Here is a 66,392-nt window from a genome sequence, read left to right on the forward strand (position 1 = left end):
ATATTATTTAGTTTTTATCTGCTTTTTGATTGTATATTTTCTGGAATGCATTATTTAGTCCATTTTTTTAAAATAATAGTATGTTTGGTTTTTGACAATATCCTTTTCTGTTGTTCATGTATAAACAATTTCAGTGTACTGTGCTTTTAGAAAGTGGTTCCCTTGTAGGGGATTGAGAGGCACCATGGTACCTTTCTTATCTTTACTGCTTAGGAGCTCTCTCCTCTATTGTTATCACAAAGATAGATGATAGACAGACAGATAGACAGACAGATACACAAATATACATTTAAATAACCACTCTGTGTAGTTATACCCATTTTCTGAGCTCTCCCTTCTCTGGAGTCCTACCTCTCCCCAAAGAGTTTGATCCTTTTCTCTCTTTGCCCTCAGAATTCCTGTCCTGATTAATCTGAATTCTTTTCACAGTAGCATTTTCCTTAGGAAAGGAGTTTTTATTAGATATTTCTGAGTTCTTTGAGCACTTAAGTCACTGCAGTATCTTCTGATCTCTCCATAGTCCCTTAGTATGTAGCTGTGTACCTTTTATTCCCCTCACCCACAACCAGAGTCTGGAACCTTCTCCTTTTCACTGTTATTCTCACAATAGTCACTTGCTGAAAATCCCATTCAAGGAGGGACTTTCTCTTTTTGAGGATTTGTTGGCAGTTGTTGTACTGCAATGTTCATAGAACCATTAAAACTCTTTCTTTCTCCTCCACTAGCTCTGCATACCTGCCAAACCTAGGCATGTCCTGTATGGGTCCTACATCGTCTGTGGTTTGGGTGAAGCAACACCCACTGGTGTTCTGAGGTTCATGGGGGTGTTTTGGTTGGTCTTCTGGAGGATGTTGTGAGTAGAATTTTTCTTTTGCTATTCTAGTTATTTAGTATGTTTTTAGGAAAAGATTGGAAAAATTCAGAAACTATACATCATGATCTTGCCCTGACCTGAAGTCAAGATGGGCTTACATATTTTTATTTTTATTTTATTTATTTATTTATTTTTGGCTCTGTTGGGTCTTTGTTGCTGCACGCAGGCTTTCTCTAGTTGCGGCGAGCAGGAGCTACTCTCCATTGCAGTGCATGGGCTTCTCATTGCAGTGGCTTCTCTCGTTGCAGAGCATGGGCTCTAGGCATGTGGGCTTCAGGTGTTGCAGCAAGCGGGCTCAGTAGTTGCGGCATGCGGGCTCTAGGGCGCACAGGCTTCAGTAGTTGTGGCACGTGGGCTCAGTAGTTGTGGCTCACAGGCTCTAGAGTGCAGGCTCAGTAATTGTGGCACACAGGCTTAGTTGCTCCATAGCATGTGGGATCTGATCTTCCCATGTCCTCTGCACTGGCAGGCAGATTCTTAACCAATGCACCACCAGGGAAGTCCCACAGATGGGCTTTTTTTGTTTTTTTTTTTCTTTTTTTAATTTATTTTTGGCTGTGTTGGGTCTTTGTTTCTGTGAGAGGGCTTTCTCTAGTTGTGGCAAGTGGGGGCCACTCTTCATCGCAGTGTGCGGGCCTCTCACTATAGCGGCCTCTCTTGTTGCGGAGTACAGGCTCCAGACGTGCAGGCTCAGTAGTTGTGGCTCACGGTCCTCGTTGCTCCGCGGCATGTGGGATCCTCCCAGACCAGGGCTCGAACCCGTGTCCCCTGCATTGGCAGGCAGACTCTCAACCACTGCGCCACCAGGGAAGCCCGGGCTTATTTTTAAATCAAGGAAACAGTCACTGATTCTCCATTACTCCATTGTCTTGACTGGCTTCTAAGATTATAGTTACTTCTGATGTAGTTTCTGTTCAACTTAGTTGAGTGTTTATTAGCTTTCCTAAACATTCTTTTAAAGTATAATCAGCCTCTATCTAAGAGGTGCCCTCATTCTGATATTACTTTCATTTTCCTCACCAACTCTTTTCAAATTATGGCTTCCTTCATTAGCTAGCCTCAGAGTATGTACATATATGTTCTGAACAATTTCTTCAATCAATGAGATTCTTTTTCCTTTAAAATTAGACTTCATTTGAGAACTTCCTTATGCTAAAATTGCTGTATTTTCCTCCTAGGCATGTTTCAAATTGTTCTTTATATTTCAGGAGCCTCAGTTAGGATGGTTCCTTTAATATTCAAAGGACTCACTAGATTGAAAATGGTTTCCTCAACTTATATTGCATTAACTTTGCAGTACACTCCTTCCAAATGAAAATTGGCACATTGAAGCCTGTTCCCCTCACACTGCTGCAAACATATTTCTCTGATGAACAGAGGAAAATTACTACATTTCTCTGCGATTTTGTAGACTCCCCTCTACTCTTCAGAACTTATTAGAATGCCCCGTTCCTTTTCTCTAAAGAAATGAAATTAAATGGGGGGTGGCAGTGGGGAGAGTGGTCTCTAGTCTCCAGGAATCTACTGCAGGGCTCTGTACTTGACCCTGTTCAGTTTAATTCAGTCAACATTCAACCTTCCATGAGTACCTCCTATGTGCTAAGTTTTGTGTTAAGTAGAAAAGATAAATAAGAAATCATCCTCCAAGGGGGCACTGGAGTTAGATGTGGGTTAGAATCCTCATTTATTGTTCACTAGCAGGTGACCTGAATTAGCTATTTGATCTCACTGAGCTCAATTTCCCTATCTGATGAGTCCTACATGATACAGCTGTTGTAAAAATTTAACATATATATGATTTATATATTATACAAACACATATTTTGTATACATATATAATACATATGTACATAGTTGTATATTTGTAGACATGTAATATATGTAGCCATATAATTTTTACAACAGCTGTATCATGTAGGAAATTGGTATGTATATAGTAGGCAGTACTCAATAAATGTTTCTTCCTTTTGGATAATGTTATAATATACTTGTAATTTGAAAACATTTCTTCCCCTTTTACCTCTGCAACCACAAAAAAATGGCTGTTATATACAGCCTATTGATTTTCTTAATGAAGTGAATTAAAATGGATTATGTTTTAAGATACCACTCCCATCTCAAATTGTGTGATATTTGTAAAATGTATTGAGACAACAGTAGAGTTCTTGATATGAGGTCATAAACTCCTAAGGGGTTCAGGGAGTTTTTGCACCTTCTGAAATTGCATGCAAATTGGGTATATTTGTGACTTATGCATTTTTGGAGGGAGGCAAATCATTGCTATCACCAGATTTTTAATGGGACTGAGAAACAAACAAACAAAAAGTCAAGAATCATGAGGGTGTTATAAAATCACAGCTGGGATTCACAATAGATTATATACTTTTGGAAGTCACACACTGTCTACACAATTTCCTTTTTTATAATGCTTAGCACAGAGCCAGAAAGAGTTAAGAATGTAAACGTTTTTTTAAAAATGATAGTAATAGTGACATTACCTTCTCTACTAGGAGTGGCAGGTATAAAAATAAGGACTAAAAAATCAAAAGAGCCAGGCCAAATACTGAGAGCAGTGAAAGACCAGAAAACAAAGAAAAAGGAGAAGAGAAAAACAAAGCCCCACCCGCCCCCCAACCAAACAGAGGAAGAGGAAGAGAGGGAGGAGGAAAGAAATAGATTGGAAGAGAAATAGAAATGCAAAGGAGAAGAGGGAGAGAGAAAGAAAAGAAAGCGGTCTGTTCATTGGACTGTGGTAGTTTGTTCCTTCCCCTCTGCCCCCCCTCCCCAATAATCTCTTCAAGACAAATGCTCCTTAGAGAAAAAGAAGTTTTACAGACTGAATGAAGGTGCATGAACTTTTAATCTTAGCTTAATTTGATCATGATGCCTTTGGCAAGTCACTGTTTTACCACCTGAATTTTATTTATCTGCAACATCTAGATCGTTAATGTTAGTAAACCCGAAGAAGTCCCCTATCTCTGTGTGAGGTGTATTTCAAAAACTCATTTTAAGGTGATCCAACTTGAAGTATGGATGCATTTTCCTAAAGAAACAAGGTTAAAACAGTATCACAACAGTTCATATAAACATACTTAACATATAATGGCAGAAAAGGGAACAGGCCTTTCAGTCAGCTGGGAGTTTGGTAAGCTGGAGCACAGTCTCTTTTCTCATTTCCTTTCTCACACTCTAGGGAGCTTTGTACTCACTCATGTTAATAAATTGGGGGATGTGTCTGTACTTCAAAGATAAAAACCAACAACATGATAAATGGCCATTTGCACATGAGAAGCAAAACTAGTTAACTTTCCTCATCTTTATTCTATCCTTCAACTCTTTCCTGCCCCACATGGGCATGCTTCTTGCCCTTAGAACCTCTCCACATTTTATACAGAGTACAAATTCCGGTCTCCTCACAGAACTAGAGTTCTGGTTCTTCTGAACTCTAGAAGTTTCTTTCTATTCTGTTTTTGTATACCATCTTCAATTTCCATCTAGATCTTTCAGGTTTCAACTATAAAGTGTTATCTTCCTACTTACCAGCTTCCACTTTCCATCCTTAACCCCTACCCCTGTCCTTTCCCCCTATCATTTATATCCTTGACCAAAGTCTAATGTACATGGGAATAAGGAATGCGATCTTGACTGATAATGCTCTTACAGTTGCTTAAACTCTATTTAAATTGCTTATATATTATGGCTTATTATTTTTCTCTCAATACTAATTGCTTCTTCTGATTAGTGCCGTGTTTGTATATAGAGGCAGTTCTGCCCAAACAGAAGGAAAGAATTCTGCTTTCCCTCTGTCATCTGCTAACATTGTTCTCAGGGACTGGTTCCTCTGATACAATCCCTGTAGCTACTACACATTTTTGGACATGTCCTTGCTTTAGGTTTTGTTATAGGCTGGGTTCCCCAGAGAACAAATTCTGAAACAGAGATCAGAATACATACAGCTTATTAGGGAGTACTTTTGAGATCAATGCCTGTGAAAGGGAAGAGAAAGAAGCAAGATTGGACAGAAGGAGAAACTGAACTATGATGTAGTCTTAACAAAGGCCTTAGTCAACCCCATGGAGAACTCCGACGGAACGGCCCTAGAGAATATTACAGGCTGAGGTTGGGAGGCTGGTTTTTATACCCCTGTGCTAATTAGTCACTGGATGTGCGTGCCCTGAAAGAAGGCGTGGTCTTGAGTTGAGGCAGGTAGCTGCACCTGAGGCAATTCCCTGAGAGGGTTGGCAGCTGAGCGTTGTATGTTGGCAGCACTCCCAATAGCTAGGGGAATAATTCTTTCAGTCCTGAAGGGAGATCACAGCAATGCATCACTACATCCACCTCAGGTTTGCTGTCTTTGATCACATGCACAGTATTGTTTTTATCATTTAATATGTCTGGAGTGAGTCATCATAAAATGCCCCAGAAATGCCCCCACTTGGTGAAGATTAACCTTGCCTGTCAACTTTATTGGGCACTTAGGTATTTCCTATAGACCTGAGACCCTCACTAGAAGGACCAAATGGTGTTTGGGAAGTTGGAACTTAGAGTCAGGCTGGTGTTTTTCTGTGAGCAGGACAAGAAATCACAATAGTCAGCAAGAGAAGATGACCAGATAACTGAAAGACAGAAGCCAGGTTAGGAAGGAGTGAAGACCAGGTTGTGCCCACTCATCTGTATAAGAGGATGGTGATCCTTGCACAAGCAGATCTGGGACTAAATAAAGCTCTTTTACGGGCTGGATTTAGCCAAAAGGCTGTAGCTTGTAGATACTTCATTTAAAAGATTAGCATTAAAAACACGCGTCAGGAATCTTTTTGGTTTCATTTGCATTCAGCAGGACAAGATTTCTATCTGTGTGACCTTGGGCAAGATTCTAAAACTCTGTGTCAATATCTTCATCTAGTAGATGAATGTAATAATAGTAACTGTCTTGTAGGGTTAGGAGTAGGTGATAGTCCAAGTTCAACACTGAGTAGACTGGCACTTATCAGGTTCAGTAAGCAATTTTTGGAATTGTTATTGTTGTTATATTTATTACCATATTGAGTTAATTGAGTATTTTCTGTCAAGCCACTCTTAGCCTAAATTTTGGAGGCAGAAGAATAAGAAAATATTTCGAGTTGTTAAAATTTTAAAACAATAATCAAGGAAAAAGTTGTATGAAGTTTCTTTGTATTATTTTTGCAACTTTTCTGTAAAGTCTGAAATTATGTCAAAATAAAAATTGGAAACAAAAAGCTCTCTGACTTATTTTGCTGGGATTATTTGGGATGGGAGCAGGCACATAGGAGCCTTGACTATTTTTACGCTGCTTAGTTTTATGTAATTAGACCCCTTTAATTTATCCCTTAATTTTTGTGAAAATATCACTCTATTCCAGTCATGTTTTGGGGAAAAGAAAGAGTTTGTGTCCATATTTGGGTCAGAGAGAAAAGGGAAACATCATATTCATGGGGTACAGATGAAATGCAAGCAGGGGAAATTAAAGTAAGAAATCTTCAAGAATGAGGTGAAAATACAGGAAGAAAGAGCCAGAAAGGCATGTACTGCTATATTTTTTTTCTTATTCCCTTCCTGGAGATTTTTCTTTCCTGGGGAAAAATGAATGATATTTATAAGCACCTACTGTGTGCCAGGCACAGTACTAAGTGCTTTCACATGTTATCTGATTTACTCATAACAATCCTGTGGCAAAAAAAACACATTATTGCCATTTTACAATGAGAAAAACTGAGCCTCAGAGAGAATAATTAGGTTTCCCAAGACCACATGATAAGTGAGGGAGCCGAAGAGAGAGTGCTGCATCGGTTTAGGGTCAGATTGGGTTAAAGGTCCATCAGCAAGTGAATGGATACACAAATTGTGGTATATTCTTATAATGGAATACTACTCAGCAATAAAAAGAAATGAACTATTGATATATGCAATATGGCTTCATTTCAAAGTAATTATGCTGAGTGAAAAAAGCCAGATAAAAAATAGCACACATTGTACGACTCTGTTTATGTAACTCTAGAAAATGCAAACTAATCCATAGTGACAGAAAGTAGAATAGTGGTTGCTTGGAGATGGGGTGGGGTGGGGAGTGGCAGGAGAAAACTTTTGGGGGCAATAGATATGTTCACTATCTCGATTGTGGTGATGGTTTCGTGGGTGTATACATCTGTCAAAATACCGTATTATATACACACCTTATGTATGTATAGTTATTTCATGTCACTTATTCCTCAAAAAAGCAGTTTTTAAAAACTGGGTTGGAATCCTTGTTATACTACTTACAAGTGCTTAATCTCTAAGACTAGTTTCTTTATCAGTTAATAAGGTTGATAACACCTACTTCAGAGAGTTGGTATGAAGAGTAAAATAAATCAGTTAGTTAACTGTTTAGTACAGTGCCTAATATAATAGCAAGTAAGTAGCAAACATTATGTGACAAGTCCTAGACTCTGAGTTCTTCCTCCTTAGAGCTTTTTCTACTTTAGTTAGTAATGTTAGTCATTGTTATTTTTATTTATAGCTATAATTCAAACACATCAATCTTACTCCAAAGTCCAAGATCTTTCCACTAAACCACACTAAACCATGACAAATTTTATGATCTGAGTTATGGAATGTCATCCCCCAATGGGAGTCTTCTGCATAAAAACAAACCAGCTGGTTTGTTGTAAAGCCAAGTTTGTCCAAGTTGCGGCTATTGTAGTCTTCAGCTCCAGAATTTCTCTTTAGTTCCTTTTTATAATTCTCTTTATTGATATTCTAATTTTGTCCATACATCCTTTTCCTCATTTCATTTAGTTCTTTGTCCATATTTTCCATTAGTTCTTTGAGCATATTTAACACAGTTGTTTTAAAATCTCTGTCTAGTAATTCCAATGTCTGGACTTCCTCAGAGATGGTTTCTACCAATTTATTTCATTCCTTGGGAAGAGCCATACTTTCTTGTTTCTTTGTATGCCTTGTGATTTTTTTTGATGAAAACTATTTAGTTTCTATTGTAATATGGTACCTGGAAGTCAGATTCTCTCCCTCTCACAGGGCTTGCTACTTTTTGGTTGTTGAAGGCTGTAGCAGTCAGTTTGTTCAATGTTGTTCCCAAACTACTACTGCAAAGACTGCATTCTTTGTCAATGTGGTCATTAGTCTCTGTTCCTTAGCTTGTGTTCAGCTAGTGTTTTGACAGAAATTTCTTTGAAAGCTAGGAACCTATAAGTCTTGGCAAATTGGCTCTTACCTTCAACTTGCCAGGCTTGCATTGTGCCAAGGGATCAGCCTAAGGAAAAGCTTAGGGTCTTCTCAGGTGTTTTCCGAGCATGTGTCTTACCCTGGGCATGTACATGGCTTTCTAAATCCCCGCATATACATAGTTGCTTTTAAATGTCCTAATTTCCCAAAGAAACTCTCCCCAGTTTTTGCCTTAGACAGTCTACTGTATGTTTCAACTATAATCTCTGCCCCAAGTGTCTGAGGATTGTTAATTTGGCTTGCAGTATTTTCAAGCTCTTTCTCCCGAGTTCTGAATTAGGGGAGACAGAGTGGAACACCTAGCATCCGTCTTTTAGGTTGTCCCCATATTAGTCTGCTTGGGTGGCTGTAACAAAATACCACAGCCTGGATAGCTTAGATAACAGAAATTTCTCCCTCACAGTTCTGGAGGCTAGAAATTCAAAAATCAAGGTACCTGCCAATTTAGTTTGCCTTCTCACTGTGTCCTGCCATGATGGAGAGAAAGAGAGAGAGCGAGTTCTGGTGTCTCTTCTTCTTACAGGACACTAAGTCTATTGAATGAGAGTCTCACCCTTATTGCCTCATTTAACCTTTATCACCTCCTCACAGGCCCCACGGTCACATTGGGGATTAGTGCTTCAACATATGAATTTTGGGGAACGCAATTCGGTGTACAGCACCCCCCAACAGATTAGAACAGATTTTACAACAATGTGTGAACAGGGTCAGTTTTGCTCCCTCCAGAATGGAAACAGTCCCACAGTGGGAACATGGGCTGTTGCCATTCTAAGATAGCTGCCTTTTTATGACTGCAACAGCTTTATGACCACTGCTGCTTTAAGACTGTTGCCACTTTAAGACTACTGACATTTTATAAGACTGTCCCCATGCAGGGGTAGAGGTAGTGGAAGGACAAGTAAATCACTACAAAATCTTCCTACCTTTTTTTCACAGCTATTTTGAATTTAATGGGCAGAACACTTCATAAAATAAAGATAGCAGAAAATCAATTTGATTGGGAAATAGCAGGGCTGATAAACTTTGCCACATAATGTACATTACAGATATCAAAGTTTTTTCTATTACTTATGAATAAACCAAATTATAAAATTTTAGGGAATTCCCTGGAGGTCCAGTGGTTAGAACTCTGTGCTGTCACTGCCGAGGGCACAGGTTCAATCCCTGGTTGGGGAACTGGTCACCTCTCTGGAGGCAGCCACTCTTTCCAGTTTCTTATGTGGCCTTCCAAAGATGAAACTGCACACCTCAGACTGGGACTCTGAACCCAATCACACCTCAGATGGGACTCGAACCCAGCTGCACTCCAGATTGGACTTGAACCCACAATCTCCCAGCTGAAACCACACACCTGGTCTCAGGACTCAATGCAACTCGGGTTCTTTAAGTCTCAGCACAGAAGGAATTCAGCGAGAGGCAAAAGGATAAGCAAGAAGTAGATTTATTAATATAGGATCCTTGTGAAGGATATAAGCAGGCAGGCAAGAAGGCTCTGCACTGAGGACTAAGCAGGAAACCAGATTTCTTTCGGGAGATACACATGCCACAGACAGAGTGTGGGTCATCTCAGAAGGCGAGAGGCCCTGGAAGAAAGAAACTCTACAGAGTGCGGTCCGTCTCAAAAGGCGAGAGCGGCCCTTCCTACTATTTTGAAGTGCCTTTTTATTGATTCAGTGCTCATTTGGTTGCTGTAAACTTTCAACTGTTTTCCAGAGTTCTCAAAAATTGATTCTGACTGTTTCTGCTTGTTTTTTGATGTTTCTGTGGGAGAACAAGAGCAGGAAGCTTCCTACTCTGCCATTTTGCTCTTTTTATTCAAAAGACTGAAGCTTTTGTGTTTTTCATAAGTTTTATGTTATTCCTCAGACCAAAGCTTTCAAAACGCTTTTTCATTCTTATATATGAAAAGAACTATTTAGATCGCTCTTAAATGAAGTGATGAAATGTATTCTAAAGAATGGAAAAATTATCCACTCAAACTAACTTAACAATAAAAAGTGTAACTTAATATAAGAATACAGTGGAGGGATTCATGGAACTCAAGAGCAGTCGGACCATTTGCGGGACGGGTGTCATGAAAAGTCTGTGAGAAGCTAAAAAATGACACTCTCCTCTTTCTTTCTCTGTTTCTGTGAGATCACCAAAGCTCAGGGTCGTTTCTCTCCTCAGATAGTCTGCTTCATTTCTCTCTCTCCCTGTACAATGGGTTCCCCTTATCTTGGGTTCACACGTTTGGGTTACAAGCCCCTGTTTGGGTTACAGTTTCAGGGTTCAATAGAGAGAAACTAAGACCTCTCTTCCAATTCCAAATTCTCAGAGGAGAGAATCTGATTGATTCAGATTCCTTCAAGGATCAAACTCTATCCAATCAAGAAGGGAGAAGGGTCCTATCATATAAACATGGCTGTAGGGACCAAATCTCTAGATGGGAACTGGAGGAAAAAGGAAGAGGAAGAGGGTGCTTTTCAATGGATGATGGACAGAAACCCAACAAAATATCAACCCCAATCCATTCTTAGATTTAAAAACATTTAAATACAACTTAAAAGAAAGAAGAAAAAAATTGTGCCACGTTATGCAGCTAAAATTTGTAAGTCAGTTCTTTACAGTCACAGAGGTAACAAACGCATTTATAAATAATTTACTGCTTACGGATTTTAAAGCATCACCTACTCCATTTACAACAAATGTTTTCTGTTTTTGTTGAGCCACCAGGGAATATAATTAAGGAATATTCTGAGTCTTATTCCAGGAAACTAGAGGAACACAGGGTAACCCCAGGGAGCCCAACCTTCTAAGTTGAGTATTTCTCTGGTTCCTCAGTGCTCACAAGGCAGTCTCTGCTTTCAAGCTAACATGTTGTGAGTCATGCTGAGTCTTCTTCCCTTGAGATTAAAAGTGTTTTCCAGACTTTCCTTTTTTCTTTATCTCCCCCTCTGCTCTGTTCTCCACCTTTATCCCCTTCACGTGTCAGTCAATCCAGAAAGTAACACTAGCCTTTCCAACTGTCTCAGAATCTTGGTTGATTTTGTGAAGACATAGCTGCAAGGAATAAAAACTGTTTGGAAAATGCTCTCTTAGGTTCCACAGAATGAAAATACTGTAACCTGGAAGGAATTTTCAATATGAGATGAGAAGCTCCGTTGGAAAGCACACTATCTCCAGAAAAGAAAGCTCTGTCTCTTTTTCTACGTTTCTTCTTCCTATTCAAGTGTATAATGATGGGAGGTAGCCAGGGTCAACTAAAATCACAAATAATCTGATATCTAGAGGAGTCAGTAGTTTCAACTGATTTAGAGTCACAGCTGAATAGCAGAAAACAAGAAAGAAAATACAACAAAACCAGGAAGTTTCGATAATTCATCCACTACATTATCAAGACTTGAATCTTACACTGAAGCTCTGTCTTACTCATCCTCATATATTTACCTCTGGAGTTAGTCACACCGCCAAATTGTGCATTGTCTCTAATTGCATATTCTTTACCTCTGATGTTCCATTATATAAAGCCTTCCCTTTCATTCCCAAGTCTTCCTCTCTGAAAGAGAAAGACGTGTATTCTACCATTTATTTTCTTGCTCTTGGGTGTAATTTTGCTCTAGAATAAACGCTTACACTCAGACCAAATTATTGGTTAAATGTATGTTTATTACTAAGTATCTTTAACTACCACTGTTACCATAAAGAGGGGCACACACCCAACCGTAATTACAAATTAAGTCCTGAAAAGAGAAAGGAGCCAGTCATAATTATGTATTCTTTTTAAAGTGCAATCATATTTCAACAGGCTAATAAAGTGAGACCTGACATATAATAACTTACCATCCTGCCATACTCTTAAATCCTAACTGCTTACTATGAATGATGTTAATATTTTACAAAGGTACACAGTAAAATCAGTTATTAGTTAACACTTCCTGAAAGAAAAATCAATGTTATACACACCTAAAATATTTAATACTCAATTGCTTAAAAATAAAAAAGGACAGGGCTTCCCTGGTGGCACAGTGGTTAAGAATCCACCTGCCAATGCAGGGGACACAGGTTCGAGCCCTGGTCCGGGAAGATCCCACATGCCGTGGAGCAACTAAGCCCATGCACCACAACTACTGAGCCTGTGCTCTAGAGCCCGCAAGCCACAACTACTGAGCCCACATGCCACAACTACTGAAGCCCACGCACCTAGAGCCCGTGCTCCGCAACAAGAGAAGCCATTGCAATGAGAAGCCCACGCACAGCAAGGAAGAATAGCCCCCGCTCACAGCAATTAGAGAAATCCCGCACACAGCAATGAAGACCCAACGCAGCCAAAAATAAATTAATTAATTAATTAAAAAAAAAAGTAGGATAGACATTACAAACCTAATGTAATTAAAAGAATGATACTGTCACATATAATCACATTGACTACCTTTTGAGGCCAGTCAGGATTATTTCCCCCAATTTATGGATAGGGAAATTGAGATTTAGAAGGCTTAGGTGACTTGCTACTCAGCTAATCACTGATAAAACTGGGAGCAGTATTCATGTCTCAAGGGTTCCATTGCTTTATTCATTATATGTTTCTTCCAGGATTGTCAATGTTCAGATCTCAGTAAGATTCACAGTTGATCTCCCTATGATCATGTCAGAAAAACCTTACATAACACAGGTGTCAGGGATCAAAAATAATACCAGCATTGTATGTTACCCTTTAAGTGAAAAAGATATATTGATTCAACTGTTTACTCGTTCAAGCAACAAATTTAAATACCTACAAATGTGTCAGGCATTGTGCTAGGTAGGCTCTGTTATACCCAGCTGTAGTCGTTATCTTTGCTGCACAACAAATTATCCCAAAACTTAGTGGCTTAAAACAACAAACGTTTATTACTGTACAGTTTCTGAGGGCCTGGAATTTGGGAGTGGCTTAGCTGAGTGGTTCTGGCTCACAAACTCTCTTTGGGTACAATAAAGATACTGACAAGGGATGCAGTCATCTGAAGGCTTGACTAGGGCTGGAGGATCTGCTTCCAAATTCACTCACATGACTGTTTTCAGGAGTCCTCAGTTCCTAACTGGCTGAGCCTTAATTATTCATAACATGAGTCACTCTGTAAGTTCCTGAGTGTCCTTATGACATAACTACCTTTCCCCTGCGAACAATCCCAGAGAGAGAGCAAGAAGAAAGCTGGCATATGTTTTATAGTCTCTCTGAGAAGTCACACTACAGCACTTCTATATTCTCTTCATGAGAACAAGTCACTAAGTACAGTCCAAACTCTAGGTGAGGGGAATTAAGCTTCACTTTTGAAAGAAGAAGTATGAAAGAACCTGTGAACATATTTGAAAACTACTATACCAGTAAATATAATTTAACTTATAGAATTTAATCTAATTATTACAAAAAGATTTGTTAATCTAATTGTAATATTTGGGTATTTAAAGGAAAACTAAGTTTATTAGAGAGTGGTTTTTTGTCGTTGCTTGTTTCCATTTTGTGCCCCCATTTTCATCTTACTCTGTCCATTAAAAAATTCTACATGTAGTGCTAAATAAATAATGACTTTTCCTATCTTTTTATGTCAATTAGGACTTTCATTCAGTGCTTATAACGGAAAACCCAAACAACAAGACCTTAAAGAGGAGGAATTTATTTTCCCTCACATAACAACAAATCCAGAAGTGGGCAGTCCAGAGCTGGGTAAGCTGACCCTCCAAAGCAATCATGAACCCAGGCCCCTCTGGCTTCCTATGCTATTATCTTGTTCTTGCGGTTGAAATAGGGCTGCTCCACCTCTAGCACCATGTCACTGTTCCAGGTAAGATAAAGGACAGGTATAGGTCCAATGGCCTATAATTTCTTCCATAAAATTTTGAGCCTCTCCTAGCAACATCTACTTTCATTTTGCTGACAGGTCACATGGCTAAACCATGACTTATTAGAGATTGAGGAAGTAAATATTTTTAACTGGACACACTGTCACCCTGAAAAAAATCAGAGTTCTGCTAGTAAGAAAGAAAGGGTTTAATTAACTATCAGTGTCTATCACCCTGCTCCAAGGAGCCTTGACACACATTATTCTGCTCCAAGGAGCTTTGACATACATTACTGAAACACCACACCAGACAGACAAACATACTGTCCAAGGTTTACCTGTGTTTCAAATGGGAGAATCTGGTCATTTTGAGTCTCACATATAAATTATATTCAAAGTAATCACACTTTCTTTTTTCTAGTTGATAATGAAGAAAAATTGGCTGACATGAATATCATTTCCAGGAATTTATTCAAGGTGACAGCTGCACAGTTGTGCAAAGGTACGTGCATTAAGAAGCTCATCACAGAGTTGTTTAAAATAGTAAACATTTGGAGAAAAACCAGAAATGAATCAATAGAATACTGGTTAGATAAATGATAGTATATCCACTTAATGGACACTATGCAACTTTTAAAAATTATGTTATTCATGATATATTGTTCAGTGAGAAAAGAACTGTGTACATAATGAAATCCAGCTTATCATACATTGTATTTATATATCTTTATGTATTTTTTATTCTTAGAGATGTCTGGACGAGTATAATATGAACTTTTAAAAATGGTTACCTCTGAATTACGGGATTTGGAAAATTATTTTTTGTATTTGAATAAGTATGTATTGTTTTCATGAAAATAATAGCTATTTTCAAAAATACCCTGAAGGGTAGGAGGGGCTGATTTGATCTGGTGTTGTTTGTATCAACATACCTTCTTGCCACTAAGAAAATTATCTTAGACATGCTATATCTGAGCTTATCCTTGGAAGGATTTCTTATCTTTGCTCACTGGAAAAATATTATTCCTTATTCATTATAAATATTAATAAAATTAAAATAAGAATTCTGAGGTGTTTTGTTTTGTTTTGCTTTCTAGTTGGAACACTTTGACCTCTGAAGGGTCTCTTTTCCCTGTTTCACAGCGGCTGTGGAAGGAAAGGGGGTGAGGCTGGGGAAGAAAGAAAATGATGGAGGTAAGGATCCAAGAGAGAAGTCTGGAGGCATGGGCCCAGGAAAGAGCACTAACCTGGACATCAGATACTTGCACTTCTCTTCCAGAACGGGCTTCTCAGTTTATCTTTCTGACCTCAGTTTTCTCATCTGAAAAAATGAGGTTTGGATAAGAATCTAGATGTTTTAAAACTCTTTTGGACGATTCTTTCGGATTTATTAACCGCATATCCTGTTAAACTACACTAAAGCTGAATGTAAATAAATTAAAGGGGGGTGGCCAACAACAATACCTTACTAACGTTATTATTTCTCCCGGACATTTTAAGCAACTTGCCAAAGCTACACAGCTAATAGGTGAAGGGAACCAAGATTCCAGCCCAGAGGCCAAGGCACTAAAGAACTGCCGAGGAGGGCATTTAAAGGAAGCAGGGGAGCTTTCTCACCCTCAGGCTAGGCCTTGTAAACGACGGTTAACACCAATAAAGTCAAGACCTTACCCCACCTCCTGACTTCTGTGGGGTTGCCTCAATCGCACCAGGACTCCTCGCTCTAATCCAAAAACAGTTTTCTGATACAAAGTCCCTTTGCCAACTAAAGGGGGCGGGGGTGAGGTTTTGCAAGGATCCGAGGAAGCTCTTCCGGCCATTGCCTGACAGCAGTGAAGTAATGACAGAACCAAAGACCACGTGTGCCTTCAGGAGGCTTTGTGGTATCACTAATTGGGTTTTCAGCCCCTGCGGGTTCACATACCTGGTTATGCAACAACAGTTCGCGCACCTCATCTTGCTGTGTTTCCTTTCATTAAGGCCAGAGAGATACTGAGTAAAGAGAGTCGGGAGGGGGGCATAACAGGGGTAAAAAGAACTGTTTAAGAGCAGGCTAGAGGCCATAAGACTCCTGCAGGGTAAGAGCCTGTCCCTCAGACAAAGGTCCCTCAGGTATCCGCAGTCTTGGTCCCTGATGTCTCACTGCTTTTAACGCCTCTCAAGGTCCGCAAGCTAACGCAAAACCCTAGAGCAGGATCAGGAAGGCGGAAGCCGCCAGCGAGGAGCCGCAAGAGAGCTGCAGCTATCGCTCAGAGAAGACCCGACTTCCCAGACCCCTTCGCACAAGGGCGGGGCGTGCGCTCGGCTGCCAATCCCCGCGCCCACACGTCGTCGTAGCCCCGCCCCACCCTGCCCCCTCTCGCTCCGCCCTTCCCTGGGGCTGGTGCGGCGGCGGCGACGTCAGCGCTGGGAGAGCCCTGGGTGGCGGCTGCGCTGTCCGCCGGCCTCGGCCCGGACGCGCTGCGGGGAGGGGCGGAGCGAACGGGCGGGAGCGCGCGCTGGGCCCGCCTCGGCTGCTGCCGCCGCCGCCGCAGCAGCCACCGCTGCCGGGGAATAATCTGGGCGGCAGCGGGCGGCCCCGGCTAGCAGCCACGAGCCACTTCTGCGGCTGCCGAGAAGAGCGAGGGTCGCCGGTCTCGTGTCGTCCCCCTCTCTGCCCCCTCGGAGGGGCAAGAGGGAGCCGAGGCTGATGTCAGGTACGGCCGGCGGAGGCGCCCTCAGACTGTGGGTCCAGTGTCTCGGTTCCCCTCGCCCTCCCCCTCTCGGAGCGTGAGTGTGTGAGTGGGGGAGCGTGGAGGGTGGAACCCCACCCCCGGCGCCGCCAAACAGGTGTCTCGGAGTTGCCGCCGGGGCTGGGGACGTGCGGGTTCCTGAGGGAGGCGCGGGGCACTTCCTGCTCCCGGCGCCTCTGCGAACTGCCGTTGGGGCCGCCTGCCCTCCGGGCCGCTATTTTGTTGACATGTAGCCTTCTCTGGGTCGTGGGTCCTTCCCTTTTGCCCTCTCGTGCCCCTCGCCTCCTCGCGCGCCGCCTGCCGTCGGGTGGCGACGGTGAGACACGGGCTGCGCTCCGGACCGCGCGGCTTGAGCACCTAGCGGTCGTGCCCCGCTGGGCCCTCTCCCTGCGGACCTGCGGGCGCTCAGGTGTGGACACCTTCCAGGAGAGCAGCCGGGCTGCCGCGCCGCCCCAGCGCCCAGCGAGCGGGCGCCTTCCGCAAGTGCCGGGGGACTTCCTCAGGGCTCTCTTGGACCAGCAGGTTTGTCTGTGGCCGATTTGTTCTTTTAAATTTCCCTGCCTCTAGTGAGGCAGGTGTGTTTTTTGGCACTAGCTGCGTGGAGGACGAGGAAAGGAGTTTTTTCCTTCCCTCCTCCCTTCCCCACCAAGTGTGATGGGATTAGTAGGTGCTGACAAATTGGCTTTACAGCTCTGAATTTGGATATATTGTATACGCAAGAAATTTAGGGGTGGGGATTTATTCTTGCCCAGTTCTTACCCTCTCCCTTTATTATTATTTTCAAATGACAAAACATCACAAGCTTTGGAAAAGTTGACTAGATTTATAATCTCGTTCTCTCAATTCCTTATAGTTATTGTGGTATATCCTTTTAAAGCGTTTCAGGTTGAAAACTATTATCCTAACCATGAATTGGTTTCCTTATGATTTTAAAAGTTAATTATAATTAGAACTTTAATGCAATAGAGTAATTAGGCCAATGTGTAACGAACAGAAATATGTTCATTTACCAAAAACTGAGCAGTAATAGCTGTGCCTGGGTGCCAGGAAAAGGTGTCGTGCATAATTTCAAGTTGTTTGGTTCTGGTGTTAGTTTAGACGGTGGGAATCTGAGGTTTTAGGAGGTAAAACTAACTTTTTGCAACTTTCCACGCTTTTATCAGGTAAATCACTTGGTGCTGTGTGTTCTAACTATTGTGTATAGTAATCATACTTATTTTATTTTCCGACAGCCGTAGTGGTAGTGTGTATTAATGTACAGTTTGAGTGTAAAGTTTCAAGTTACCAAACAGTTAACTCTTTTTACCATATGTTAAGTAAAACAGTGATTTAGTAAGGAAAGAATGACTCACTTAAAATTCTTCACAGGAAGAGAGTATGGTATTTTAGTACTAGTGGAGAACAATTAGATGTCTCTCTTAAATTTGCTTGGAGTTTGTGTTTTTCTGATCTTTTTAGTTAGGGTTCAGCATTTTAAAAATATTTTGTGGTTACTACCCATTTAAAGATAGGTATTTTTCTTAAATATGTTTTTTTTAGGGTATAGATTATACTAGTCTATATTTCTGAGTAAATTCAGTATCCAGAAATTATTAGAATTTTATCACAAAGTCATTTAGGAGTATATATCAATTAATGATCATCTAGTCATAGAAATAGAAAAGTGTGTCATTTAGGTATATGCTATATACTATTTGTATATATAAACTCTTTTAACAATTTGTATGTTGACTTGTGCTCACTAAGATAAAAATTGCATTATACAGCTTACTTTATAAACCACAGTAATTTAGAGTTTCTGTGTGAAGAAATCATTGATTGGAATTCTTGTGACAGTGCACCTGTAAACAAACAGTAAATGGAAAATGGACAACTTGGTGCTGAAATTTCATTCAGATTCACTTAAAATTTTAAGCTTCCCAGTACAACCATGTTACTTTTAGAAGATTTGTTGAGATTTGAGTAAAGAGACTAGTGTACAAACCACAGCAAGGTGGAAAGAATATGGCAAAATTCTTTTACCCAAACCTAAGTGGGATTAAGGTCATTCTTTTAGAATAAGGGGGAAAAAATGGAGAATTGTTCCATAAAGGAGAAGTTAGCATTTTATTTTGAAGTCTAAATGTGTATCGAATGTGTATTTAAATTTTCAGTTTATAACTAATTCAGATGTCCTGTGGGAAAATACATGCCAAAATCTATAATGTGTGAAAATAAGAAGTGTCCCTTGAAGAAAAAAAAATAAAGAAGCTGTTGTATGTGAAATAGGGTAGCCCATAGGAAGGTAGGAGAAATCAAAAAGAAAATCTGAGTACATTATCTAGAACCTGTAGTGTGAGCTGCCTTGCACATTGAAGGGACACATGGAGGGCAGAGAGAGGCGGTATTAAGTTGGGGAGATTCTGAAACAGGAAGTCTGATTAGTTCACAATGAAAGCTATATATTAAAACAAATTGGTGCAAGTTGGATAATAGGGAGACTTGAAATTATACAGCTTGGTGTAGTCATTTGCATTTTTGGTCACTGTGTTAGTTTCCTAGGGCTGCTATAACAAAGTACAGCAAACTGAGTGATTTAAAACAGCGGAAATTTATCGTTTCACAGTTTTGGAGGTTGGAAGTCTGAAATCAAGATGTTGACAGGGCCATGCTCTACCTTCTAGGGAAGAATCTGTTCCGTGCCTCTTAGCTTCAGGTGTCACTGGCGTTCCTTGGCTTGAAGTTATATCACACCAGTCTCTGCCTCTGTTGTCACATGGCATTCTCCCTGTGTGTCTCTGTCTTAATATGGTGGTCTCCCCTTTTTGTAAGCACTTCAGTCATATTGAATTAGGGGCCACCCTGCTGACCTAATCTTAATTTGATTATCTCTCCAAAGGCCTTATTTCCAAATATGATCACATCCATAGCTCCTGGGATTAGGACTTCAACCCCAGTCTTTTTGGGGGACACAGTTTAACTCATTACAGTCATGTAATTTATCTTTTACAGTATTCAGTAAAATTTTAGCACCATATAGCAGACCAAATCAGAGGGTGCCTTGGGAACAGAGTAAATTCATTTACCTATCTCAGTGCCTAGCATGTGGCAGGTCATAGAGGTAAAGCAGTGAATAGGTGAACAAAAATCTCTGTTCTCATGGAGCTTACATTCTAAAACATTGGTTCTCAAAATGTGGTCCCTGGAACCTCAGCATCATCTGGGAACTTGTCAGGAATGCAAATTTTCAGGCTCTATTCCCCAGACTTCTTGATTCGGAAACTTTTTTAACAAGCCTTTCAGGTGATTCTGATGTAGACTCAGGTTTGAGAACCACTGATCAAGATGGAGAAAAGAGACAATAAACAAGATGAGTAAGTAAAATATGTAATGTATTAGATGTTAATAGGTGTTGTGAGTAGGAATAGGGTGGCCAGGGAAGACCCCCTGAGAAGTAAAGACCTGAAGGAGTTGGGGAGTGAGCCATGTGAGTATCTGGGTGAGTTGTGTTCCCAACAGAGAACAGCAAGTGTAAGGATCCTCATGTGTTTGAAGAACAGCAAGGAGTCCAAAGTTAGAACACAGCAAGGGAACAGATAGTAATAGGTTCAGTTTTTGAAATTGCTATTTATTCCTTTTTGACGTACAAAAACCAAATACTAGAAGGAGAAATCAGCAAGAGAGGAGCATGGGGGGTAGGATGGCAGACTGTGTGAGGTTCATTTTAAGGTTTTGGTTTTGTCTCTGAGTGACATTGGGAAGACACTGGAGGGTTTTGAGCAAATGAGTGACATGATCTGATTTAACTTTTAAAAGGACTGGTAAAAATGGATTGAAGAAGCCAAGGATGAAGAAAGGGAAAAGTTGATTAGGAGGCTGTTGCAGTAGTTGGGAGAGAAAAAGTGGGAGGATAAGAGGAAGGGAGAAAGGTGGCTTGGATTAGGGTGGTAGCGGTGGAAAGGTTAGAAGAGGTATGAAATTTAAAACACACAGGATTGTAGTGAGAAGTAAGCTTTTTTCTACCTTCTCTAGTTACTTCAGTCACCCAGTTGCGAATGTAAGGATACACTAGTATATAATCTACGTATATTTTATACATTCATTTGGCAGTGTCTGAAGACATTTTGGGTCACAACTGGGGGGAGTGCTACTGGCATCTAGTGAGTAGAGGCCAGAGATGCTGCTAAACATCTCACAGTGAACAGGACAGCCTCCAAACAGAGAATTATCCAGCTCAATATGTCAGTTATGCCACGGTTAAGAAACACTGGCTTAATGGGATTTACAGAGGTTGGGGTATGGACAGTGGAGGGAAGGGGATGTTATATAGACAGAAAAGACAGTAAGAATAGAGGAACTCACTGCATTGAGATATTTATTGAACTGTAAATAGTTCAAAATTGCTGAAGCATAAATTATAAGGGAGGGAGAGACGGGGGGGGGGGCATACTGTACCTGTAAGGTAATGTAATTCTTTGAAAACAAAGTTATAAAACAGGAAAACTAACACATTATTAATTCTATATTAAATATCACTCACCTGATGCCTATGTAAGGATAGGCTAGTATCATATGTATTTTATGTATTCATGACATACCTTTTTATTAATTTTTTCAATATTTCTAACCTACATGGCTCATCTGCGAGTTTTTTTCAAATTGTCACAAATCTCAAAAAAGTCTTCCAGTATATTTATTGAAAAATATCTGCATATAAGTGAACCTGGGCAGTTCAAACCCATGTTGTTCAAGGGTCAACTGTAGTTACCTTTGGTGAGAACCTGGGATAGAGATGGGAATGAAAACATACTCTTTGTGTGTGTATGTGTGTGTGTGTATGTATGTATATGTATACGTATACATATATATGTACGTGTGTGTATATATATATATGTATACATATTTAATCTGCGGTTTCAGTTAGGGTTTGTTTTTTCCTTACATTTCTCATTTAAAAAGTAGCCACTACACCTTATTAACAGAAAGTCATAACCTGCCAAATGTGCAAAGATTTTCCTTATTAGTTCATATAGATCATTGTTTTTAACATCTGTAGCATATTCTATGGTATGGATGTACCATATATTTTTTTAAACTTGTTCCTCATTAACAAACATCTGTGGCAATAGCTGCCATGAACATCTTTGCACAGTTCTGTGTTTGCGTCCGTAAGAGAAATTTCTGATCATGAAATGATGGGTCAAGGCATACTTAAAAAATTTTAAAGATGTTGCCAAACTGCCCTTCCAAAAGACGGTAAATATGTATATTCTGAGAAACAACGGATGAGCGCCAGTTTTCTCTCATATCTATGTCAATACTGGCTGTTACAGAACTTAACATCTTTTGCTGCTGTGATAGATTAAAAATAGTATCTCTGCATTTGAGGTTTACATTTCTGTAATATGAGTGAAATGTGAACATTCTTGACCATTGTCTTTTCTTTTCCTTCGAATCCTTTATTTTCTTTAACTGTTTTTATATTAGGTTGGCCTTTTGTCTTTTTCTTTGTGATACTTTTTGTTTATTTTTTGCTGTACAGATTTTTTTTAACATTTTATACAGAAACATACTTTTGAACCAGCAATTTCACTGCCAGAAATTTATTCAATGCATAACCTCATACAGTTTTACTATAGTTATACCTTTTGAGTTTTGAAAAGACCTCAGTTCATGATATAAAGATGTAAAAAGATGTTTTCTTCTAGTTTTTTTTTTATTTCATTTTTTAAAAATATTGAAATCTTAGAAACATTTGGAATTTGAAAGAGAAAGGTAGGGATCCAGATGGTTGCCTTTTATCTTTTTCCCAGAAGATTATTTCAATATCATTTCTTGAATAAGCCATCTTTTTCTTGATCTGAAATGCTATGTGTATTATGTATTAAATTTCCATATGTACTTTTTTTTTTTTTAACAGACTATTTTGATCTGATAAAGACCACCAGGGATATATATCTTTAGGCTAACAAAGTTAGGTTAATTAACTTGCTGCTGTGAGGGAGATCACACACCAGAGGAACTGCCAGAGGGGATAGGGTTATTATAGGATTCTGGAGAAGGGTGGAGTTTAGACAGAATTTAAATGAAACAATATTTGATAGGTTTAAAGCACAGCAAGACTGTGAATCAGGTTAATTAACATCAGGCCTGGGCTGAGAAGTAGACTTAAGAGTCCTGTTTCCTTGAAGACTACAAAGTTAAGATAAATGTGGAATGTTGTGTCTGGGAAACCCTTATCTGAAGCTCTGTGTTGGAAATTGAAGCTGTTTCTGTGATTAGCGATTCATCATACATGTCAGAGTGGGGTGTTGCAATCTCACTGATACACTTTCAAATAATTCTAAGTCTGGTTGTAGAGAAAAAAAAGTTTCTCAGCAATATATCTTTAGTATGAATTAATAAAAGTGTTTAAAAAAATTTTTTCCGATTCACAGGTACACTGATATGCCTGTTCAGCCTGAATATCAAATTATTTTAATTACTATACCACATGTTTTACTCACATGTTTATTTTTCCAAACAACATTTACAATAATTTTTGCCACATTATTTAATTTTTAAAAATCTTGTATCTTAAGTAGGTCTGCCTAGGCTTAGTCCACCGCTATACCCCTTTCAGGAATTTCCCAGGTATACGCTCATGTTTATTTTTTCAAACTTTTCAGTTACGTTTTATCAAGTTACTTAACTTTTAAGTATCTTATATTTTAGTTGGGATGACATTTTAGATAGATAGATAGGTAGAGATATAGATTAATTTGGAGCAATCTACATCTTTATCATTGATTTTTTTTCCAATTTTTATATTGTGATAAAATACACAAAATATACCATCTTAACGATTTTTTTTTAAGTCTTTACTTTTTTTTTTTTTATATTTATTTTTAGCTGTGTTGGGTCTCCGTTTCTGTGCGAGGGCTTTCTCTAGTTGTGGCAAGCGGGGGCCACTCTTTATCGCGGTGCGCGGGCCTCTCACTACCGCGGCCTCTCTTGTTGCGGAGCGCAGGCTCAGTAGTTGTGGCTCACGGGCCCAGTTGCTCCGCAGCATGTGGGATCTTCCCAGACCAGGGCTCGAACCCGTGTCCCCTGCATTGGCAGGCAGATTCTCAACCGCTGCACCACCAGGGAAGCCCCATCTTAACGATTTTTAAGTGTACAGTTCAGTGGTATTAAGTACGTTTATATTGTGCAGTCATGACCACCATCTTCCTCCAGAATTCTTCTCATCTTGTAAAACTGAAACTCTACACCCATTAAATAGTAACTCCCCTTTCCCTCTAGTCCCCGGAAATCACCATTCTACTTTATGTCTTTATGATTTTAGCTAAGTATCTCATATAAGTGAAATTACAGTAAGTCCCCTACATATGAACCATCAAGTTTTGTACTTTCAAAGATGCAAACGTGTTTGCACGTCCAGTCACATAGTGTATGTTCACGTGTCTGGCGTACATTGTTACATGAATGCATCCTCTACAAGTGGTTGTACTTTTGTGTACTTTAAAGTACTGTATAGAGTACCATAGTACAGTATCTTTATTTCAAGCCCAGGATGTCCGGAAGCAAGCGTAAAAGCAGTGGTGATGTAGCTGGTACTGCTAAGAAGCACCAAGCAATAATGATGGAACTTGCTGTGCAACACAAGGAGCTTACTAATGAAGACCTGATGGAACTGGAGGCCCAGAGAAAGGACGAAGAGAGACAAGAGGAAGAAGAAGTAACTGAAGAACCGAAGATATTCACGATGCAGGAAATGGCAAGGGGATTTTCTTTATTTGAGGAGGCACTGTTAGTTTTTGAGGCACAGGACCCGAACGTAGAACAGTACACGAAGGTTGCAGCAGCTGTTCAGAATGCAATCTAGTGCTATCGTGTCATCTATGACAAGAAAAAAAGAACTACTACCCAGACATCACTGGATCGTTTTTTCAAGAGGGTAGACAGAATTGAATCCAGCAAGGAACCAGAACCCGGGCCATCAGCGTCAGATGTGAGTGAAATTGCAGCTTGCCCTCCATCTCCTATTGCTGACGATCCTTCAGGTCTACTATCTCCCACCTCCTCTCCCTCCTCCAGTCAGTAACTTTTCTTGCCTGTTCACTCGATGCCAGCCCCTGTATGCCAGCTGTTGTACTGTACTACTGTACTTTTCAAGGTACTATACTATAAGATTAAAAATGTTTATTTTTTGTGTGTGTTTGTTTTTTATGTATTATTGTGTGAAAAGTATTATAAACCTATTACAGTACAGTACTGTGTAACCAATTGTGTCAGTTGGGTACCTAGGCTAACTTTGTTGGACTTACAGACAAATTGGACTTATGAACGAGCTCTCAGAACGGAACTCGTTCATGTGTAGGGGACTTACTGTATATAGTATTTGTCTTTTTGTGACTGGCTTATTTCACTTAGCATAATGTGCTCAAGGTTCATCCATGTTGTCGCATATGTCAACCTTTCCTTACTTTTAAAGGCTGAATAATATTCCATCTTGTATATAACACATTTTGCATATTCATCAATCATTGATGAACACTTGGGTTGCTTCCACATTTTAGCTATTGTGAACAATCCTCCTATACAAATGGGTGTACAGATATCTCTTTGAGACCCTGCTTTCAGGGGTCTTTTGGATTTAGATTCTTTTGGACATCTACCCGGAAGTGGAATTGCTGGATCATGTGGTAATTCTATTTTTAATTTTTTTGTGGAACTGCCATGCTGTTTTCCACCGTTGCTGTACTATTTTACATTCCCACTAGAAGTGCACAAGTGTGTCCGTTTCTCCACATCCTCACCAACACTTGTTTTCTGGGGTTTTTTGATAGTAGCTATCCTTAATGGATGTGAGATGGTATCTCATTGTGGTTTTGGTTAGCATTTTCCTAATGATAAGTGATGTTGAGCATTTTTTTCATACTCAGCATGTTCATGCCTATTGGCCATGTGTATATCTTCTTTGGAGAAGTGTCTATTCAAGTCCTTTGCCCATTTTTGAGTTGGGTTTGTGTTGTTATTGTTAAGTTCTAGGAGTTCTGTATATATTCTGGATATTAATCCCCTACTAGATGCATGGTTTGCAAATGTGTTCTCCCATTCTGTGGGTTGCCTTTTTACTCTGTTGATAATGTCTTTTAATTTACAGGTTTTTAAAGTTTTTATAAAGCCAAGTTTGACTATCTTTTCTTTTGTTGCATGTGCTTTTGGTGTCATATCCAAGAAATCATTGCCAACTCCATGTTGGGAAGCTTTTATTTTATGTTTACTTCTAAGAGTTTTATACATTTAGGTCTTAGCTTAGGTCTTTGATCCATTTTGAGTTAATTTTTGTATATGGTGTTAGGTAAGGGTCCAGTTTTATTCTTGAGCATGTGGATATCCAGTTTTCTCATTACCTTTTGTTAAAAAGACTGTCCTTTGTCCATTGAATGGACTTGGCCCCCTTGTCAAAAAGCTTTTGACCACGCATGCGAGGTTTATTTCTGGGCACTTTGTTCTATTACATTGGGCTATATGTCAATCTTTGTGCCAGTGTCACCCTGTTTTGATCACTGTAGCTTTTGTAGTAAGTTTTGAAATTAGGAAATGTGAGTTCTCCCGTTTTACTCTTCTTTTCTAAAATTGTTTTGGCTCCTTGAGGTACCTTGAAATCCCATATGAATTTTACGATGGATATTTCTATTTCTTCAAAAAAAATCATTGGATTTTGATACAAATTACATTGAATTCGTAGATCACTTTAAGTAGTATTGACATCTTAACAATATTAAATCTTCCAGTCCATGAACATGGGATATCATTCTATTTGTGTCTTCTCTAATTTCTACTGAGGATGCAAGACATATTAATGTTCTCATTGAAAAGTAACAAAAAGGTATTCTCACTTTTGATCTTCTGAATCTGAAATTGTGGGAATAGTTTTAAAAATAGAGTTATAGTTTGAGACTTAATACAACTTGGTTTTGAGGTGTTACGTAATTTTTGGAAGGTTTATTTGTTTCTAATCCTTACATACGTTTTCAGGATTCATAAAATTCCAAGGTCCTTTCTAGTACTGAGGTTGTGTAACTGTAATGCTCATAAAATATTTCAGGGTCATTAGGTAAAGGCTGTGTGTTAATATTTTCTATTTCTGTAGTTTTAATAAATTACTAATAGAAGATATTTTTAGTCTCTCTGTCTCTGAATTAATATGTACTTATGTTATAATTTGTATGAGTTGAATACACATCAAAGGAAATAGTATATATAGTTCATGTTATATATCTAGTTTATGACTTTGGGTTATATAAGTGTAAAACTGTGTCAAATGATGGGACCATATGATTTTTTATTCAGTAAATTAGGCAGTATAGATAAAGATATCTATTTGGAAAAAATAATTTCATCTGTCCTCCCAACATACACACACTTAAAACAAACAAACATTTGAATGCATTTTACAAGCCAGGCAATGTGTTAGTTGCTGGAGAGATAGAGATAAAAGAGTTATAGCTGTTGTTCTTGAGGAACTTATAGTCTAGAGGAAAATAGATATGCACATACCTACTATGATGAAGTATGATAAGTACATAGTAGGAGATGTGAATGAAGGGACAAGAAGATATTTGATGGGGAAGCAGTTAATTTGATCATGGGTGATGGGGAAGACTGACTATGAAAAGTACTGAAACTAAGGTAACCATGAAAGATAATTATGCATTTATCCAGTAGACATAACTGAGGAGGGCACTCTAAGCAGAAAGAATAGAATGGCCAAAGTCATCCATATGAAAGGCCATGGCGGATTTGGAGAATGGCTCAATATAGGCTTTATGGATAGGGAGTATCAAGAGTGCAGGAAGGGGCTTCCCTGGTGGCGCAGTGGTTGAGAATCTGCCTGCCAATGCAGGGGACACGGGTTCGAGCCCTGGTCTGGGAAGATCCCACATGCCACGGAGCAACTAGGCCCCTGAGCCACAACTACTGAGCCTGCGCGTCTGGAGCCTGTGCTCCGCAACAAGAAAGGCCGCGATAGTGAGAGGCCCGCGCACCGCGATGAAGAGTGGCCCCCGCTTGCCGCAGCTAGAGAAAGCCCTCGCACAGAAACGAAGACCCAACACAGCCTTAAATAAATAAATAAATAATTTAAAAAAAAAAAAAAAAAAAAAAAAGAGTGCAGGAAGGTAAACTAGAGCTAGATCTTGTTTACCAAGTAAGCAGTATGGACTTGATCCTGTGGCATTGGAAAGTATTTCCGTTAAACAAGACTGCTATGTGAAGCCTTTATTAAGTTGGGAAACAGAGGTAAGAGAGTTGAGCCCAAGGGAGAATGATCAAGGAGTGGAGGGAGAAAAGTGTTTACAGAGTGTAAAATAGATGTGGAAATATAATCAGGTTTGGGGACTTGGGGCATGAATAAGGAGATGCTTTGCCCTCTTATTTCAAGCCAGCTGATACTTACTGTACCAGTGTCTTGTGAAAAGCATCATGGTCAACAACTCTGAGAGGTAGGAAACTATTTTTTGTCTTCTGGGAGTTTATATTCTGTAAACAGGAGAAAGTATACCAATGACCATATCCTTAGTTCCTAGGACGGTATTTGACACATTGAAAGGTGCTCAATCAGTATCACCTTCGAAAGGTTTCGTAAAACCTCACAGTCAAGTTAAAATCAAGTTGTGTAAATCTCAAACTGTAATTCTGGTTTTTTAAAAAATATTCCCACCAGTTCCAGGTTCGGAAGATCAAAAAGTGAGAATGCCTTTTACTGTTCTGTGAGTTTCACAAATATTTTTTGCATCCTCGGTGATTTCTATAATACCCAAAGTTAGTGCTGTGTTATAATGCTTTATATCAAAATGAAGAAAGGGAGAATGGAAGAGTGCCATACCAATTTCCTTTCACATGTGATCTACTTAGTGGCTAACACTCAGGTTGGGATTTCCAAGCCTACGTATACCTAGCAGTAACTCAAAGAGAACTGAATCTAAACCCAATGGAAAGAGCATTGAACTAAGGAAAAGGCTCTCTTCCCTGCTTTAAACATTACTTTTGGGGCTTCCCTGGTGGCGCAGTGGTTAAGAATCTGCCTGCCAATGCAGGGGACATGGGTTCGAGCCCTGGTCCGGGAAGATCCCACATGCCGTGGAGCAACTAAGCCCGTGTGCCACAACTACTGAGTCTTCTCTCTAGAGCCCACGTACCACAACTACTGAAGCCCACGTGCCTAGAGCCTGTGCTCCACAACAAGAGAAGCCACCGCAATGAGAAGCCCGTGCACCGCAACAAAGAGTAGTCCCGCAACTAGAGATAGCCCAGGCACAGCAACAAAGACCCAACACAGCCAAAAATAAAATAAATAAATTTATTTTTAAAAAAACAACAAAAAAACATTACTCTTTGAGCCGAGAAGGGAAGTTGAATACAGCATGTTCCTTTTTGAGTTCTGTTCACCCAGAAATCAACTCTCAAGCCTCTATCCTATTTATTTCATGATCCAGCAAGCTACCAGCCACCATTCAATATTTTTGGAGAGAAAAAAAATTTTAGTCAAAATAATGCAACAATTCTCAAAGTGTGATCCAGGAAAAATGAGATCCCTTATATTCTTTTAGGAGGTTGATAAAGTCAATCTATTTATACTAGTATCAAGATGTTATTTGCTTTTTTTCACTCATTCTCTTACAAGTGTACAGTCAGGTTTTTTAAGAAGCTACATAATATATGATATTGCAACAAATTGAATGCAGAAGGAGATATGGAATGCCAGATCCAGGTATCTTCTATTAAACCAGATTCTGAGATTGCAAATATTTTAAACAATGCCACTCTTCTTAATAATTTTTTTAGAAAATATAATTCTTTTCCATAAAATAAGTTATTTATGTAAAACAGGTAGTGGATTTGTCACTACTATTTATGAATAAATAGATATTTATATTTTTGTTTTAATTTTTAATAAAATTGTAATCAACAGATATAAGTCATAAACAAAAGCTATTTGAGATCCTCACTAATGAAGAGTTTAAAGGGATCTTTTTTTTTTTTTTTTTTTTTTTTATTTTGGGAAATATTTTATTGTGGGAAATTTTTGTTTATTAAACACAGAGAATACCGTAATTTAAAAGTTTTGACTAAATATATATTGCTAAATAAATAAACACATCTTACTAACGTCTCACTTCTGACTCTAACTGATAACAGAATGGGGAAAAGTGGACATTAGGAAGTAGATATACTTGTAATAACCTATAATGGAAAAGACTCTGGAAAAGAATATATATGTATATATATGTATATATGTGTGTGTGTGTGTATATATATGTATATATATATATATATAAAACTGAATCACTTTGCTGTACACCTGAAACTAACACAACATTGTAAATCAACTATACTTCAATAAAAAAAGAAGTAGGTATAGATTTCAGAGGTAACGGGGAAATGTTTCTCAGTCATCTACTCGTGGAGGACGGTAGCAAACTCTCCTTGGATTGGTGTCATCTTGGCATAGAAAAGATGTCCCAAACAACATTTTACTTGAGTACATAGGGTAACCTAATAGACCTGAGTCAGAAATAAATGTCTTAGGAATTCTAAAGAGTTCCTAGAAGAAAGAGAAGACCTAGGAGGTTTTAGTTAAGAGCTCGAGTTGGTTGGACCACTGGCTGATCATTGGATTTTTTTTTTTTTTTCCACACACACACACTGTATTTTATTTTTACAAGAGATAGATAGACTGACACCAAGCATTGTACATGGATGACCACAACAAAAGCAACAATGATTGCAATTACCAAACATGAAACACACTTATACTATGTCATAATATTGACATTCAGTCCAGTAATCCTCCACTGTAACAGCTCCTTTACTTTGCAGTGAAAATTGATTTGTATATTCTTTTCCTCTGAGTCCTTGTGGGATTTTTTTTTTTTAATTCAGACAGAAAGTCACAAAAATTATACTCATCCTCATCAGTTCACTCAGTCCCATGTAATTAATTTCTTTTTTTTCATCTTGATCTTTTGTTAGCAGTTTTATGAGTTCATCAGTTTTTCATTAGAGTTCTGAAAATGCTTATTCATTCAGTTCAGCAGTACAGTCAGTTACCAGAAACCTGTACTTGTCAGAGTCTTTTCCATGAATTTCTTGAAGATGAAACTCTTTTATAGGAACATATTTGCAAAATCATCAGAGTACACCCAGAACTGTCTGTAAATGACAAAAGACTTAAAAATGACCATGGTTAAAGATTTGATGAAAGTTCATAATAATGCAGTTGACAAGAAAATTAGTTATTTCTGAGATATACATTTTAAAGTAATAACTAGGATTATTACTTATAACATTATACCAGAACATATAAGATTTTTAGACGTTTCCTGTAATGTCTGAAACATTTATATTAATCTTTTATTAAACCAGATTCTGAGATTGCAAATATTTTAAACAATGCCACTCTTCTTAATAATTTTTTTAGAAAATATAATTCTTTTCCATAAAATAAGTTATTTATGTAAAACAGGTAGTGGATTTGTCACTACTATTTATGAATAAATAGATATTTATATTTTTGTTTTAATTTTTAATAAAATTGTAATCAACAGATATAAGTCACATAAACAAAAGCTATTTGAGATCCTCACTAATGAAGAGTTTAAAGGGATCTTGAGACTAAAATTTTTGAGAACTGCTCGAGTAATGTATACTCATTGAACTCAATTTGGAAAAATATGGAAAGAAAAATAGTCTTAGTTGCCCCTAATTCCACCACTGAAATTAGAAATTAGAATTAAGATTAGAAATGAGAAATTGTTAACATTTTGATATATTTTTTCTAGTCTTTTTTTTTAAGATAGCTGTTTTTTTAAGCACAGAATTGTAATAACATTATAAATAAAACTTTGCATCCTTTTTATTTTCACTTGTGTGCTAAGCATATTTCCATGTTGTGTAATTTTCAGAAAAAGCTTAGTGATTCTAAAATATTCTATTTAGTGAATATATGTTAGTTTATATAATTTTATCTTTTATTGATTCTAATTTTTGACTGAATCTTTCATTTAGCAGATACTTGAGGGCTTATGTGCAGGCATTATTCATAGATGCTTTTTTATATTGTATTAAAATGATTTCCTTCAATTATATTAAGAGTTGAGCCACTAAGCTATACTTTGAAGACAAAAAGGGAATACACTAAAGAAAATTTTAAGTTATCTTGAGTTTTTAATGATATCAGGCCACATGGCAAACTATCAAAAGTATCAGGAATTTATGTAACTCTTTTAGCCTGCATCATGCTGTGGAAAGTTTAAATGAATGAATTTAAACCACTTAGAAGAGTATCCTTTGCATTGAATCATCATTCAGTGTTACCTATTTTTATATGCTAGATCATATTTTAGATTTGGCTGTTATTTTTAATGTTGTAATTGAGATATACAAATGACCAACTGTGAATATTTTCCCAGGTTCCATACCTGCAACTCTTAACAGCTTGCTCGGCATTTCTGCATCAGTTCCCTACTGTTGCTTTAAAATAGAAACAGTGTGATGCACTGAATATTGATCTGACCAAGCCTGTCCTGTCTTTAAAATATCTTTACTTATCCCTCATACTTATTGGATAGTTTGACTGGGTATAAAATTCTAGCTTGGAAATCTTTTTCTCTCAGAATTTTGAGTGAGTTTCTCCATTGTTTTCAACTTTCAGTATTGCTGTTTGAAAATTCAAAACCAGTGAATTCCTGATCTCTTACATGGTGACCTTTTGCCACTTTCTCTGAAAGTTTACAGAATGGTTTCTTTGACTCAAGTGTTGTAAAATTTTATTATAGTGTATCTTTATGGGTCTGTTTTTATTCACTGTGCTGGGTATTATTGCATCTTTTCAGTTTGGAAACTTCCTTGAAATATTTGGTTGTTGATTTCCTCCCCTCTCTTATCTACACCTCTAAACTGATTTTTAGTTATCAATTGTCTCTTTTTTTTTCCATCACCTTGCCTTTTTGTTTTGCTCACTTTTGGGGTGATTTCCTTAACTTTATCCTACAGCTGTTCTATTGAGTTTTTTGATTTTCTTATAATTTAAGTTCCTGGGGTACTTTTTCTCAGAAAAAAAATTTTTAAGGTAGTGTCTTGTTCTTATTTCAAGAATACGATGGGGCTTCCCTGGTGGCGCAGTGGTTGAGAATCTGCCTGCCAATGCAGGGGACACGGGTTCAAGCCCTGGTCTGGGAAGATCCCACATGCCGCGGAGCAACTAGGCCCATGAGCCACAATTACTGAACCTGCGCGTCTGGAGCCTGTGCTCCGCAGCAAGAGAGGCCGCGATGGTGAGAGGCCCGCGCACCGCGATGAGGAGTGGCCCCCGCTTGCCGCAACTAGAGAAAGCCCTCGCACAGAAACGAAGACCCAACACAGCCATAAATAAATAAATAAATAAATAAAATTAAATTAAAAAAAAAAAGAATACGATGGCACGACTTTTATCTTTCAGGATATTAGTGATAGTTTTGAGGGTTTTTTTTAAAGTTTTCATCTCGTTACATGGTCTCTTTAAAGATACATTAAATTTGACTATGTTGATCTTTTTGTTTCATATTAGAGGCTTTCTTTAAAATATCTGGTGATTCTTAACTGGCTATATTTTAGAGTAGATATTAAAAAAATAATTGAAATCTCTGTACATGTTTTTAGGGCTTATTACCAGTAGTCCTCACTGTATGATGGTTGAACTGGAATGATTCATTGCTTAACCTTTTGGGGATTTCATAATGCAAAACCAAACCAATTGGTTTTAAACTTTACCTGTACAACAATCACTGTAACAGATGATGCTGAGACTCTGTCCATAGGCCTTTATCTCCTTCCTCTTCACAGGCTTTGTTGTAGGGCTGCCCTCACACTGCCAGATCCTGTTTTGCCAATATACAGGCTCTGGAATTGTCTGGGAAATATGTTTCCTATGGATAGCCCTTAACCAGTAATTGACTGTGTGGGTACAACTCTGAGGTGTGGCCTACACTGCCTCTAGAACTACCTTGAGGGATTACCCTCCATGGACTTTGCTTGGTATCTTACCCCTTCTTGACTTCCTACCCTTCCCTCTCCTACTTCCCTACAAGGTTTTCCAGGAAATACTTTCTAATAAATCACATTTGCACAAATACGTCATCCCAGAGTTTGCTTCCTGGGGACCCAACTTAAGATAACTACTAATGTTTGGGCTGCATTTCCTTTAATAATGTATTATTTTGGGGTAAGATTGGACTGAGGTTTTCTATTTTATTTTTGGTCTCTCTTTGTCAGATATCAGTATCCAACCTTTTACATAAAAGAAGAATTGGTTAAGTTCTGCTACTTAATTTTCCAGAATGATTTATGTCATATAATAATTATGTTTTTTGAAAGACTGAAGTATTTTATCCAGGAAAAACCTGGACCTCTTTGAAATCTGGCTGTTTGACAGCATTCTTTATTTCTTCTCTGGTTTTTTGGTTCATTTAGGTTTTATATCTTGAGTCAACTTTGATTATCTGTTCTTTTAGAGAAATGTGTTTTTCATTTAGGTTTTCATGTTTAATAGTTATTTGTTATATAAAATACTCTCTTTTTTTTTCATTTCATCTGTGAATTTGGATATAGTTTGAATCCTGATTTACACAAACCAAATGTGAAAAGACATTTGTGAGCTAATTGAGGCAATTTGATTATAGAAGACAGTTGGGAAAATTTGATTACAGACTTGAGTTGGATAAGTCCAAAGAATTATTGTTAATTTTGTTAGGCATTGATAATTTTGTTAGATGTTTGATAAGGGCATTTTGGCTTGTAAGAAAATGTCCATATTTTCAGAGAGGTGTATAGAAGTATGTAGAGGTGAGATGACTTGATGTCTGGGATTTGCATTAAAATACTATCATCAATTGAACAAATAATAAATAAAGTAATGTAGCAGATTTTAAAGTTATAATTCAGTCGTGTGATGGATAAAAGGGGTTTATTATACTTTTGTGTGTATTTGAAGATTTTTTTAAAATTTTTTAATTTTATTTAATTTATTTTTTTATGCAGCAGGTTCTTATTAGTCATCGATTTTATACACATCAGTGTATACATGTCAATCCCAATCCCCAATTCAGCACACCACCATCCCCACCCCCCCAACGGCTTTCCCCCCTTGGTGTCCATACGTTTGTTCTCTACATCTGTGTCTCAACTTCTGCCCTGCAAACCGGTTCATCTGTACCATTTTTCTAGGTTCCACATACATGCGTTAATATACGATATTTGTTTTTCTCTTTCTGACTTACTTCACTCTGTATGACAGTCTCTAGATCCATCCACATCTCAACAAATGACTCAATTTTGTTCCTTTTTATGGCAGAGTAATATTCCATTGTACATATGTACCACAACTTCTTTATCCATTCGTCTGTCGATGGGCATTTAGGTTGCTTCCATGACCTGGCTATTGTAAATAGTGCTGCAGTGAATTAAATTAAATTAAAGCTTAAATTAAGCTTAAAAAAAACCCTCTGAGTTACCTCTCTAATGAAATTAGAGTACATACTTGTTAGCACATTCTCTCCTACCCCTCCCCACTCCATTTTTATTCACATGATATGTCCTTTCTGCCTACGTGTCTTAACAGTTAAATTACTATTATCACTTTATCTCATGTAGCTTTTCTTTCTAGGATAATAACATTTCTGCTTTGTTTCATCATTACCACTCCACAGTGTTATATTGGAAAGGATTACAACCTTTTATTAATGCTAACCCTTTCATTGTGTGATTTCTTCATTTGTGAATTTGCGTTTTTGTTTTTGTTTTAATTTGGATTTAACTCTCAGCTGGTAACTCATTACCTTTAAGTAGGTAATGTATCAAGGGTATGTGGGTACTGAGTTCTTTGCATATTTGAGAATGTCTTCCTGTTATATGGATTCTTGAATGACAACTTGCTGAATCTTTAAGTCTATGGGAATGTTGTCCCCCTCAAAAACTTGGGTTTTTGCAGCACTTCTTTTGACATATAATAACACAGAGGAGAAAGCTGCCTAATAATTTTTCCCTTGTACTTCTGCCTAATTTTTCCCTTTGACTTGCTTATTTTTCCCTGGATACTTATAGAGATATTTTTTTTAAGTGAAGTTCAGGATCTCCTTTTTTTTAATTTAGTTTTTTAAAATTTTATTTATTTTTTATACAGCAGGTTCTTATTAGTTATATATTTTATGCATATTAGTGTATATATGTCAATCCCAATCTCCCAATACATCCCACCACCAATAACAACCTCCCCCCACCCCAAGTTCAGGATCTCTTAACCAAGGTTTTTCTTGATTATATGTGAGACCTCTAAATATTTTGATGCATGGCCTCCATTTCAGTGCATTTTCTTTCATATCTTTGACTTTTTTTTTCCTATTTCATTTGTTCTATTCTCTTTTGAGAAATAAGTTATTTCTCTGTTGGCTCTCCATTGCCCATCTTTCATAGCTATCATTTCCTGCATAATTGCTTTAATCCCTTCAGTTTCTAAAAGACTACAAAATAGTCCCAAGTAGTTTAAGATTTTCTTTCCTATGGAGTTAGTATTCAGGTCTGTGCTTTTCCCTTGTCTTTTGCATCCTATGTTTAATTTTGTTTCCCACTACAAGGTTTTTATGTAGGTTCCATGTATTTCTGCTTGTTCATTTTTTAATAGAATCAATTCTAGGTAACCTTGCTTAAAAATCGTGTAGTTGAAAATCAAATCGTGTAGTTGAAAATCTCTTTTATTACCTAGATAGATAGATAATTGTTTTATGCACCATTTGGATCTTCCCTTTAAATTTTGAGCTAGAGATCTATGCTGCTGCTGGCTGACAGTTTCTGTCTAGTCAGTTAGCTACCTGAGAGAGGTAAATTGGGGAGCTGGGACCTTGGACAGCTGCAAGTAGGAACTTTGTCTCTGACTTTTTAATGATTTTTTTATTTTAAGACTCTAGGCAGTAGGGGGGCTTCACCAGGTTGAAGGCATATCATTCAAATTTGTTTGGTTGTTTTCCCATTTTGTCACGGTGAATAGTTCACCTTGATAAGAAGTTGGGTTTGTTTCATGGGTCAGAACATATTTTTCTCTGCATAGTTACCTTTGATCTGTAGTGACTGGACATCCTTTTACATTCCCATCAGCAATATATAGTGATTTAGTCTTTCCACATCACCAGCATTTGGTGGTATCACTGTTTTTTATTTTAGCCATCCTTATGGGTAGGTAGAGATATCTCATTATGGTTTTAATTTGCATTTTTCCTAATGGTAAATGAAGTTGAACATTTTCTCATGTGCTTATTTGTCATCTGTACATCCTCTTCAGTGAAATATCTGTTCATGTCTTTTGCCTATTTTCTAATTGGATTGTTTATTTTTTTCTGTTTAGTTTTGGGAGTTTTTTTTTTTTTTGGCTGTGTTGGGTTTTTTCTTTTCTGTGGGAGGGCTTTCTCTAGTTGCGGCAGGCGGGAGCCACTCTTCATCGCGGTGCGCGGGCCTCTCACTATCGTGGCCTCTCTTGTTGCGGAGCACAGGCTCCAGACACGCTGGCTCACGGGCCTAGTTGCTCCGCGGCATGTGGGATCTTCCCAGACCAGGGCTCGAACCCGTGTCCCCTGCATTAGCAGGCAGATTCTCAACCACTGCGCCACCAGGGAAGCCCCGGGAGTTTTTAATATATTCTAAATACTAGTTCTTTGTTAGGTATGTGGTTTACAGATATTTTCTTCCAGTTTGTAGCTTGTCTTTTCATTCTATCAGTAGGGTCTTTCACAGAGCAAAAGTTTTTAATTTTGATGAAGTCCAGTTTATCAGTTTCACCCTTTTATGAATAATGCTTTTGGAGTCGTCTAACAACTCTTTGCCTACCTCTCAATCTCGAAGATTTTTCTCCTTCCTTTTTTCTAAAAATTTTATAGTTGCATGTTTTACATTTAAGTTCATGATCCATTTTGATTTAATTTTTATATAAGATGTGAGACTCGGGTCAGGGTTTATTTTTTTGCCTAGGGATGTCCAGCACCATTTATCGAAAAGTTTATCTTTCCTCCACTCAGTTGCTTTTGTACCTTTGTCAAAAATCAGTGGAGCTATTTAAGTGGTCTGTTTCTGGTTCTCTGTTCTATTCCATTGATCCATGAGTCTATCCCTCTACCAGTACTATAGAATCTTGATTTCAGTAGCTGTATGATGTCTTGAATTCAGGTTGACTGATTCCTCCTACTCTATATCCAATTGTGAGGATCAGAGAAAGCATATTAAATTTTCAAACATAATGCCTCACATACAGTGTACTTGTAAGCATTTATAAGTTGTATCTCTATATAAGATTCATCCCAGTTTCATAAGGAAAGTCTTTGGGGAAAAAAGTTTTTGAAAATCATTTTAATGTGATTTGAAGAGAGAAATATATTTTGAATATGTAAATATAACAAATGAATATGATAATCCAGAACAGATTACAAATACTAGACTGACAACCCTGGCAGGATATGGTATAAAGTACTAAAATTTAAAAAACAAACAAAAAACACTGAAAGCCTAGGACTTTATTGTGAATTCTACTGACTTTCTGAAAGCCTAAAAAACTGGAGGAAGGATTTGCTCGTGTAATAAAGGGCATTAAAGTCTTGGTGAGAGGATGTTAGTGACCGATGAGTGACTGAAAACCAACCATAAGAGAAGAGGAGCATTTATCTATACACAAGGATAAAAGATCAGTCTACCCTCAAAGTTTCTGGCACCGGTGTGGGAAGACCATGAGTAATTTTTAGAGTTTTAAGAAGAAGAGAGATTGTACTAGGTCAAGTTGTGCTTCAGGTATAAAGGCAGTAGTAAACATTCTCCAGCCTGCAACAATTTAGAATATAGCACCACTGAGCACCATTACAAAAAATTACTTGCTGAAATCCAGCCAACAAAAACACGACATTAATAAAGAACTCACATTTAGAGTAGCTGTGATAAAAGAGCTAATAATGAGCATAGAATCCAATTTAAAATATATTCAGGATCAAGCAGTCGTGGCAATTACAGTGTAATTTACAGAATATAAACTATGTAAATTTTACAGAATAAAAGTACTTCACAAAAATTGATTGTTGTGGGAGTATGTATGTATATGCTGATTTACACATTCTCAAAGCAAGAAATCAATTAAGTACTGTCTAAATTTGAAATATGTAATTAAAAAATAAGGCCTCTGATTGCTTTATGTTTTTCATAATCTTTATCTTTAGAGGGATTGTTTAGAGGAGGGGGTTCACATTCTAAATGTTTATTAGCTGACGTTCAAAGTTAATTTAGATTGACTTAATTTTCCTTTTTTCTATAAATTCAAATAAATCTAATTTAATATGTTAAATCTTTAAAGTAGCATGACTAATATAATCCCAATTCTGTAAAACGATAGCACAGTGGTTAAGAATCTGAGTTCTTGATTCTGGTTGCTGGTGTGACCTTGGGAAGCTTACTAAGCTCTCTGTGTCTGAGTTCATCTGTAAAGTGGGATTAATAGTCCCTAGTTTATGGTTTACAGGTAATCCATGCTCTTATTAGTACAGGGCCCAAATGTTAGGTATAATTATCCCCCCTTCTATCTCTGTTATTCATAAAGATGTTATTCGTATTTGTAATGATATTCACCAGATGTTAATGATAGTTGTTTCTAAGTGATGGGATTTGGGGTGGTTTCTTTCTTCTTCACATAGTTCTGTATTTGCTTGATTTTTTTTTTTAACCAATGAATAACGCAAAACTGTTCCTTAAAAAATAAAAATATAAATTTTAGTTGTGCCAGCACTTTTGCATCTGAAATCTGTAGTTTTAAAATCTCTTCAAATGATTCTGATTATGCATCAGGTTTGGAAAACAGGTGGCATTGATAACTTCCCTGCATTCAATTCTAATCAATATATATTGAAGCCCTGTAATGTGCAGTGTTGTTAAGCAGTGTCTTCTTCCAGTCTGGTCTACTTTAGACTCTTGTGTTAAGAATCTGAAGAGGTGGGGGTGATGATTTTTGCCAAAAATCTGAGTGGGGTTTGGGGTGCATTTCACTGACATGAGATAGCTCTTTTATGCCAGGAACAAGAATGAAAAATGGAGGTATACAGAAATTCAGTCATAAGGCAGGAGCCCTTGAAATTGGAAGGAGATGGGGTAAAAGCAACAGGGATAAGCCAGCACATGCTGACTGAGAATTCTCTGGACCGGAAGGGGTAAGAGTATGACAGGCATCAAACAGCATCACAAAATATTTTAAAGTTAACAAATTTTGTAAAATCAAGAAGTCAATTTTCCCTCCACTCACCCCAGAACAGGTGTCTTTCTAAAAAAGTGCTACCTCAGCTAAGAAAACCCTATCCATCTACAAATAATAAAACCTCCATGCTGCAGAAGTAGGCTTGTTCTGAAGCTCAGTATCTTCTTGGAAAATGGCTGGGTAGCAGGTTAGTATTCATGGTTACTGGAGCTTGATCAGCACTTCCTTCACTTCAGATATTCACTGTGGTGATGGAAATAAGAATTTTCTCTGGCCCTACAGTCCTTACTTCCTGTTCTCAGTCACAGTGCTTTCTGTCTGAGTGGTACTGAACGCCACTGTGACTATTGCTTTCCAGTACCAGGAGTGGTAGACTCTGCAGCCATGGAAATTTCAGTTGGATTTGTGCCCTTCTGAGACTGTGACGTGATTATATCTGGTGTTAAGGTAAGGAAAGTCACAGCCAGTACAAAAAGAATAAAAAATCAAAACTAGTGTGTTAGAAGGCAGAGTGTCAGTGGGAGAATTACAAGACGTGGGGAATTGTGGCTCCTAGTTGACTTCTCAGTTTCTTAAGTGCCTGCTAATGTTACCTTAATAGCTTTCCTTCGGGTTTACCACTTCAATCTTACTCTGCCAGTCTTTCTTTATTTACTGTAAGAAATTTGGAGTTGTGATGCCTTTCACTTACTTCTCTCAGCTTGATGTTTTCAATTCATGATTCTTTCAAATCACTGACCTCAGTTGTATCAAGTCTTAATAATGTACACTCCAGTTAAAGGGAGAACTCACATAATAGCAAAAATATAGTTAAATAGTCAGTTCTCTTTGGCTTTTTGAATGTAATCTCAGACCAGGATTTTGGCTAAAGCAAGGTCTAATGAACTGGGCTTCTAATAATCTGGAGAATTTTAGAGTTTCAAAAGAAGCACTTAAAGCAGGAAGGATATTTTTCTGGGATTGTAGATTACACCTTTTGAATTATAAGGATTTTGTTAAAGGGCAGTTTGAATGGAGAAAAGAGGACAGTGGGAGGGAGAATTTGAGGACGCTGCCCCTCAGGGAAAACAGCAGAAAGACTTGGTAAACTTGTTTCTGCTTTTCCTCTGAGAAATTGAATGGGGGAGTTGAGCGGGACATATATACTCTTTACCCATGAAGGCCTACCTTTCTAAACTTGAAGTTATAGTAAAGACAGAGTAAAAGAAGTAAACAAGTGCCTGCTGGGTTCATATTGGTAATTTGCATCTCTGGTGTTGAGCAGCTTTGCTCTCCACTTCCCCTTAGGGTCATTCTTCTCAAACTGGAATTGCTATTCAAGAGAGAGGGTCTGAGATACAAGATACAGGATAAGCATGGTATTGTTCCATGGCATGCCAAATTTACTTACAGATTTTGGAATAAATATTTTTATGTCAAATATACATATATTAAATGTGTATTAAATGGGATAAAATAAAAGGTCATATGAAAGTGTTTTTATATAAAGCTTTTACTAAAGTAAATGTTAATACAGAAAAGTGTGTAAATCATAAATGCAGAGTTTAATGAATATCATGAAGACAACAAACCAGGTAACCACTACTCATTTGTTTTGTCTGATTTTAACATGCTTTCTTTGTATAAGTGTTTGGATGACATATCTCTTTCCATCCTTTTGCTCTTAACTTTCTGAATATATTTAATGTATGTCTCTTGTAAGCAGCGTATACTTGTGTTTATTTTTTTCTCTAGTCTGGCTGGTAATCTTTCTCTTTTAAATCGAATTTTTAGTCTTTTTATAGTTAATGCCATTGCGGATAAATTTGTGTTTAGTTAATCATATAACTTTGTTTCCTGTTTGTCCCACGTATTTTTTTATCCACTTCTCCCTTTTTTCTGCCTTGAAAATACTTGTAAGTATTATTTTATCATTTAATTTTTTCTATTAGAGTTTTACTTATATATTTTTACCTTTTTTAATGATTACATCAGCGATTATAGTATACATTCCTAGTGTCTTAAAGTCTGATATTAGTATTTTTACACAACAAAATGATTTTAGAACACTTAAACTCTTTGTATCCTTCTCACACTTTTTGTGCCAGTTTTGTCATTTATTTTAATGATAATAGTAATATTACCTTGTGGGAACTTTTTAATGTTTTATGTAGCCAGTGTTCATTTGTATTTATTTATATACATAAGCTTTTTATAGCTCACTCTTCCTTTTTACATCTCTGAATTTTCATGGAATTCTTTTCCTTCTGCCTGAAGAACTTGTTTTAGTATTTTTTTTAATTAATTATTTTATTTATTTATTTATTTATTTATTTATGACTGCATTGGGTCTTCGTTGCTGTGCATGGGCTTTCTCTAGTTGCGGCGAGCAGGGGCTACTCTTCGTTGCAGTGCGTGCGTGGGCTTCTCATTGCGGTGGCTTCTCTTGTTGTGGAGCATGGGCTCTAGGTGCACAGGGTTCAGTAGTTTTGGCACACAGGCTCAGTACTTGTGGCTCGCGGGCTCTAGAGCACAGGCTCAGTAGTTGTGGCACACGGGCTTAAGTTGCTCTGCGGCATGTGGGATCTTACCAGACCAGGCTTCAAACCCGTGTCCCCTGTATGGGCAGGCGGATTCTTAACCACTGCACCACCAGGGAAGTTCCTCCTTTTAGTATTTCGTAACTCAGAGTAGACCTGCTTATTATAAATTCATTCAGATTTTGTTTTTTCAAAAATCTTTTTCAGATTTTTTTTTTAAATAAATTTATTTATTTATTTATTTCTGGCTGCGTTGGGTCCTCGCCGCTGCGCGTGGGCCCTCTCCAGTTGCGGCGAGCGGGGGCCACTCCTCGCTGCAGCGCGCGGGCTTCTCACTGTAGTGGCCTCTCCCGTTGCAGAGCATGGGTCCTAGGTTGCACAGGCTTAGCTGCTCCGCGGCATGTGGGATCCTCCCGGACCAGGGCTCGAACCCGTGTCCCCTGCATTGGCAGGCGGACTCCCAACCACTGCGCCACCAGGGAAGTCCCTCAGATTTATTTTTGAAGGCAATATTTGCTGGATATAGAATGCTTTCTTTGTCTTTGGTTTTTGGCAGTTTCACTGTGGTGTTTCTTGGTATCATTTTCTTTTTTCTCCTTTTTTTTTTTAGTTTTTAAATTTTTTTGTGTTTCATAGAGCCTCCTGAATCTGATAGTTGTTAGTCTTTTGTCAGTTTTGGAAAATGTTCAGTCATTATTTCTTCACATACTGGTTCTCCTCAATCATATGTCTCTTTTTCTTCAAGGATTCCAATTAACACATATGTTAGACCTTTTCACTCTATTCCTTACGTTTCTTTTGCTCAATTTTTTATTTACCATCCTATGTCTTTTTGTACTTCAGTCTGTGTAATTTCTTCTGACCTGGCTTTCGGTTTGTTAATTTTTCTCTTCATCTATGTCTATTCTATACCTTATATCTTAATCTTGTCATTTAACTTATTGACTAACTAAAGTTATTAGTAGGAAAATCTCTTATCTAAGTGTCCTGGGGGTCAGTTTCTATTTTCTACTCTTTTCTCTGTTTTCAGTCAGACTTTTAATTTTGATACCTGATTATTTTTTATTGTGTTGGACATTATCACTACCTAAAAATTATAATAATAATTTAAGGTTCTCCATAATTTTATATTTATCCGGGAATTTTTGCAGTTAAGCTAGGGGTAGATCGCCTTAATCAGTCAGTGGTTAAGATGATTCCAACTTGGGCTTCAGTCCTTATGAAGGTTGGTCTAATTTCTGCTCCATCCTTATTCCTAGATTGTAGCCTTTCAGGGTCCAGATAAAAGCCTGCCTGTTTTCCAGGACCTCTTCTCCGAGGCAGATGCTGGACTCTGTATTTTTTCTTAGCTTCTTTGCGTCAGCTACTGTTTTCTCTGTCAGAATCAGTAGTTGTCTTGAGGAATGAAGCTGTGCCAAATGTCCAGCCCACCTTTCCTGACTTCTTTCTTTTTCCAGAGCTTGTCCCCCCTCCCCTCAATTCTCACTGCCTTGATATCTTACCAGTGTCTCCAAACATATATATTTTTACATTTTGTTCAGTTTTTCTGGTTGTACTCAGCTGAATGGTTGCTTTTAAAGAACCTAGCCATTCTGGAAATATAACCACATGAAGTTGTTTTGTTGTTCCAGTGGTGATCATTGGTTTGTTTATTTGTTTTTACAAAGTATTTCAAAGCAGTTTTTATTTTGACGGTCATATCTCCCAGACCCCTACCTTCACTATACATGTCCATTGTTCTGTGCTGTTAGTGGTGATTGGGTAAAGAGTTTGAGAAATGCAATGGAAAGAGCACTGACTTTTTAAGCAGACAGACTTGGGTTCAAATTGTGAATTTTATTGATTTTGTCAACCTGTGCAAGTTATCTGTTAACTTTTTTAAATTTCTGTTTTCTTATCTGCAAAGTGGTCATAGTGAGAATGAAAAATGAAATTAAAATTAAAATTTTTTTCAAGCAAAATAAAGTATGGACTGCATCTGACATGTGCTTAGCAACGTTAATGCTTAGCAATTATTTTGGTAGATGCTTAGCAAACGTTTAAAAAATTATCTTGGTGAGTTGGAAACTGTAGAATTAGGACTATTCTCATAAGAATTTCATAGGAATTTATAAGTTCACCATGTAGTAACTATTAGCAAATCCCTAAGAAGGGCCTGTTTCGTTGTCGGGCAGTTCAACAGGCATTTGTTGAGCAACCACTGTCCCAGGCATCCTACTTAATCCTAGTGATATATAGATGCTGTTTGGGGTCTTGCAGTCCAGTGGGATAACAATGAAAGATGGTGAGCAGCTGGCAGCTGCATTCAACACTGCAATGAAGCCTGGGTATTAGGGCGAGGGGTTGGCAAACTTTTCTTTTAAAGGGCTAGATGAGGCTTTGTGGGACATACTGCCACTGTTGCAGCTACTCAACTCTGCTGTTGTAGTGCAAAAGCAGCCATAGTCACCACTGGGTGTATTCAAGTAAAACTTCACTTACAAAAACAGGTGGCAGATAGGTTTGGCCCTGCGGATCCCGAAACAGTGCTGACTCTAGCCTTCTACAAGCTAAGAATTCGCCTTACATCTTTAAAAGATTGTTTTAATAAAAAGCAAGAAAAAGAATATACAAGACACTATTTGTGGTCCACAAAGCCTGATGTATTTTATTTCTAATTCTTTACAGAAAATGTTTGCTGACCCCTGATGAGAGTAGGTAATGATTACTACCAAAAGAGAAAAAAGGTAAATATAAGTATTTTGATAGCAAAGAAAGAAAAAGAACGTGGCAAGCAGGCTTGGGTCCATGCAGGATCCTGGCTAGAAGAACAGGAAATTCCGTGTGTAAATACTGACATATTTGCCCGTGTCCCACCCCAGCAGTGATCCTCCTAGTTGCTACTCGTTTATTTTATTGAATTGTCCATACTGTGTGTTTTCGCAGCAAATAGAGGGACAAAAGTTAAATACTCTTAGGTATGTTCTCCTGTATGAAAGGAATTAACTTCCCGGTATAGCTAAAAGTTATCAGTCCTTACTCTTGGTATTTATATTGCTTTATAATTTATAACATCCTGCTAATTTTTTTTTTACAGAAATACGTTTTTGGGAAATGGCCTCTAAATCTTGGCTGAATTTTTTAACCTTCCTTTGTGGATCAGCAATCGGATTTGTTTTATGTTCTCAGCTACTTAGTATTTTGTTGGGAGAACAGAGGGACCTCCAGCCGAATATTCTTCATAATGATCCTCATGCTAGGCATTCAGATGATAATGAACAGAATCATCTAGAAGGACAGATGAACTTTGATGCAGATGCTAGCCAACATAAAGGTATGGCTTACTTTATTAAGGAGTAAACAGAAACCATATTTTTCAATCTGTTTAAGTGTTGAGAGAATTGGAAAAAGTTATTTATATGAATTTTATTATATCACTATATCTTTTGATGAAAATGAGCTTAATTCTAGGTATTAAATGACAGTTCTTGGTTTGCCTCAAGAGAAGGAAATTGCTAAAACCCAGATTTATTTAGGGTGTAAGATATTAACTTTGAATTTATTTTTAAATAGAAATAGTTCAGAAACCATAACTTGGGGAAAGGCAAGACTTTCAAGTTAGATTTGTTTCTAAAAATTTTAATTTGTTATCATGGTTCATATCTGTATCTTTGGTTTTTGCTATCATCTTGTTTTAATCTTGGTTTTTGCTTAGTCTTGTTTTCCTAGAAAAGCTCAAGAGGTATATGTAAATCTCAATTTATATTTTGTCAGTAGCTAACGTAACTAATCTTTTCTTGTTTTGAGAGGCATAAAAAATTAGGGAAGTAGAATACTAGGAATGTGTTATATATAATGACTTCATTTTCTCCTGGTCTTCTACCTCTATCCAGATGTTCTGAATTATGTCCTCTATGTTCCCCTTAAATGTTGGTTTTCTCCAAGTTTCTGTCCTTTGGCTCTTTCTTTGCCTGTGTGATGTCATCAATCCCCATAATTTTAGTTTCCATCTGTTCCTTGCTGTCTTTACCTTAGCCCAGTTCCAGACACTACGAGAAGACATTCAGAATTCAAAGATCTCTGCAAATTGTGATTTGTTTGACAGAGAAGAATACAGCAGCTTGAAAAACCATTGGAATTCTGGAATGCAGAGAGTCCCCCATTAAGGGTTTTTTCTCTTATCTTTTTGGCAGTAAATTGCTTCTTTCCTACCTCTCAAGCTGAGGTTGAGGGTGAGGTATCACATCCTTGTTGAGTTTTATGAACTAGCAAATACATGCATACTATTACAAAATGTGTCATGTGTGTGAATGTTTATATAACAGTGATTCAGCTCTGAGCAGCCATGTTCTTATCACAGAGCAGTTTAATCATTGTGCACTTTATCTGTATCATTGCTCTAGGTCTTCAGTCGATCAGTTGGAGCCAGGCTTCTCTACTCCTGGTAGGCTATAGTAGATCGGCCTCACTGCAGGCACATATATTAGGATCTACTTGTCCTACTTGATGGTCCACAGAATGTGGGGTATGCTAGAGGTCTGTTTCTCTCAGACTTAATGTGTAAATCACACTCCTTTTCCTTTATAATCCTAAAATTCATTCTTCCTCCTATTTTTATATAGCTCATTACTTTCTGCCTAAGCCAGAAACTATGAAGTCGTGGTAGGTGCTTTCCTTTGCTTACCAATCAATCCTGTTTCTCATAAATTTAACAGTCTGCTTCTTTACCATTTTTTAGGTTACTTCTCTCAATCTCTAGCACGCTTCCCCTAGTTCAGGCCACATATCCATGTACCTGCTCTCAAGCAAACTTCACCATGCCTTTTGTCCTTTCTTCTGGTGAGCTTCATTTAAAGACCTAATTTTTGCATCATCTCTTATTTTTCCTGATATTGCTTTATATCCTTTTCTTCTCTATTCTAGCCAACTTCCCATTCCAATGTTCTATAGTGTTTATAAGGCATTGCTTTATTTTACCCTCAGCACACTGAAACCTTCATACATACCTCTATTATAGCATTTCTAGTATATGGCAAGTATTGGTTTGCATGCCAAGCTCCCATGCTAGAATGAATTCTTCTGTAGCAGGACATATGTCTTATTCATCTTTTTATCTCCTGTACCAGCACATGCCTACTACAGAGTAATGAATGAATGAATAATTGAAAGAATGAGAAAGACTATCTACCAGATTCCAGCAGTAGGGAGAAGGATGTCTTGCTCTAAGTGAAACATATTGGGGATTGCTGCTTTCACCACTTTCCCCACCATCCAGCATTTGGTATATCTGTACAGCTAAGAGATTGGGCTCCTCAAGTATATGAAATGTGAATGCTCTCTGACTGAAAAGAGGGTAGTTTTCTCTGTTTTTGGATTGTGAATTCTTGATATTCAGAGGGACATGAGAATATTTTCATGCCCTGCCCAATCTTTCCTTCTACTCCCTTTCAATCAGTTAACTAGAAATTTATGCCTCCAGTTGTTAATTTTTCGCAGGGCTGAGCTTTTGTAACTCACTGGTTGACCTTAACTTTAAGGATGTTTCCTCAGGATTCGGCCTTGAGCATTGCTACACAAAGTGAGGTTTTGCAGACTCACGCTGGTCCACAACTAAATAAGTATTAAAGTCAGGATTAAATAGTTAGAAACCTTTATGGTAATTTGACAATAATTTTGAATAAATCTAGAAATAAAAACTTTGGGCTTGTATTTTATATTTATTTTTTAAATATTATTTTATTAGTAATTCATTTTTAGCATATTTACAGAAGTATAGGTCTCTAACTATTGGAAATAAAAATTGATCCTTCACCAAGCACTGATCTGGAATATCATAGTTGGATTCTTCCTCTAGAGCAGTGTTACTTAAAAGGTAGCCTTGGCCTGACAGCCTGTGAATTGTTTGTTACCTGTCTGCATCCTAATTAGGATCTTGCACCAGGATGTAACTCAGTTAAGCTCACTGCTGAGTTAAGTGGACGTTTTGATAGGTTGTAGTAAAACTTCCTCGATGAAAGAAGTAACATGCTGCTTTATATTCTGGCATAAGCTCCCTATTTCTTTGCAAACCAGTACTTCGAAAAACACTGCTCTAGACAATCTTGGAAATACTACCTCTACCTGTTCTTCTGTTCTGTTTCTCACTGTTAGATTTGCGTTTTGGAATGAGGTATGTTACTGTAAGAAGTAATCTCTGCTTTGCATTAACTCTTCTTCAAACTGGGGTAGTCATGAAAGCATTTTTAAAACCACCTCAGGGTACTTGTAGAAATTCTTAACACTAGACTCTTGTGGACTCCAAAATGAACTGCTACTTCATTAGTTTGTCTTTCCTGCCCTTCAGAAGCTTATTCACAGCAGTGAGAACTTCCTGTCAATGTTCTGTTTCTTTCAGCAGCTAAATCACTAATGGCAAAGAGGTATATAAGGTGGGGGGCATCTTGGAAATTGTTTAAGAAAATGTCTTCTGTGGTATAATTTATTTGGATTTTACAACTATGTAAATTAACTTTAAAATTTTTCTGTTTAATAGATGAGAACACTGACATCGCCGAAAACCTCTATCAGAAGGTTAAAATTCTTTGCTGGGTAATGACAGGGCCTCAAAATCTAGAGAAAAAGGCTAAACACGTCAAAGCTACATGGGCCCAGCGTTGTAATAAAGTGTTATTTATGAGTTCAGAAGAAAATAAAGACTTCCCTGCTGTGGGATTAAAAACCAGAGAAGGCAGAGACCAACTATACTGGAAAACAATTAAAGCTTTTCAGTATGTTCATGATCATTATTTAGAAGATGCTGATTGGTTTATGAAAGCAGATGATGATACATATGTTATATTAGATAACTTGAGATGGCTTCTCTCAAAATACAACCCTGAAGAACCCATTTACTTTGGGAGAAGATTTAAGCCCTATGTAAAGCAGGGCTACATGAGTGGAGGAGCAGGATATGTACTGAGCAAAGAAGCCTTGAAGAGATTTGTTGATGCATTTAAAACAGACAAATGTACGCATAGTTCCTCCATCGAAGATTTAGCACTGGGGAGATGCATGGAAATTATAAATGTAGAAGCAGGAGATTCCAGAGATACCACTGGAAAAGAAACTTTTCATCCCTTTGTACCAGAACACCATTTAATTAAGGGTTATCTGCCTAGAACCTTTTGGTACTGGAATTATAACTATTATCCTCCTGTAGAGGTAAGTTTAGAAATTTTATTACTATATAAATACTTAGACTGACTTTTGTTTACTTTGAAAAAAAACTAGCTAATAATGCTTATGTTTCTTTAGTATCAATAACTAAGAATCTACCTTAGTCTTTTTATATCGAATGGCAGTATAACAGAGTAGATGAGAACAAAGGTGTCGGCAGTGGTAATTCAACAAATATTCGTACTACTGTATGCCAGGCACTAAGAATATAGCAGTAAATATGGCCAAGTTCCAGTTCTTATGAGCCTTACATTCTGATTGAGGAGACATACAATAAACAGGCAGACAAGTCAAGTTATAATATGATCTTAGGTAGTGGCAAGTGCCCTGAAGAACAGTAAAGCCAGGTAAGAGGATGGAGAGTGACCCAGAGTGGAATGGGGTACTCTAGTTTAGGCAATTAAGGAAGACTTCGCTAAAGGGTAACTTTTGAACAGAAACCTGAGTGAGGTTAGAAAGCAGGCTATGGGAAGATCTGGGTAAAGAGCCTTCACGTCTTTAGGAACAACGCATGAAAAGACTTTGAGGTTCAGAAAGACCTACGTTCAAATCCTGCTGTCCCACCTAATTGCTGAATGACCTTGGATGGACAGAATTTGCCTAACTCCTGAACCTAAGTTTCCTCATTTGTAAGATGGATCTGATGAACCTGTCTCATTCAGTGGTAGTTACGGTGTAGGACCGTGTCTATCACACAGTGAGCACCTAATAAGTCCTAGATCTCACTTGACACCTTAGCTTACACTCCTGAGAATTTTATCTAAAATACATTATTTTACTAAATATTTCAGATGTATAGCTAAATATTTGAGAAGGATATACTGTTTTGTACCCAACAACCAGCTTTACCAAATATTAATCTTTTGTCACATTTGCTTCAGGTTTTTTTTTTCAAAAAGAAAAAGATATAGAACTAGGTGAGGCCTATGTACCCTCCTCAGTCCAGTTTTCTTACCTCCTTCCTCAGAGTTAACCACTATCATGAGTTTAGTACTTATAATAACCATGTGTGTTTTTATATTTTTCCTACATGTTTATGAATCCATAAATAGTATATAGGATATTGTTTTGCAGGTCTTTAAATAAGTGGAATTATACCTCATGTATACTTGAACATACGCCTTTTTCACACATTGAAATTTATCAACATTAATGTATGTATCTGCTTCATTAATTTAGACTGCTGTGTCATAACCTAATATATGAATATACTGTAACTTACCCATTCTTCAGCCGATGTGTATTTAGTAGGCTGTTGCCGGTTTTTCACTATATGAGCATTGCAGCAGTGAATGACTGGAGACCGGGAGTCATGAAACCTAGCTTTTAGACTCAGTTCTCTTGTTGATTAATATGTCTCAAGGCAAGTCGCTAGTGCTCTTCGCCTTCTTTCCTCTGGCCCTAAGGTACAAATAATACACTTTGTGCTACCTTTCTATTCTTCACTAGCCAATGTTTTCAGATCATCATCTAGAACAGTGGTTCTCAACCGGGGGCTTTTTTGCTTCCCAGAGGACGTTTGGCAAAATCTGGAGACCTTTTTGCTTGTTAACTTAGCAGTTGCTACTGGCACCTAATGGATAGAAACCCACGAGACTATAAACCCACTAGGTGCTAAACATTCCACAATGCACAGGACAGCCCTCACAACAAAGATTATCCAGCCCAAAATGTCAACAGCACTGTGTTTTCAAAACCTTGACCTAGAATATCTGACCCAAGCTTTAAGCTATCAGCTTTAAAAAGGAAAATTTGAAGCAAATCACTACCGTTTCAGCTCTCAACCACCAGTGTGTTCTTGTTACTTACACAGAAATGATAGCTAATCCTTACAGCAATCCTGCATTTAAGAGGGGACAAAACTGGGGCTCAGGAAAATCAAGTAACTGGTCTATCCTGCTAAGTAGCCTAGGCAGTATTGCAAATCCACTCTGGTTCTAAAAGCTTGTGTTATTTCCATCATGAGCACCCCTCTCTGATTAATGGGGTATGTGCCCCCGAAAGGAGGGTAGGGGATATGTTAGAATAAATATTCTTTTGTTGGGATAAATTCCACTAGAATAAACATTTTAAAGCACAGTTTTATGTAATGAGGTTGTTTGAAACCGTATGCTAGCATCTTATTGCTATTAGAGATGCAAGAATTTCCTAAACTATAAAACAGATGTATTCCCAAGTGTGCTTTTGATAGTCTATTTTTGTTTTGGTTTTAGTGAGGTACTACTTTGGATGCTTCTTTAGTGTAAACTCTTCTTAAACCATTCCAAGATTACTTGACCTCTTCCCTTCTTAATTCTGCACCCCTTCCCATACAAAAATATACCCAAACTCAAAAACATTACAAATGCATAATAACAAATACACCTAAATGCATGTAAGATTTTACTAAGAGTATATGATATTGAGTACACATAACAGTAACGGCAAAGGGACATCATAATTGTCATTATTTTGTAACCAGTAAAATATCCTACTTTCTCTTTAAGAGTACTGCCCACAGTTCCCACATACAAATAGGGTATACCCAACAATATACTTTATATTAACAAAATAAATATTTCTATAGTACATATTTTATTTAAATTGTACTAGTTTTTAAAATGGATGGAAAATTTTATGTTCCTTCTGTAATAATTTGTGAGTTGTATTGAAGACTATAAAATAGGCTTGGAAGTTCCAAAATTGACCCAACCTTCTGATATTGTCTCTTCTCTCTCAGGAGGTTCTGTATAAACCCAAAGTGAAATCAGACTTCTATTATTACTCATCATTCAATAAATTGGCTTCTCTCTAAGGGAGTTACTGTTTTCAAAGCCATCCTGAGTCTCATACATACACTTTCCCTGTCTAGTAATCACTAAAAATACAGTGTAGAAAATTTTTTTCTAGAGGTTAGGGTGTGAGATATTCTAGTTGATCAAAGAGTTATGTTCTTAAGCTGGTTGTTCAGAACTTTGCATGCAGTTCCCTTCTCATACCACCTTCTCACTTCCCTAGAAGTAAGTCTATTCCTAGGAATAAAGTCTGTTCCCTAGGAATAAAGTCTATTCTCTAGGACTACATACAGTCTATTCCCTAGCTGTAGATTTTTTACCAGAAAATTTGCAATCAGTCTTAATACAGTGGATTTAAAATAAGTGGATTTTAAAATATTTTAAAAACCCTCTACTTGTGAAATTGCCTTTTCGTAGGTCAGAAATGATCAAATATGGTTTATTATATTAATTCTTCAGTTTTATTTGCATTAACTCTAATCCATTTGAAACTTACTGATATATGGTTGATGTAGAGAGCTCTTGATTTTTCCAAATTGTTAACTAATTATTCCAGTTCCATTTATTAACTGAGTCTTGCTTTCATTACTGATTTAAAAATGTCTCCTTTATTATCATTCACTATAGCATTGCGTATAGTAGGATCGGTATCTGAGATTTCAGTTCTGTTCCATTGTTCTATTTGGTTTTGGCTCAGTACCATATTGTTTTGAACCTTGTAGCTTTACAAAAATTTTAAGTTATTAATCTAAGAATGTGTCTTCCTCTCCTTTATTTCTCCCTCTCTTTTAAATTGTTTTGGCAACTCTCATGTCTTTATTCTTGTGTATAAACTTATTAATTTAGGAACAGTGGACATCTTTGCCCAGGATTTTTTAAGTTCCTTTTAGGTCTCTTAGTAAAGTTTTATACTTTTCTTCAGGTAAATCTTTATTTCTTAAGTATCTCCCTAGGTTTTTAGTATTTTTGTTACTCTTCTACTTGGGCTCTTAAAACTTTTTAACTAGTATATACATGAAAGCTGTTTTTTTTTTTTTTTTTAAGCATCTTTAAAATCTGGCTCTGTTCCTGGATTTTTTATTTCTGATGATTTTTCACTCTACTCTCGAGTTTTTGGGGTATCCATAATCATATGCAAAGAACTAGGTATTTTGTTTCTAATAATTTTAGCTGTTTTTTTATAGCCTTTTATTGCTTATAAAGCTTAATAATAACAGTATCCTGGCCATCCAGTAAAAAAACAATGCAATAGAGTATAACATAATTAATGCAGTAAATCTTATCAAAAATATTATTGCAATATTTCAGAGTTATATAAAATTGCTTCCAGAGAGGATCAGTAATTTAATATTAACCACTCCTGTTCTAGTCTTTAGTTTACTATGCACTGGCCACTATAGTAGCCACTAACCACATATGACTATTGAGTGTTTGAAGTATGGCTATCAAAATTTAGATGTGCTCAGGTATAAAAGTCATACTTGATTTCAAGGACTCAGCACAAATAAAAAGAATGATTTCATCAATAATTTTAAAAATATTGATCACCTATTGAATATTAAGAAAATAATATAGATTTATTCAGTTAAAATATATTCAAATTAATTTCACCTATTTTTACTTTTTAAGTATGGCTATTGCATTATGTGGCTCACATATCTACTGGACAGAGCTGGTTTGATAATCACAAGTTGACTTATCTGTTTACTTTTCATATTTGTTCCTATTCTTAAATTCCCTAAAGATGTAAAAAGTAGGCACCAGATAATTTTCCAGAATCTACATGGTGGTCCAGGAAACCCACATATCCAGTGTTTGTTTCAAAGGAAAGGTCAGAGAAAATACAGTGGACAATTTCTTAATGATTTTTACTGCATTGTAAGCTACGTACTTCCAAACATGAATTCGTAAATGTTCAATTCAATAGGTCAATATGAATCTTCTCTGGGAACTTGCCAGACTGTTTTCCTCCCTGGGTCCCTGCAAAGACATTAGAGACTTAAGTTTTCTTGGAGTCATCTGAGTGAAACAGTCTCCAGATACCAATTCTGACCCCCAGATGACCTTGTGACTATTTAAGTCTGGGACCAGTTTTTAAAATTTGTTTTCTTTATTTTCTTGCTTTTTCATTCATCTTTTTATGTTGTATTTTTGTTATTTTGTTTTTGTCTTGTTTTATTTAAATCTGCTCTCATGCCAACTCTTTTAGAAATGTATGAGAATTATATAACTGAACAAAGTTTTAACTTTGACCTACTTACTGAGGGCCACCTGAACTTGATTATTCTGTCAGTAATAACTAACATTTATTGAGCATTTACTATAGGTAAAGCATGGTACCAAGCATGTGACACACGTTGTCTCCTTTAAGTAAGCATCTTTTGAACATGGGGAAATTGAAGCTTATAGAGATTAAGTAACTTGCCCAAGATTATATACTAGTAGGCGAAATTTAGACCCAAACCTAAGTATTACTCAGCACTTCCCCTCTTAAGTACTATACTGTTTGGGTTGATGTGTCGATGAAGTATTAGGTTGCAGACACATACTGGGCAAGACTTTGTAGTCATTGAATGTTCCAAAGGTGTCTTTCTGAGGCTGAGCCAAGCAAAACTTCATAGTGAGAAAGTTATGAAGAGAAAGCAAAACTTGGAGAAATAGAGCTTTATCCTTTGTATAGCTGACCCTTTTATTTGAGGAGGTCTCAAGCGTTTTCTTTTTTTGCTAATCCATAGGGCATGAGAGAATATTGTTTCAGTTAGATATACTTCAGCAACTTCATGTTTGATTTTAAATCATTGGGAACTCTGAAAACGCTTGGTTTCTTTCACAGGTCTAATAAATAATGTGCCTCTGCTTTACTTTGCCAGCCTTAATGCTTGGATTCTGTTAAAATTAGTGTTTCCTTTATCAGTATTTGAATATTGTATGTTAACAATGTGCTATTTACTAATAATGCCTGTTTCCACTACTTTTTCAGGGTCCTGGTTGCTGTTCTGATCTTGCAGTTTCTTTTCACTATGTTGATCCTACAACTATGTATGAGTTAGAATACCTCGTTTATCATCTTCGTCCATATGGTTATTTATACAGATATCAACCTGCCTTCCCTGAGAAGATGCTAAAGGAAATAAGTCAAACATACAAAAATGAAGATACAAAAGTAAATCAGGAGCCCTTGAAAGAAAAACATAAATGAACAGAGGTAAAATGTCTAACATTGCACTGAAGAAGAACTTCTCCATTTCTGATATAGAACACTGGAATCCCAGTGAGGAATTCTTTCTAAGTGAACATTCCATATTAGAAATTTTTCATATGAATGACTGTAAACTGAAGCTTTAAGTGAGCTGTGAAGTCTGTTGAAATGTGTTTTGATACAGTAATATATATACGTATATGAAAAACTTGTGTTTTTAAAATGGTGGCCAGGCAGAGGAACTAGAAGAGATTTTGTTGCCTGTTCCTGACCACATGTATTATTTTCACTGAGAAACTAAAACAGTTAAATTTGCTAAAACTACACTGCACCATTGTTAGTAACCCACACACGATGCTACACAGATCTGCCTTAAAGAAAATTTAGAAGGAAATATTGTTGTTCAGTGTTGTTTGTAAACTCAAAGCCTGAGTTTATATTTGCAGTATGATATAAATGAACCAACCCCCCGCCCACGCACACACACATGCAACTTTTGTCTAATGAAAATTTTGCTGTGACTATAATTGGCAGTATTTCTTCCAGAATAAGGTAGACTAAGAATGGCACTTGACCTAAAGTGCATTAATAAAACCACATTTTGAAATTATCATGGGCCTTGACTGTATTATATACTTGGTTCTAATTAATAGTTAATCTTTTACTGAGTCCCCGTTGTCTCTTTCCTAAACATGTTTAACCATTCTTGAATGCCATTCTCAACTATTAATATTTATTTACTGAAAGTATTAATAACATTCTGTAAACATGCATTTTTTAATATTTTATTCCCAAATTTGCCCATTGTTAATTATGGGTAACTAGTAAGTAGTAAATGTAATGCTATTTGGGGATGCTTTTCTTATATTAGTGCCACTCTCAGGAATCACTAAGTAACATTTTTAACTGATTATTTAAAACTGTCCAACTACATAATTATAGTTCCTTTCATTCTCATCCTGTTGAGAGATGAGAACTTGTTTGTGCCTTTCATAACTTGTTTAAAGCAGAGTTTTGAGATTCATTTTTCAGGCTCTGAGGTGGCTGTTAGTTACACTGGCAAAATAATTTGTGAGATTTTGACCAGAGTTAATTAAAAACATTAAAAAATGCAGAGTGCTTAAACAAATTGAAATATGTCAGATATTAAAAGACCAAATACTTAGTTTACGAATAACAGCCTGAATTTTGATGCTGGCTTATTTGGGGATGATTGTTTTGCCAGTGGACAGTTGTAAGAGAGCTCAGTCTTGATGACCCGTTCAAGACTTTCATCAAAAACACATTCATAAATGTTTCATTCTAATTTTAGTGACCCTCTATTTAAAGAATTTCTGGAAGGAAAGAAAATTTTAAATTTTTGTTGTCTTTAGCAATATCATCTGAGTGTATCATAACAGAATACTTCACAGACTTTCCATAAGATTATCTTAAATGTTACAAATAATTTACATTTCTCTTATGTTTTATCATTATGCTAATTTTATGTGGTTGTCATGCCATTGATTCTGCTGCTTAGCTAAATAGTTTATATTTATTGTGCCAAAACATGCGAAACCATGACCTCTTTCAGTTGTATATTTGAGAGGATGTTCATCTTAGTGGCTAATTATGGATTACTCTGTCAACATAGTGAAAACTTACACCAGTTTTTACCAATTGAATTGTTTTTTGTTATTTTCATGATGATATCATCTGCCAAAATTTCAAGGCATTCATTCTATTCTTTGAACAACTCTTTACTTTGGTATGGATAGGAATTTATTTGCAGTCCATACGTGCTACTTTTCCGTACTAGAAGTATAAATGGTTTGCCATAAACATCCAAAAACCTTAAAATTGATTCATAGGAAATCAACATTGTGATGAATCCTGGGGTCTGAAGTCAGACTGCCTGGGTTTAAATTCTTGCTCCATCACTAGTTTTGTAACCTTGAGCAATTTACTTAATCTCTCTGTGCCTCAATTCCCTCATCTGTAAACTAGGGACAATAATACTACCTACCTCACAGGATTTTTATGAGGATTAAATGAGTGAATATGTGTGTGGCTTTTAAAAACACTGTTTGGCCCAGAGTATGGAGTGCTAAGTATAAAGTTTTCTTATTATTCTTTACCTTGGAGTGTAAATATTTGTTTTAAATTAATGAGAAATCTGCTTTAATCAAATCAGGTATTAAAGGAAATATCTCATACATTTCTTATAGTAAGTAATAGCTAGTTTTTATTTGATGCCTACTGTATGCCAGGTAATGTGCTTACTCTGTGTTAATCCTCACAAATTGGGGGTTATTCCCATATTATAGATGAGAAAACTGAGGCTCAGAAAACTAAAGTCATTTTCCACTGTCAGAAAGCTACTAAGTAACAGAGCTAGGATTTCTTTGCCCCGTGTCAGCCTTGAGGTTAATCATTAGTATTATTTCCATTTTTACTTAATGGCATGTGACATCTGATACATTGGCCAGCAGTTGTCAAACTAACCAGCCAAATTGTCATAGTGGTTCTTAAATTGTGGTTATTATACTCTTGCCTGGGAGCTTGCTAAAACGGAGATTTCAAGACCCCAATTCCAGAAATTTTGATTCTATCATGGGACCCAGGAGTATGCATTCTTACCAGATACCCTTGGGCACTGGTTCTCCACCAGTGTGTGGTCCCAACCAGCAGTATCAGCAGCACCTGGAAACTTGTTGGTAATGCATCCTCTCCTGGGTCTCACCCCAGACCTACTGAATCAGGAACTCTAGGGGTAGAGGCTAGCAATTATGTTTAAACAAGCCCTCCAGGTGATTCTTATTCAGCATTCCCCTAAAACCTGGTGATTCTGATGCAAATCATCCTTGGAACACGCTGAGGATTACTTGCCCCATAAGTAAGGTTATCTTTCAAAAATTTAGATAAAGCATGTTTTAAATGAGTGTAGTTCAACATCACACTATATTAAATGTAAAAGACTAAAGATAATTTAAAGGGTCAGTGGATCATTCATTTTGGCAAAATTCTTTAGCTTCTTCAGAGTTACTAATATCAGGGCCCACAGTAAAATATGAAGTTTAGTAATTTCATAATGGGGCAGAAAAGTTTCAGTAAATACTAGTAAGTATATATTAATTCATTAAAAGCATACTTAAATGAATGTCATAAAAAATGTCCACAATTGTTAGTAAAAAAATTTTAGAGGTAGCAAAGTACTATTTTATAATGTGCAGAATATTTTTCTGCCAATTCATACTATCAAAATTTTATCACTTTCAAGAATCAGTTGACTGTCCTATAGGACCTAATAAAGCAAAAAACTCTCCAAGTATTTGATAGAGCACATAAAACCAGATTTCATGATGATAATGACTTACTGTCTTTTAAATTAAGATTTTTGTCATCTGGGTAAATGATTTTAGTATGGTCTCAAAACAGGCTTTTGCTATCTTACGTTCTCCAATATATACTTGTATTTTCAAGTGGGAAGTTCATAGATGATACAAAGCAGATTTTTATCCCAGAGTTCAATTGTTTGTTTTCAAATAAACTTAAGAGGAGTTTTTGTTACTGTAAGAAGATTCGAAAATAAATCACTGACCAATTTTTTTTTTAAGTATGGTAATTGGATTTGAGCATTAAATTTACTAACTGGTTATTTTCATAATTGTTTGAGTATTAATTTTTCACTTCCTTGAGCCCATTATACTGTATTATTACCAGATTGAGGCTTGAAAAATCCTTCATTTGATTGATTAGATCAAGTCTACCCTTTTATTCATTTAAATTTTCATTTCTTTAGAATATTCTCTGACAATTTCTGCTTCTTTGTATTTATTGCCCTTCTTTATTTCCTTGATAACTAACTTCCATTTTCTAACTACTCTTTATTCTGCCTTCACAAGGTTAATTTGGCTGTTATTAGTGATTAGGGTTTGTATGTATCACTTACATTATTTTATACCTATTAATGTTAGGTTTCCCTATGAAATTGGAAGTAAAAATTTGTCTAAGAATAATGCCTGCTGGCTCTCAGGATACTTGACCTACTTAAAAAGTCTACAATGTTAAACTAATGCTAGATATACAATTAAATGAAGTAAAATTATTTGGATTCTCCTACTTCCCAAATTCCCCTTTTCACAAACAAAATAACCTCATTTGCCTCATCTCTCTACTTATTTACAGTAGGCCTGACAGAAGCATACTTAAGAAATCTAGGGGACAACCTGTGGGTTATTTTGTGCTAAATGTAAACTCTATTGATTTTTAAAAGATGGCTTATGTTTATATATTGGAGTTGAAATAGAGATTTAATTCAAATTAGAATAAGAAATTTTATAAATTCTCTTTAGAGAAACCAACTCTGAAACTAGTTTCAGAGTTGAATAATGCTCTATTTCAGTTCCTTTACCTCTCTAGTTTTTAGTTTATTTGTGTTAAGTTTAAATAACTTTGCAGGGCCCTGCAAATTAATAATCCATATAAAGTATATTATTAGAGGGAAACTAATCTTACTGCTAAGCAGTGTGTTATATTACCCAGTGAACGTTTGTGTTTTGGAATTTAAAAATTATGTAAGGTAATAGTATCATGAATGATTTAAAAATGTCTGGTGACTTGCTTATTTTAAGTGATCACCGATAAGTCAGAAAAATGTATTTTTAAATATGTTTTTTAAAGTGCCTTTTGAACATTTTTAAACAATGGATTTAAACAAACTGCATAGAATAAATTACCATGTTTAAAGCTGTTTTATCTGATTTTTTTTTTATCTGATTATTTTTAACTGATGTAAAAGTTGTGTGAGAAACATTGTCTTTAATGGGTAGTTTTGGGGTTATTTACCAAAAATATTAAACTATTTTCCCATCAAAGTTATTCAATTTAAATAGCCTTAAATAATTTTTACTGCAACATATATTATTTTTCTTTAAAGCAACAAAATATTCCACCTCTGATTTTGAATAATGTGCCTTAAAAAACAGAAACACCTACGCTGTAGTCCAGGTAAGTGTGTGTCTGTGTATATATGTGTATAGGTATACGTATATGTTATAGAAAGAGGAAAAGATTGCTTTTCTATTTCTTGGTATATTTTGATCTGTCATGTACACTGAGAAATTAATTTATTCAACTAATTATTTATTTAAATAATTGTGCCCAGCATCTACTAGCAATACAGTGGTGAAGAAAATATACAGGATTTCTGTTCTCCTAGAGCCTTAATTCTACAGCTAGACAATAAACAAATTAATAGATGAAGTGAAGAAACAAGATATTTCAGAGAATGGTGGTAGGAAAATAAAAGAGTGATATGGTAGAGCAATTTTCTGGGTGGGGTGTCAGGGAAGACCTCTGAGGTAATATTTGAGCTGACCTGAATGACAGACATTTTATATGCTTCAAAAGGCATTTATGTCTATGAAGTTCTTTGCTCCTACTGTGTAAAAAAATAGTAATAATAATGTCTCCCACCTTTGTGTAATCATGCTTTGGGCATATGTGAAGGCTCATTGAAATGTGATCTATAGGCCAAACACTTTGTGGTTTTAGGCATATTTCATACAAAGCCCAGGTCTATTGATATTAGAGATCAGCCTGGGACTTTTAGGATATGAATAAAAATTGACCTACCTCTTCCTAAGCAAATTATTACAGATGTTCATAAGGCCCCTGAGGCTTGCCTGTCTGCCCCAATTTTCAGTAACTGCTACCCAATATGCTACTTACTAGTGCCCAAGCACATATATGTATGTACCAACATATATATACATGCAGTGCCATTTTGATTAAGCAGCTTTAGAAGAGCTAAGGAGATAAATGCTACTTCATGTTGCTTTAGTATCAGAGTTGTACAATTTAACATATCCAGAAAGTCCCATGTTTTCCAATCAGTAGTGTTTAGTTGTACTGCTAGTTAATGTCAGAGAAGAGATTTATTTACCTAAATATATACAGGTTTATTACCTATTTTAAGTTTTCCGAAAGTATAATCCTGGAAAGGATACAAGATTATTGTTGAATTTATTTTCTCAGTAAAGGAAAGGGCTCGACCCCAAACATATTTTATATCAGATCTAATAATGCTGACAATATAGATTGTGCAAATAGAAATTCCTTTATTGTTTAATTAAGACTGAATGAACATTTAACAACTGGAGTTAAGCCACATTGACATTCTCCAGATAAGTCTGTATTAATAAACCATGAAAGTAAACTTTGTTTTGCCATAAGTTTGATTTGTTGCTAATTAATGAGTTTAGTATTTTGCCTAGAACTTTAACTACCATAGTTCTTAAAACTATCTTTGTGTTGCATCATTTCTTCTGCCAAAAGAACCACCCATTGTTTCTGCTAGTGTTTCCTATATTCTGTTTTTGATATTTATTTTTTCCAGGACTGAAAATTTGTCCAGGGCATTTACACTTTTTTTCTCCTATATATTGCCTCTGTATAGTGCAGTTGAATATACCTGTTTACTTTGCATTAATGAAATGCACATTGTTTTTATTTATTTTTTATGAGATTCAGTCCTAGGACTTCAGCTATCTGAGTTTTCGAATGAATGTGTAGTTGAAAGATTAACAGTAGTTCCTCATTTTTAGAGCTGCTAGATAATGTGTCAACGTAGAATTAGAGTGCAGTGTCTTAGTCTTAACAACTAATCGTTTTGATTTTTGTCAGCTTCAAATCTTTTTTTATAGAACTTTAAACTGAATTGTCTTTCCTCCTTCTATTCCTGTTAACACTGGAATCATACTCCTGGTAGCATTTCGGTTGAATTTCACTTTCCATTATTTTTGTTGTTAGATTGTAGAGAAATGGTAATAAAATCTAGAAAGGAGTTTGAGAGAGAAGTAATGATTCAACTTTTTCTTTAGTTTTATGCAAGGCTGTCTTCCTTGTATCTGTACTGTTCAGTGGGGTGTATGTGTGCATGTGTGTGAGAGACAGGAAGAGAAAGGTATGATTATTTTAATAGTTGGATTTTTTCTTTAAAATGTTGAAACTTGCTTTTTCATGCTATTTAGATTTACATAATAATTTTATTTGATGAGGTGAAAGTATATGCTTAGAAAAATTAGGCACAGAAATGATTGTTTATAAAAATTTTTACAAACCTACTTGCCTGGTTGAATTTTCCCTCTCTTCTTGCCTGTGAACTTCTGGCTCTTTGAACCTTCCCCTATTCTTTTCTTCTCTCATTCCATGTCTTTTCTTTTTTCCTCTTCTTCCCATTGGCAGCAATTCTTTTGTTTCTTTAGACTTTTTATTGCCCCCATTTTCTATCAGCAGGTGTGTTTTAAAGACTTTTTTAAAAAATCACATACCTTTTGTGAATTTCAGTTCCCTCTCACCAGCTGAAGAAACTTTCCTAGAATTAACAGAAAGGAGAAGGAAGAGAAAATTTCCTAGAATTAACAGAAAGGAGAAGGAAGAGAAAATTTCCTAGAATTAACAGAAAGGACTCATCAAAATCCTAGAATTTTCTCTTTTCTATGGAAATGTTTTCTTCTAGAACCTGCCCCCAAAAAATACGGGTGCATTTTTTTAAATACTTGAAAACCAGTGAGAATCTGCCTTATTATTTTTAACCCCAAATTGATAGCATCTTGTCTGGCAAAAGTGGTTTGTGAGGTTTTGAGTGGCACTCAATGTGGCAGAGGTAGATCTTAGGAACAGAATCGCAAGTATTTTTCTACTTTATTTGAAACAGTGAGGCAGAGGATTCTCCTCTGGTTGGCCATTGCCTGCTTCTTTGGGCACTGTCATCTTGGGCTGTGACTTCCTCCTACCATCGTGTTTGGCCCTGAAGAAGGAACTTGTCCTCTCTCTTATTACCACAGCAAAGCAGAGACCAGACATTCCCGAATGTTCCAGAATAACAGAAGGAAAGGTCCAGAGAATAATTTATGAGAGCTGCCCAGATCCAGTGGGACCCTCTTGTCCCTCACCAAGCTGTCTTTTCCTTGCCACCTCTTTCCAAGGCACCAGGGGTAGCTGAACCACCCCCATTAGAACATTCCAGATACTACCACATCTTTAGAGTGTCAGCCAAATTGACATCTACCCTGTGAAAAATGAGGAAGCTCTCCCTTCACCCCGGTCTAAAGCTCTCACACTTCACTTCCTGCTGGAGAACTGACCCCTCCCCTGGGAAACTGACAGTGGAAACATTCACTTTCTTCAGAGGAAATGCCATCTTCACCCAGAGGAGTTTGGTCTGGATTTGTGGCCCCAATATGGAAATACCCAGTAATCTGACTTCAGTGTATTTCATGAAGCCTGTATTGTTTGTTCTTAAATAAATCACATTTGGAACAGCAACGGCCAAAGCCAGGTGAGGCTACACCAGGCTGAATTCTGTTCCTGTTTCATCTCACTGCATTAAGGGTTTCCAACATGTGTTAGGATCCTATTTCAGCTGGGCTCACTTCACTATATACTAATGAGCTTTGAAACTTAACAGAAGTTACTTTATAACTTCATTTATATCGTGTTCCTTTTTAAAAATTTTTTTAGAAGATTTATTTTTTTTAATTTATTTATTTTTGGCCGTGTCAGGTCTTAGTTGTGGCACGCGGGATCTTTTGCTGCAGCACGTGGGCTCTTCGTTGTGGTGCACGGGCTTCTCTCTAGTTGTGGTGGCGGGTTTTCTCTCTAGTTGTGGCTTGCAGGCTCCAGGGCGCGTGGGCTCTTTAGTTGTGGCTCACGGGTTCCAGAGCACCTGGGCTCTGTAGTTTGCGGCTCGCGGGCTCTAGTTGAGGCTCACGAGCTCAGTAGTTGTGGCACGTGGGCTTAGTTGCCCCACGGCATGTGGGATCTTAGTTCCCTGACCAGGGATCGAACCTGCTTCCCCTGCATTGTAAGGTGGATTCTTTACCACTGGACCACCAGGGAAGTCCCCCATGTTCCTTTTTAAAATTAGCCACTTTCAAATATTCATCCTCAAGTGGAAGCAGAAGAAATGAGTTGGGAAATAATAAGTGAATCACCTGTGTCTTCTTAGTGATCCTAAATTAGACATATATGCCCTGCTATTTTCTACGATCCTTAAGTAATAATGATATTTGTTGTTATTTTCCACCTGAAACTCTCATAATTTTACCAAGTTAGACCTTCTTTTCATGTTTTATTGTCCTTACACTCTCTTAGGCTACTAAATCCTCAAACAGATTTACTAAATGGAAAACTGGTGTTCAGAGGTCAAGTGAAGCAGAACTTAGTGATGAAATTTAACCTGAGTCTGAAGTTTCAAAACACAGCAAGATCCTGTCTCCTTTATAATATACTGACTTAGGAGGGTGGAAAAATGAAAAACTGCTTGGTGCTCATAAATTTTAAGATCACAAATGACCTCATTTAGGGCTAATTGATTACCTCATAATAATGTAAATTAGTGCTTTAATATATAGAATCTTTGTATTAAGTAGTAATTTAGCCTTTTACTAATTAGTACTCCTTACAAATCCTAAACAAAGAATATTTTCTAAATTTGCTCTTTAATAACTTTAGATCACTGCATAGATTATTTCAAACTCACTTAACAGAATCTCCTTTAAAGGGTTGTCTTTTTAACTTTTTGCATCTAAAACTTTTGATGTAGAGTTACCCAAACTTCTTGCCATTACTGAAATTCAAATAAGTGAAGCAAGGGAAATAGAAGGTGTTAAAATGTGAGGCAGAGACTTAACCCAAAAGCACAGTTACTATCATCAGTGAGATTATTTTTTTTTTATGAAATTAAAGAAAGTAGATTGGTTTACTTTGATGCTTTTTCTCCGGACTCCACTTTATGTGATAGGATGGTAGGATGGTTTTCTCTCTAAAAGTTGCTGTACTTTTTACACCGAAGAATTAAAAGTTAACGTCACCCCATGGCATATCATGTTAAAATTAGGAGCTGTCATGGTTACTTCTTCTTTCTCCTCTCCACAGGTAATTCTTCCCAAGCTATTGGTTCAACCCAAGCTATTCTGTACACACAAGGTCAACAAACATTTGATTTATTTTCTTGGCATTAATATAAGTCAGAATCACACCCAGGAGACTAGGGTGTGGTAATATAGACATCAGATCTCCTAATACCATAATTCTAAGCCCGTCAGTCCACATCCTTTTTCATGTGAGAAAGAATGACAGAAACAATCTGACAATAAACAATCCGGCTTCTAGAGCCAAGACACACTAAAATGTAAGAAAAACTGGCATAACAGGGTGACCTGCATTAGGGCTAGAGGAGTGGTCAGTGGTAAATCCAGCCCAAACCCCTTGGACTGTGACCACAGCACACAGATACGTTATAATTATAAGGTTTAAGTAATGAAGTCACAGTCTGAGATCCTTTTAGTTGAACAAATATTTATGGATGACCTACTCTCTGCAAACATCTGTGGGAAATAAAAAGATGAATGAGACATAATTCCTGCTCTCTCTGAATCCACAATGTCATCTTTCTAATTTTCAACTAAATATGTAATTCAGTTTTCCCCAATACTCTGTTTTCATTCTTACATCTCTTCATGTAAGATTGTCTCCTAGAAGTCATTTAATATAATGCTCATACAATTCCAACTAGTAATTTTATTTTTTGCTCTCAATTCATCTCCCCACTCTAAGATCAAGACCAGGGTGGTGAATGGATGAGTTGGTGAATAATTTCAATCTACTCTGCTCTCAAGCTGAAATCACATCAGGCATGTGGCTTTAACATACAAAATCAAAATATATTCACAATGTCTGTACCACTGAATTTTTCACCTTTTCATTGTTAGCTTTCAGAACCCTTTTTGGCAGATGAAA

The 66,392-nt window shown here is 37.0% G+C and overlaps 1 protein-coding gene across 4 annotated transcripts; it reads left to right on the forward strand.

The window, feature by feature from the left end:
• The first annotated feature begins 16,355 nt into the window (after positions 1 to 16,355).
• On the forward strand, positions 16,356 to 60,317 carry C1GALT1 (core 1 synthase, glycoprotein-N-acetylgalactosamine 3-beta-galactosyltransferase 1). 4 transcript variants are annotated; one of them, XM_007164791.2, is made up of 5 exons: positions 16,356 to 16,610; positions 45,108 to 45,166; positions 45,517 to 45,753; positions 48,952 to 49,619; positions 55,389 to 60,317. In XM_007164791.2, exons 3-5 carry the CDS (start codon positions 45,534 to 45,536, stop codon positions 55,605 to 55,607), a joined length of 1,107 nt encoding a protein of 368 aa, XP_007164853.1. In that variant the 5' UTR covers positions 16,356 to 16,610; positions 45,108 to 45,166; positions 45,517 to 45,533; the 3' UTR covers positions 55,608 to 60,317. The 4 variants fall into 4 exon arrangements, with proteins under 4 accessions (XP_007164853.1, XP_057406434.1, XP_007164852.1 ...); XM_057550451.1 differs by having other exon boundaries at positions 45,609 to 45,753; XM_007164790.2 differs by lacking the exon at positions 45,108 to 45,166 and having other exon boundaries at positions 16,357 to 16,610.
• Positions 60,318 to 66,392: the final 6,075 nt, after the last annotated feature.

The sequence above is a fragment of the Balaenoptera acutorostrata genome, chromosome 7, assembly GCF_949987535.1.
Source record: "Balaenoptera acutorostrata chromosome 7, mBalAcu1.1, whole genome shotgun sequence".
NCBI classification, from domain to species: domain Eukaryota; kingdom Metazoa; phylum Chordata; class Mammalia; order Artiodactyla; family Balaenopteridae; genus Balaenoptera; species Balaenoptera acutorostrata.

Coding starts and splice junctions, on each gene's coding strand:
- C1GALT1 (XM_007164790.2), top strand. Junction 45,754..48,951: donor AGATGCTAGCCAACATAAAG/GTATGGCTTACT, acceptor TCTGTTTAATAG/ATGAGAACACTGACATCGCC. Junction 49,620..55,388: donor ACTATTATCCTCCTGTAGAG/GTAAGTTTAGAA, acceptor CTACTTTTTCAG/GGTCCTGGTTGCTGTTCTGA.